Source organism: Sylvia atricapilla, chromosome 2 (genome assembly GCF_009819655.1).
Source record: "Sylvia atricapilla isolate bSylAtr1 chromosome 2, bSylAtr1.pri, whole genome shotgun sequence".
Classification (NCBI taxonomy): Eukaryota; Metazoa; Chordata; class Aves; order Passeriformes; family Sylviidae; genus Sylvia; species Sylvia atricapilla.
Window position 1 is genome coordinate 25,155,677 of NC_089141.1, and position 60,948 is coordinate 25,216,624.

At 45.4% G+C, this 60,948-nt stretch overlaps 3 protein-coding genes across 4 annotated transcripts; 2 read left to right on the forward strand and 1 right to left on the reverse strand.

The window, feature by feature from the left end:
- The first annotated feature begins 6,635 nt into the window (after positions 1 to 6,635).
- Positions 6,636 to 24,932, forward strand: FKBP4 (FKBP prolyl isomerase 4). The gene is made up of 10 exons (XM_066341054.1): positions 6,636 to 6,883; positions 10,228 to 10,372; positions 11,576 to 11,718; positions 15,718 to 15,838; positions 16,408 to 16,564; positions 17,601 to 17,691; positions 18,033 to 18,116; positions 18,791 to 18,976; positions 19,487 to 19,726; positions 22,910 to 24,932. The coding sequence occupies exons 1-10, from the start codon at positions 6,800 to 6,802 to the stop codon at positions 23,006 to 23,008; spliced, it is 1,350 nt and encodes a 449-aa protein (XP_066197151.1). The 5' UTR covers positions 6,636 to 6,799; the 3' UTR covers positions 23,009 to 24,932.
- A 2,178-nt stretch (positions 24,933 to 27,110) lies between these two features.
- ITFG2 (integrin alpha FG-GAP repeat containing 2) lies at positions 27,111 to 39,355 on the forward strand. The gene is made up of 12 exons (XM_066341053.1): positions 27,111 to 27,210; positions 28,416 to 28,511; positions 28,965 to 29,006; positions 29,829 to 30,006; positions 30,316 to 30,455; positions 30,863 to 31,011; positions 32,141 to 32,235; positions 34,021 to 34,071; positions 34,537 to 34,628; positions 35,134 to 35,251; positions 35,827 to 36,000; positions 36,162 to 39,355. The coding sequence occupies exons 1-12, from the start codon at positions 27,115 to 27,117 to the stop codon at positions 36,302 to 36,304; spliced, it is 1,374 nt and encodes a 457-aa protein (XP_066197150.1). The 5' UTR covers positions 27,111 to 27,114; the 3' UTR covers positions 36,305 to 39,355.
- A 3,002-nt stretch (positions 39,356 to 42,357) lies between these two features.
- Positions 42,358 to 57,851, reverse strand: NRIP2 (nuclear receptor interacting protein 2). 2 transcript variants are annotated; one of them, XM_066341043.1, is made up of 7 exons: positions 57,673 to 57,851; positions 56,999 to 57,545; positions 52,251 to 52,427; positions 47,691 to 47,773; positions 47,132 to 47,259; positions 45,207 to 45,259; positions 42,358 to 44,393 (listed from the first exon to the last, which is right to left on the reverse strand). In XM_066341043.1, the coding sequence occupies exons 2-7, from the start codon at positions 57,227 to 57,229 to the stop codon at positions 44,301 to 44,303; spliced, it is 765 nt and encodes a 254-aa protein (XP_066197140.1). In that variant the 5' UTR covers positions 57,230 to 57,545; positions 57,673 to 57,851; the 3' UTR covers positions 42,358 to 44,300. The 2 variants fall into 2 exon arrangements, with proteins under 2 accessions (XP_066197140.1, XP_066197141.1); XM_066341044.1 differs by lacking the exon at positions 57,673 to 57,851 and having other exon boundaries at positions 56,999 to 57,604.
- Positions 57,852 to 60,948: the final 3,097 nt, after the last annotated feature.

The following is a 60,948-nucleotide window of genomic DNA, read 5'->3' on the forward strand; positions in this document are numbered from 1 at the left end:
CAGAATTCCCAATTCCACAATTTTTCCATTTCAAATGTTTTAAGCATTTCAGAGTGGAGAGAAGTGCACACATGAGACCCTGAGCACACACCACTACAGATGATCTCCTTTTTCTAGGCAGAGAAGGGAGAAAACTCAACAGGAACAGAGAAAATACATGTCTAACAAGAATTGAAGAATTGAAGGAAGTTGCAGAAGACTGAGCTGGCAGTCTCTCACCTCAATTAGGAGGAAACAACCACTAGACCTGGACCCACACAGAAGGAAGATCTTGGCTCCTAGCTGCCTCTCCTCTTAACGTGGAAGTAAAAGTTCTCTATGATAGCGTCTCAAGACAAAGATTCTGAATTCCTTGTCTTTCCTCCTACCCCTTCCACCGCACCTCCAGAGAGTTCCTACTCCCTGCAGAGCTAAGAATACTGTGAGAGTAGGTATTGGAGCAAACATTTAGAAATCATGCCAGACGACTAAATCTATCCTAGTCTTTCTTCTGTCTCTGGAAAAGGGACAAAAAAATGTAATGGGCAGGTAATTGGGTTTCATTAAATGCAGATTTAAGATTCCATCATCTGCTGTCCAAAAGCCATCACACATAGGCAAAAGGGATATGATTCAAAGGAAGGAATACCCTTTGGTCCACTCAGGAAGAGTATCTCTGAGACAGAGCACCTTGGGCGAGCTCTGAGGATGAATATGGGAATAAATTCTGTGTGTTAAGTGGTCAGTTATTTTTGGGTGAGTCTTTAAGGTCCCTACAAAACATGGGAGGGCCTCCATGAGTAAAAACTATGGGATTGTGCAGTATCTGTGAAGTATAGGACAAAAGAGGCAAGACAGGCACTGAGATGTCTCACCTGTTAAGAGCAGAGGCAGCCTAAGTGAGTGAGATACACCATTTCTAGGGAATTGGCTGTTCCTCCTCATTAGGTGGCCCTATGGGTTTCCTAGTCTTTTCCCTCTTTCAGATTTGCAGTCTAGCTGTCTGCACAGTAACTAAGAATCAAGAATGCTGCAAAGTCTGTAAGCAGTAAGGAATTGGTGGACTCTTGCCAAAAATACTTTCATTGTCTGTTCATCAGCAACAAGGTTTTAAACTGAAAGAGGGTAGATTTGGATTTTGTAGGTGCGGCCACAAGAAAGAAATTTTCTATGGTAACAGTAGTGAGACACTGTAATGGTCTTAACATCCAACCTGACCTTCCTCTGACACAGCAGGAGAAAAGGGATGGAGAAGTCATAGGAAGCCAAGCAAGAAAGCTTGCATGGGAAACACAAAATTAGAAAAAAAAATATATATTAAGAAAACCTTTCTAAAGTTACACAATAAAAGAAAAAAAAAAAACCCACCCCAAGTTAAATATGTCTAAGGGAAATAGAACCCAAAGAAAAGTAGATTAGGTTGCAAATTAATGAGAGGTCTAAAATTAGATCAAGATAGTAATCACCAAAGGAAGCCACTGCAGGTATTTATTTATTTATTTTTAACAATGACAGTCCTAAGAGTTGTTAGGGAACAGACTGAAAATTGATAAAGCAAAAAACCCCAGATTTTTTTACTAAAAGTGCAGCAGAATCAATTGCACAAATACCATTACTGTGTAATTACTGTTACTGGCATTATTTTCATGTGGCACTTCACAGCAACAGATTATAAAACATTAGAAGTTCCAAGCCTAGTAAAATGTTGCAGTGGTTTAAGGAGAAAACAACATGAATTGGCCATCCTTTCTGGTGATGTTATGACATGATGCACATGTTAGGATACTCTCACAAACGAATGAGACACAAAGAAATAGTAAATCTGAATGTCTAGACATACATTTGTCCAGTAATCTTAATTGTTTTCGAGGCAAGGAAAGAACAAAATGAAAGCAACTGATGAAACATGATAAGGTATTTTAAAATCAATTTTGCATTTGGAAAGGTAAATAACATCTTAATTATAATTCATTTTACTAAATTTCTATGAGTTGAAAGTTAGCTAATGAGCTATAATTGATAAAGACAGAGATACACTGAACCAGAAGAGACATCTACACAAGCAGGTGCTGTTTAGGCCTTTTGAGAATATATACCCGGGATCTAAAAAGGACAGCATATATCACATAAATGAAATCACCAAATAATAGAAATCACTGTACAGAAGCACAGAAGAAATCATAACCTTAGTAGAGAACAATTTTTAAAAAATGAGACCTTGCCTAATTGTAAATCCCACGGCCCATAATTTTAGAAAAGCGTTGACATCTATTGGTGAGCAGGGAGCTGAGCAGCTCAGAAATCCCCAGGAAACGCAGACACAGAGCCCTTTTCCAGTCTGGCGCTGGAAGGGTTGGGTCTCATTTGCATGCCTGCTGTGTAACAGCTCAGATCACTCCCCTGTAAATGTTGCTCGGTTTTAAAGCAGGGGATGAGTGAACACCGCTGTTTTCATTTGAAAAGGAGCAGAAAAGAGCTCTGATGGCCCTTGTGTGTGGGCCATGCCCATCTACTGCAGTCCGCAGTGATGTGGTCATGAATATGGAAAAACAACAGCTTTATCCCTCCGAAACTAAAAGGATGGCACGGAACTTGATTTGCTATCCCCTGCTGGGGAGCAAGGGAAAGCAGGGATACTGGGACAGCTCAGTGAAGCTGAGACTGAAGAACAGGTAGGGCATAACTCAGGTGATGGGCAGCTTAATAATCTATCACTGAGATGTCACACAAAATATGAGTGTAGGGTCAGACTGATGAAGGTTTGTGCCCTACTGTGGATTTCAATGGCAGCACTGCTTATTGCAACAAAAAAATGTGCAATTCCATAAATTGAGCATTGCTTTCTCCTTATCACTGTTATATTTTATAATGCAGTAAACAGAAATAATCAAAACTGTCCCTGATCTATTAAGTCACATTCTTTTCCAGCTCAGTATAAGTGTGACACGCCAACAGAGAAGCATCCGGGGTTTCCTCGGGATTTCAACAGTAATCAAACAATCTCTCAGAAGAAATGTATGCCAAGTAAAAAAAAAACCCTCACTAACAAGTTTACTTAACCCTTTGTTAAAATCAACCTATGTTTTAAAGCCTTACTTCAAATAACACGGGTGCACAAATTATCACTGTTGCCCATGGTATGTGAGCTATCTTTTATGTATTAGTTTCCTCAGGAAGGTCTTCACCATACTCAAGTCATGCTGGGTTGGAGTTCGTGTTCCCCAGCCTCTGGCATCAGGGTGTCCCTGGGTGTCTGTCTGTCTGTCCACCTGCCAGCTGGTGGCCAGTGCCAGTCAACACAGAATGTGTGTCTTCTGCCTTTATTCCTTTCTTACACCCCATGCTCAGCCCTTTCAAGCCAATCAAGCATGAACCCAGTGCTCTTGATGAGTGTGGTTTCAGTTCCTCTTCCAATCACAAATGAATAGTCAGGGTCATTCCTTTTTTGGTTACTCTGTTTGCCATTATCTCGAAATGCCATCTTTGAGCTTGCACAGACATGCATTCCTCATTTCTCTTCCCAGTTCCTGGGAGTCTTTGGTGCCAGCACGACCAGCACAGCTGGGTGAGTGACTTCCAGGCCACAGCGTGTCCTGGTGGGGCTTTGGTCAGCCCACCCAGCACAGTGACTCCAGCCATGGCATACCTGGGAAGCCAACCCTTTGACAGTACCCCAAAGGTCCTCCCTTCCTGATGGGCTTTAGGCTACCTTGAGCTTTATCCAACCCTCCTGATGGGCTTTAGGCTACCTTGGGCTTTATCCTGCCCTTGCCTGTGTAGGACCTGTTGATGAAGCTCTGTTTGAGCTGTGTTGCCCTATGCCATCTTTTATGTTTTAAGTCCAAGCCTTGTTATCTTTAACAAGCCTTTAGATAAACTTCTTCCTAAATCTAGCATGTTGCTGACCAGCCTTAAGGTTGGCTTCATGTCCTGGGAGGCTGTTCCAGACTCTTGTTGGAATTTGTTGTTTTTTCAGGACATTGTACTGCTTGGAATGTTGTCTGCTGCCTTAGGCAATCATCTCACTTGTCTTTCGCTTTGCCTGAAACTATTGCCAAAATCTTTCATTTTCTCTTCACTGAAGCGTACCCATCAAGTTCTGAAATCTTTCCTTTGTGTCTGCAATGTATCTTCTGAGAACAGTCTTGACATGAGGCACCTTTACAACGCTGTGATACTACCAGCAGGCCTTAGAAGAGGCTTTAAAAGGAGACAGGTCCCACCTGCCTTCTCTCCATCCATACCCTACTGAATGCACTGATGGCACATCACCTCGGACACTCACTGTTGTTTTACTGCTGTCCCCTTTTCCATAATGCCCTGCACATACAGCCCTTCAGGGAGCCCCTCAAACAGTATCTAAACAGTCTTTGGAAAGTTACTAAGGAACATAACTTGCAGTACTTGGTTTAAATTACTTACATAAGGGCTTGCGCTGCTATGTTGAAAACTAGGGGATGGCTGGAAATACGAGCTGTACAACATCTGTAAATGATCTCCACTAAAAGATCGCCTTTCCTTTCTACTACTTATCACTTTATTAAACTTGATTCTAACATGTTTGGTAGTTGTAGATAATTCGGCATCAATTACACATACTGCAATTTTAAAATGCTGGATTATGAAGAAGAAAACACGTGGCTGAAAAGGTACCAGTCCCAAACAGAAACTTCATTGCCAAACATAAGACAGAATGACCTGCAAAGATTTATTTTAAACCAACACATTGTTGGTTTATTATTAGAAAATTCAGATTAAAAAAAAGATGTCAGATGAATTGAGAGCGTAGGAGAACTTGTGCGCTAATGCTGACTGGAGATTGTAAATTTAGCACCCTACAGACTCATTACATGATGAATTATCTCCTATGTTTTTGCTGTGCCTCCTCCAACAAGACCTGCTAGACCTGCTGGACCAGAACCAACTTAGATGCTTCTCTCCATGCTCCTCTGTGTATCAAGGGTCCATGCACAGAACCAGCTTTGTGCTTCCTACAGATCTAATCTGCAATCAAATAACTCATATCCATGTTAAATTGCAAATTGAGAGCAGCTAGAAGCTTCTAGACCAAATGCACGCTGAAACCACAATCCTTCTCTGCTTTCTCCCTACTTACTCAGTTTGAAAGTAAACTAAAGTGTACATTTGCGTGGGGTAGAAAAGCATGTTCTTTCTCAGGGGAAACCTGTAGATTTTGCAGTTTACACCCAGCTGCCAGAAAAATCACAGGTTCTTTTAGTCCCTTTTGCTACTCCTTTCCTTTGGCATCGGCAGAGCCCACCTCAGGCTGCTGGAGTCGTTGTGCACCAGGCACAGACACAGCTTTATGCTGGCACAGAGCAGCTCCGCTCAGGTCAGATGCAGCCTCACAGAGCAAGCTCGCACTCCAGGGACCTGCATTGGAAGTGCAGAGAGACGGCAATGCGGCTTGGAAAGGCGGCTCCGGGACACGGCGCGCCCGCCTGCGAGCCTCCTTTCACCTTCAGTCACCGCTTTTGCTAGGCTCAAGCACCGCGCTGGACAGCGAGCACCCAGCGCGGCGGGCGGCTCGGCGGCGCTCCCCCGGCCCCGCGCTGCTCGGGAGCGGCCGGGAAGGAAAGTTCAAGAACAGCCGGGAAAGGGGCCGCCCTATGCGAAGAGTGGGCAAAGCTGCGTGGCCGGGGGGCGGGTGTTCAAGGCTTGCAGTGGAAGGTTGAGCCAATTTAACACTTTCGCTTTCTGTATTTATGGCGAAGGTGATGCATACGGTTCTAGCGTGATTTTACATAAACGCATTTTGCAAATGATTTGGCCAAATGTACTGCACCACCCGTAAGGCGTGTACAGATGCCGAGTAGCCCAGAATTAGACTGGTCTGCTAATTCCTGCATATTAGTACTAATGCTCTTCATATTAAGGGGGAGCACCTATTTCTATTTATGCACCCCCAAATACTCCAGCAGCAGGCTGATGCAGAAATCGGTGCTACTTTATCCGGATGGATACAGACGGGCAAGCCACAGAGCTTACATTCTGTACCCTAAGCATGTCTTTACCTTTCCTGGCCGTGGGTAACAAATGGTTTTCAATCATACGGCTCCTAATGGGACCCCAACCAAGGGATGCCCGAGCTCCCGGGCTGCATGCTTGCTGTCGGCACGGTGCTTCTGTGCCCACTCGTACTACCTTTCCAGGGACCACCCCGTACCGCCCGGTGGGCAAAAAGAATATTAGCCATACATCTGCACAGGGTTGCTAGAACTGAGGGCTCAGACGGGTTGCTTTTATTATAAATGCAGCTTCCAGTTAAGCATCCCCAGGGCAGGACCCAGCAGCTCCTCCTCGCTGCCGGGCCCGGCTCCCCTGCATCACCAGCGAGAGGTGGGCGCACCTGCCCTGCAAGCTCGGAGCTGTAAAAGCGCGCCCTCCCTTCTTTCATAAATAAGCTCTTCTTCCTCCTCCTCTCGTCTTTCGCCCCCACCGCCCCGGAGTGTAACGCGGCCAGGCGGCTGCCTTACCCCCGCCGTCCTCTCCGCCCCCGGGGCCCACGCACACTTTCACCCCGGGCCCTGGCACGGCCGGGCGCTTTGCGGCAGCCCGGCGGCCGCTCTAGAAACTTCTCGGTCCCTCCCTCTCCCCTCCCCTTCCTCCTCCTCCCCGACCAGGGGCCGGCGCTGCGGCGAGAGCAGCAGGGAAGGAGGCGTGCGGCGCCCGCCCCCACCCGCGCTGCCCGGAGCCGGAGGCGCAGCCAGGCGCTACCGCAGCCTCATCCCGGCGCTCAGCGCAGCTCCGAGCCCGCAAGGCGGCCCTTCCCTGCGCAGAGGTGGCAGCGGCAGGCGGCATGACGGCGGAGGAGATGAAAGCGGACGGGGCTCCCCTGGAAGGGGTGGACATCACTCCCAAGCAGGATGAGGGCGTCCTCAAGGTACCGGGCGGCTATTCCCCATCCCCACCCTCCACGCTAGCTCGGAGGGGATCCCGCGGGGGCGGAAAAAGCGGGGGCGTTCCTCCCGGCCTGCGAGCAGGTGCTCCCCGGGCGCCCCGGCCGCACGGGCCCATTGTGCGCCCGGCGGGGAAGGGGCCGAGGCGGTCCCCGGGCACACAGACGGGGCTGGCGCAGCGCGGGCGATTAGACAACAGCGGCGGAGGGCGGGAGCGCGCCCCGGCTGCGCAAGCGCTGCCCGGCCGCTCCCGGCTCCCAGCGCCCCGCCGGAGCCCGGGCCGCCCGCCGGGAGAGCCCGGGGTCACCGTGCAGGGAAACGGCGCTTCTCGCTGCCTTCGGGCTTTCCCCCGCGGCTTAGGGAAAGATGCGGGAGGGGCAGGCCGGCCGAGCTCTGTGTCCGGCCCGCAGCGCGGATTGTGGGGGTCCAGGTCCATTCCCGCCCCCCCAGCACGTGTCCGGGGCTGGGAATTAAAGATGGAGCCCCGGCGGGGCACGTGTGCTCGGTGCCCGCCGGGCGGCCCCTCGGGCTCGGGGTCGGCCCCTCGGGCTCGGGGTCGGCCCCTCGGGCTCGGGGTCGGCCCCTCGGGCTCGGGGTCGGCCCCTCGGGCTCCGGGCGGCCCCTCGGGCTCGGGGTCGGCCCCGCGGGTCTCCCTTCGCGCGGGTGGGCGGCCGGGCGGGCCCCCGGCCCGGGCGGAGCGGCTGCTCTCCTTTGTGCTGGGAAGGCAGGCGATAAGGGCAGCGGGATTTATACCGTGAGGGGGAGTTGCGCGAACTTCCTCTGTCAGACGTTGCCTATTTCCATATCTCTAGAAACTTCCTTAGGCTCTGCTAAAAACTTCAGCGGTTATTTAGGAGCGTTGTTCAGCCGGAGTAAAATTTCGGAGTTACGGTGTTCAGAAGGAGAAAGGGACACCGCAGCAAAGGCAAAATTCCGGATTTAACCTTTAGAGCCTTCTAAATTCTGGGTTCATTACGGAGGCGCTGTCTCCCGTTCAGGAGGGGTATCAGGGAGCAGATTGAAGATGTTGGCTGCTATATTCTGCTTTTCCATGTTTCCTGCTAGCATGCTTAGGTGAGAATTTTGGGGTTTTGTGCGTAGTACCGTGTCAGGTAAGAATTCTCATTTGCGTGGCTGCCCAGGTCTCTCCCAGCCCAGATCCCTTGAGGATGGTAGAAGGCAGTGAGGGGTCTGCCTGATTCAGGCACTACTTACTTTATGATGATGGAGAAGCAGCAGGTGTTTTTTGGGTTGTTGCTTTTTTTTTTTTTCTTTTTTTTTCTTTTTTTCCTTAATTTTTTTTAGCTGAGAGGAGTAGAAAACACTAGCAAACGAAGTGAGGTTGTGAAAATCCCAGAAATTCACATTGTGACATGATAAGTAAAATACAGTAGAGGTCACAAAGTCCAGCCTTCTTGGATTTTATTTTCCTTGCAGTTGCTGGAGTGCAAAATGCATCTGTTGAAATCAAGCATCTAGTCCTGAAGTAACCTACACCGATTTTGTACTGGTATTGTTGCAGTGATTTCAGGAGTGTGTTTATTTGCTCATTGGCTTTATATCAGAATTGTATCCACAGTTTTTTACTTGATATTGCTGAATATGCTTGTGCAATTCCTAGAATAAGTAATTAAATTTGGAAATAAACCATTTGAAATGTCATATGAACTGAAAAATCCTGGTTTTCCATCTCAAAAGGAAATGTAAACGTTGACAGAAAATAGGATTGCCATATTCAGAAGTGAAATTTCGGTCTTTTCGAAATGGACCAAATGCAAAAGAATAAACTGTATAAATAATGAAAATGAGATATTTGTTACTCTAGAATACCTTGCTATGACACAACTAGAACATGACATTTGGTAAAGTTTAGTAATTTCTATTAAATGCGGTTAGTTTTTCAAAATTACATCAGACTGGCTACTTTGAAGTGCTGGTTTGCATCTGCTTTACATAGATCTATGCCTAAACGTGATCTCGGTTAGGTTGCTTACCTGATTCTTGTGTTTTTCTCCTACTTCTCTGTTTCCTTATCTCTGTGAGCGTGGTTGCCTCAACTTTTGCCTTCCTTGGGGAGACATCAATAGGTTAGTTTTGTGATGCTAATAACTGCTGTGGTGCTGGTGCAGGGTAAAGGGATGGTGTGCTGTGTGAGATCAGGCATCACTTCTCATGTTGAGCATCCTTTCTTTAGTCAACAGCAGGCAGGACTTTTTCTAGGTTTTGTTTGCTTGTGGGTGGGGGATTTTTTTGGGGTTTTTGTTTGTTTGTTTGTTTCATGCTTTCAGTGAGGTGCTTTCAGCTTGTTTGGTTTTGGATGGAGGGTCCTGGTATTTGAGTTGTATAGGCAGTCGCAGGGATGGTGAGAGATTGACAGTGGTGGTTGCAGGAAACCGAAATTTGTGAAGGAGGCTCCCAAAGGTCTGTGTCCTTCGGTGAAAAGGGTGCAAGCAAATAGGGTCCTCCATTGGTCCCCTTTTGTCTGGCTTAAGATAGTGCAGAAGTTTGGCTTGGGGCTAGATGGTTTCAAGCTATATTGGGAAAAATTCCAATCTGAACTTCAGGAATCCTGTTATGGGCAAGGCCTCACATCCTTGCCTGTGAGATATGTTACTATTATTCTCTAATTTCATATAAACTTCAAGTGAACACCAGAGAGATTGTCCCCACTTTCTGAATAGTGTGGATTTATTTAATGCTTGTCTTGCTGGGCAGGCTGGGCAACCCCCTGAGAAGAAAATCGAATCCTTGTAGCTGTATGAGAGACAGGGGTGCTGGCCATCCATGTCAGTATTGTGGGGAGACAAAATTATTGTGATAAATAATTTTCAAGTGTTACTCTGTAGGTTGATAGAACTAACCTGCTTGGGGTGAGACAGTGCTAACCTTCATTAACCTGCTTGGTTTAACTCGAATAATTTCAGGTTACATACTGGAATAGACTTTGCATGGAAAGAACCATCTCCTTCTCTTGTTTAAATGCTTTGCCTAGAACACTGAACTCTGGTGTGATGATAGAGAGGTGATGATGCAAATAACTTGAATAAAAAAGAAAAAACCCTGCCTAATGCAGAGATGCGTAAGCTGGTGCCAACTGTTGCCTGTTAAATTCTTGTATCACAGCACAGCCATCTTGAGGGTTCTGCATTTGCAGCACTGCTAATCTGCAGAAAGAACAGCCAGTCCATTTCCAGGTGACTGAAGGAAACCTGCAAATCCTTTGTCTACTAAGGATGATAACACAAGAATCTAGGTATTTGTGATTCGTGTCCAATGGGCAGGCAGACTTGATTTCCGTGATGTTAATGCTGGTTGCTGTTTTTCTCAGGTTGTCAAGAGAGAAGGCAGTGGGACAGAGTCTCCGATGATAGGTGATAAGGTGACCGTCCATTACACGGGGTGGCTTCTAGATGGCACAAAATTTGACTCCAGTCTGGACAGAAGAGACAAATTCTCGTTTGACTTGGGGAAAGGTAATATCTTGTTTTTGATATTGATCAGTTTGGGTAATAATTGAGACAGGATTTCGTTGTGTGGCTCCTTTGCTTTTCAAAATTGCTACTTAAACTTATTTTCAGAGTTTATTATCTTAGAATGGCCCCATTGGAATGTCTTGGAGATTTTTGCTGAATGAGACGACTGTGTAGCCCCTTGAAAGCCTGCTGAGGAATTCACAGGCCTCAGACAATGCACTCCAGGGGAGCAAATCTGTCCTGAAATGTAGAGATAAAGGGCAATTAAATAGCCAGAATACGCATTTTATTGGTTGGGGTTTTTTGGGGGAGCAGACCTCCGTTCAGGAGTGTTTAATTGTGACCAGATACTGGGACAGGGTACACAGAGGCAGCTGTCTCATGATGAAACATATTCTGTTTGCCACAAAATTCTCAACCTAAAAATGAATCTTTGAGCAGTGCATCTCTTCAGCATCAAAATCTTTCGTATTTTGAAAACCTAAGCATCATTGTTCCAGAAAATCTTACTACTCAATCTTATGTTCTTCCCTGGAAGTTCCCTACCTTCTGCTTTTTGAAAAATAGATAACACCTCCTTTTTAAAAAAGAGGTAAATTAATTGTACTGCAATTTGAGATGTTATTAAGTGTACCTATTAATACAAGACTGATAAAAGTCTGCTTGATGAGTCGAAAGGAGCGGCAATTAGGAGAACTTGAGTAAGAGAGGGATTTTGTTACAGCTTTTCTTCTCTTTGAAAGAAATGCTACTTTCTTCCTTTTTTCTGTTACAAGTATGTGTAACTTTTAGTTGCCACTGGTGCTGTTCTTTGCCAGCTGATAAAGTACAAACAGAAAAGGCTGTTGGTTTGGATTGTTTTCAAAACAGGAGCAGGCAATCTCTCACCCTAAGGCCTTCCTCTCGGAAGGGTTTATTGTTACTTGCTCACACTTGGGACTGTGCCACGAACTTCAGCTGGTGTCTGTGTTCTGTTATTCTAGGAAATGAGTTGTTACACCTAGAATGAAGAAATGTTTGGGCCAAGTGTGGGTCCCTGGGAAATTTTAAAATAAGATTAGGCTTAAAACAGATGTACATTAATTAGAGTGAGCACAGGTTCTTGAGTATTTCTGCTGCCTTATCTTTTGTATACTGAAAGTGATGATGCTCAGTTTCACCTGATCATGCTTTTCATATGTGATTGGCATTTGACTTGTACAGGTGAGGTGATCAAAGCATGGGACATTGCTGTGGCCACTATGAAGATTGGTGAAATCTGTAGGATTACGTGTAAACCAGAATATGCCTATGGCTCAGCTGGGAGCCCCCCGAAGATACCTCCCAATGCTACGCTGATTTTTGAGGTAAGCATGAGATGGTCACTAAAACTGTATGCTTGAAAAAGTGCATGATGCAATATCCTTTTAAGACAGGATTGTTACATTTTTCTGAGGAAAATAATATGGTCAGTTTTGGGTAGTGTGGACAAAATTTTCATCTGGCTGCCACTGCTCTGTCATGGCCTCTTTAAGTTTTATTTTTTTGTAATTTTGCAGCAATAAAGTGCAGGCTGAGAGGGCAGACTATTTCAGCGATAGACTGGAGTTAAGAAAATTAAATCTTTAATCCACTTCATAATGCTTAGACTAATGATATATTAAATGCTGTGAGGTTTTCAACAACAGGAAGAGCAATTAAGGACCTCAATAATACATTTTTTTTTATACTTGTGTTTTCTTTACAACATTAGCATGATCTTTTATGAGCTATTTGATGGAGAAAAGACATAATTGCCCCGTATAAACTGCCGGAATACAATATTTGAACAGCCCTCCAATTGTGAACTCTTTTCTGTAGAGCTGAGTGTTTCAGTCAGTCTTAAAGCACCATAAAACCAGTTTGGATTCAGGTGGCTGTTCCATTACCAAAGTCTCTCTGGGCATCCAGGCTACACTGATCAATCTTGCCACCATAGATGAAGTCCTGTGTACTCACTCAGTCCCTGTGACAGGCTCAGCAGTCTTGAGTTTGGCAGCTGGGTAACCCAGTTTGACAACTCACATGGCCAGCTGCTCTCCTGGGGATGAGCTGCATGTCTCAGTGAGCATGGAGCCAGTTATCTTTGGTGTCTCTCAGCCTCACCAGGAGAGGAGAGATTTTATTTCCTGCTGATCTTAAAAGTAATTTCCCCCCACATCTTCCCCCTTCTTCCCTAAAGGGGGTGGAAATAGCAGCTGTCTTGTGTGTTATTTCAGAAGTGAGAATAGTTGCTCAGAATGCTGAGACTTGTGTTTGATTTTTTCCATGTGGGATGACATTAAAGCTGTTTCTGGAGCATACCCTGACAGTCTCAACAAAATAGGTCCTTGGAGAGGATGTATTTTTCTTACTGTTGAAACAGTTCAATTTGCCAACAATTGCTTCAAAATAAATTCTACCTGAGAGAAGGCAAACTCTTTTTTTAAGGGAGATTTTCAAAATTACCTTGCTATAAAGCACTTAATCAATGGAATGGAATCCTACAATTTGGGGCATAAGGAAAGTTTTAAAACTGATGATTGCTCTGAGATTAAATGTTTTATGTAATATCTGAGAAAGGTGAAAATAGCTCATAGAGTAAAGTCTGAAAGTCTGTTTAGATTTTATTGGAAACAATGAGCATCTGTTAGGAAGGGTAAATTATACATAGATCATTTAGGTTGAAAAAGGCCTTCAAGACCATCGAGTCCAGTCATAAATCTGACACTGCCACGTCCTTCTCTAAACCATTAACCAGAGTGCCACAACTACACCTAAATTCCTCCAGGGAGGGTGACGCAACCCCTTCACTGGGCAGCCTGTTCTAATGCTAATATCCATTCTAAACCTCTCCTGGTGCACCTTGAGGCCATTTCTTCTTGTTCTGTGACTTGTTATTTGGAAGAAGGGACTGACCCCATCTGGCAACAGCCTCATTTCAGGGAGTTGTAGAAACTGAGAAGGTTCCCCCCAAGGGCCTCTTGCTCTCCAGGTTAAACACTCCCAGCTGCCTCAGCAGATCCTCATAGGACTTGTGCTCCAGAACCTTCCCCAGCTCTGTTGCCCTTCTCTGGACATGCTCCAGCACCTCAGTGCCCTCCCTGAACTGAAAGGCCCAAAACTGAGCACAGGATTTGAGGTGTGGCCTCAGCAGTGCCCAGTACAAGGGAACAATCACTGCCCTGGTCCTGCTGGCCACACCATTGCTTATTCAGGCCGGGTGCCATTGACCTTCACGTAATTGGATATTGAATTTGCTTTGCATTTGGATAGTGTATTTGCCTTTTTTTTTTTTTTTTTTAAATGGACTTACTGTTAGTAGTTGTTGTCCCCTAAGGGATGATAGCTTACTCACTTTGACTACATCAAAATTAACGCCATTATTTCTCAAAAATAGTATCATGTAAAGCTGTTCATAAGCAGCATTTTCTTACATAAATCTGAAGTTACTCATGGCTTAGTTATATTAGATCAAACTACACATGTTGGAGTGTGTACTTCTATGCAATGATACCAGGTGTAATCAGGGCTGAGCTGATGATTGAAATGCAAGCTAAAAGGTCAAGCTTGGAAGCCCAGTGGGGTGTTCTTAAGGGCTTAGCCCTACTACAGAGGATGCACGTGGACAGCAGAAAGCAGAGAAGCTTCCATTGTCCTTTAACAAGAGGTACTACATAACACTGGCATAAATTAAAAGCATTAATTGCAAGATGAGATTTGTTCCATCAGACTGGGTCCATCCAATGCTGCCATGCAGATAATTAACGTCCTACTGGACTTTCCTTGATGCTGCCAGTCTGGCCCCTCCATTTTCTGGGTGTGCTTTTAGATAAAAGTAGTGTTTCATCCGTGAGTCTTGATATCCCCTCATGCCTATCTGAACAGTTCTGTTGGAGGGAAGAGGGAAGAAGGAAGAGCACTAAAGCCGCCCATGATGGTTTTATGCTTCCTTAACTTTTAAAACAGCCTGGGGTTCACAGGCTGCAACAAATAGGCAGTGCTGAGGTTGTGGGTTGGAACTTAGATCCAGAAATTTTCCCCAAGTTTTGTGAGGTTAAAGTAGTTTCTGGCTAGTATGACTCTTAGGCAGCTAAAGTCTCTTTAAGTGTCCACTTTTTTTAGTTTTACCTAGGTTTACTTTTTATTACTTAATACAATATCAGCAGGATTCTCTTGCAAGTGCCTATCACCATACCAAAATTTGTACAAGTTGCTTTACAGAAGACCCTCTAAAACTTATATTAAGAGATTTTGTGCCTGTGTCATCACACCAGATTTCTTTGACATGAAATAATGCACATCCTATGATTTGGAAGTTGTTTGTTTGTTTGTTTTTGGTGGGGTTTTTTTGTTTGTTTTGTGGGGTTTCCCCCTTTCCCCCTTTCCCCCTTTCCCCCTTTCCCCCTTTCCCCCTTTCCCCCTTCCCCCTTTCCCCCTTTCCCCCTTTCCCCCTTTCCCCCTTTCCCCCTTGCCCCCTTTCCCCCTTGCCCCCTTTCCCCCTTGCCCCCTTTCCCCCTTGCCCCCTTGCCCCCTTGCCCCCTTGCCCCCTTGCCCCCTTGCCCCCTTGCCCCCTTGCCCCCTTGCCCCCTTGCCCCCTTGCCCCCTTGCCCCCTTGCCCCCTGGTGACGGTTTTGTTTTTTCTTCCTTATGATTGCTTTTGCTGAGCAATATAAATAGATAGATTAGTATTTTTCAGGCTGGAGAATAAAAAAGGTGGGGGGGAAGGTACACACCTGTATGGCCATCAGTAGGATATTCAGGAATCACTTTGTTCAGACTGACTGAAGAGAAAGACCAGAATATTATTTGTTACTAGCAATTAAAATTAAAATAATACTATTTGTTGCTAACAATTAAAATAAAAAGTGGAAGTACTGGTGGATATTCAATTAATTTTGCATTCCAGTTATCTTAAGTCCAGTGTCAGGAGCCTCCACAGCACTAGCTCTGAACTTTGTTTTGAAACAAGGTAGTCTAAGCAATGCTGATTACAATGGCTTGCTTTTTTCTGCTTAGGAGTAGTTTTCACTATTGTTTTACTCAAACATAGGATAATTTTTTTTTCTTCACTTCATAGCAGCAATGACAAATATTTTCTGTAACTAGACTGTTTTTCTATGTCAGTGTGATACTCCCATTTAAAACTATGATTTAAATTTACTTGGGAGGGCATGTGAAGATTCAGACTGGATACCTGTTTCCTACATTAATGCTAGCTCTTAAAAATCCTAAATAATTTGTCCCAGCAGCGAGTTTAAAGTTTCAAAGATCTCTGAAGAACAAATCCTGTGAGTTAGTAAATTGGTCTAATGAGAATAAATGCAAGCTTTTCTTTCCCTCCGCAGATTGAACTTTTTGAGTTCAAGGGGGAGGACCTCACTGATGAAGAGGATGGTGGCATCATCCGAAGAATCCGCAAGAAGGGGGAGGGCTACTCCAGGCCCAATGAGGATGCGCTTGTGGAGAGTAAGTGTGTTGTTACACAAATAGTGAATGGATTTTATTGTTGTGGGATGGCAGAACCTTTTCACATTCCACAACTGCACGTCCTGAGGGAAAGGAATATGTGGCTTCTCTTTTCTGCACCAGGTAACTTAACCTAGAGTAAGCTTTCCTTCTCCTGTTTCTAGCAAGGTTTACATTTTCCAGCAGCAACTGTGTTTTCTGGTGATACTGAATCTGTTGAAGCGCTTATCTGATCACAAAAGGTGATTGAGTCTCATAAAGTATTTCCATGTGCTGAGGAACAAGAAGGGAAGTCATTCTGGCACTTGTTGTCAGAGTGGAAGAAAAAACAACTTAAATGAACAACAACAAAAGAGGGGGTTGTTAAATTTAACAGCAGAAATTCTGTTTGCTGCCAGTAGCTGCCATACCACAGTATGAAGAGAAAACACCGTGTAGAAGGAGGCTTTAGCACTTTGTGTGTGCTGCCTGCCTGTATAGAACTCCCTGTGCACTCCTGGGTCCCTGCCCACTGCCATACAGAGATACCTTCTGATTTCTCTCTCTGTTGTTCTGGTTTTTGTTTCCAGTCCAGTTTGAAGGCCGACACGGAGATCGTGTCTTTGACAAGCGGGAATTGCGGTTTGAGATCGGAGAAGGTGAAAACTTCGATATCCCTCATGGTCTGGAGAAAGCAATTCAAAAAATGGAGAAATCAGAGGAATCCGTGTTCTATCTCAAACCCAGGTATGCTGTTTCAGGTGTTTGACACAGGAATGGCTTATACTCATCATCTGGCAAGAAAGAAATGTTTTGTTGTAATGCCTTTCAGCTTTCTTTAGTGCTGTGGTGAAAACTTGGATCAGCCCCAAAAAATTTATGTATGAGAAGTATTAAGCTAAGAGTGCTTTGCCATTTCATAGTGAAGCAGTAGCAGTCCAGAAAAAAAATTCAGTGAAGTTTCTGTACTTTTGATGTCTGAATATTTTTAAAAACTGTTGTTGCTCTCCAACTAAGATTTTTGTGATCCCTCTTCATGACTGCTTACTGTAAAACAGTGTAGACTTGGATATAGGCAGAATTTGCTTTTTACAGTGAGAACACATCTGAAACGAGTAGAGTTGCACAGATTGTTTTAATCAAACTTTAATTTATTTCAGTTTTTAATGAGGTTTTTTTAACTGTGACTGAGCCTGATGGGAGCAGAAGAGGAAAGCAATCTGATCTAGAGGATTTTCCTGCTAATATGCAGCTTCTTACTGGAGTTGCACTGCAGTACCTTTCTATAGGCATGTCCTGTTTATCAGCTGGTTAGCAGTGTGTTAAGTGTACAGCTGCTCACTTAATCTTGGTATTTATTGTCTTTGCTTTTCTAAGAGTAGAGCTAAAATACAGGTGCTCTGAAGACAACACTCAGTTTCAGAGTATTAAATATGATAGGTGTAATTTGAAAGTTGGTTGTTTTAGTTTGGCTATTTTTTTGATTAAAGGATTACTTGCTTTTCCTTAAAGTAAACTAAACTAATAAAATAATAGGAACTGTTCAAAGATCAATGAAGTCAACATTACGTTTCTCTTATTTTCTTCTGCCTTGTACTTGCTAATTTTAGAATTGTACCCAGAATTCTTCCAGCCTTTGTCTTGTAATAATAATTTATGCGCATCACAAATTTGCATAGAGTTTTTCTCTCAATCTTCCTATGTATCAAATATAGCTGGAGGGATAGTTTTGAGCTCTCTTCTTTATAATTTTTGTTTCTCCCTCCCCACCCCCATTTTACAGCTATGGTTTTGGAAGTGCTGGGAATGAGAAATTCAAGATCCCTCCAGATGCAGAGCTGCAGTATGAAGTGAAGCTCAAAAGCTTTGAAAAGGTGAGAACAAGAGATGAAGTCCCAAAGAGATCTGGGAATGGGGAAAAAAAGTGGGAGTGCAGCTTAAATGATGACAATGGAATCCTTGAATGGTGACAGGGAGGCCACTGTCGTCAGAGATGATGGTGACATGCTGGGAGCTCTGGGCTGAAATGATCCTCATTCTTCCTGTATCCCTGTCTGTTGCCATCTCTCGTGCACCGGCCTGGTTTCCATTAGCAGTGCAAAGCTCTGCTTTGCCAGGCTTATCTCAATCATACTGTTAGTGGGAAACAACATTAGCTACTTGATTTCCCTAGAAGTTGTATTGAAGTTAACTGGAATTGTTCCTGTTTGGGTAGGCTAAAGAGTCCTGGGAAATGAACACGGATGAGAAGCTGGAACAGAGCAGCATTGTGAAGGAGAGAGGCACTCAGTACTTCAAGGTAAGTTACAGTCCCCAAGTAATAATAGCATTTCTTAGTCCATGTCATGAGCTGATAATGATGTTTACAGGTTCTGTCACTTGTGAGTGGTGTTCATGGTGTTCTGTGAGATTTTACAGGGAGGACTGGAGGGGAATGTGTCTTAAAAAGAAAAAAGGAACTTGGTTGGATTATCCAAAGAACTAACTCTGCAGGGAGCTTTCTGTTAAAACTGTTTGCTGTATCTACACATAGCACTGGGGTGTACACTATTTCAGTTCCTGCTATGAGACAGTGCTATGAATGAGCAACCTTCATTTGGGTAGAAATGTGTGGAGAAGCTATTTAAAGCAATTTGACCAGCTAAAGGAAGAGTTTCCTATTATCTTTGTATTGCATTTTGAGAATGCCCCATCTTCCCTTATTTTTTGCATCAAAAGTTGAATGTAAGGGAAGGGTTTCAGTTAAGTATCAATGCTGGCATATACCCCTAGCTCTAGTGGGGAACCATTAAGTAGTCCTGAAGATTTTCTGATCCTGTGCATGAATGGCTCTCAGAAGTAGTACATTTTTTATGATAGAAGTTACTTTTTGATCAGATGGGGTTTTTTAGATCTCTTGCAGACAAAAGGGACTTGAGGGAGATAAAAGTTACTGTGATGATGTGTGTGATAATTGAACTGCCTTGTTTGCAGGAGGGGAAATACAAGCGGGCAGCACTGCAGTATAAGAAGATTGTGTCATGGCTGGAGCACGAGTCAGGACTCTCTGAGGAGGAGGAATCAAAATCCAAAAGCTTGAGGCTTGCTGCCCATCTTAACTTAGCTATGTGCCATCTCAAGCTAAAGGAATACTCCCAGGCTTTGGAGAACTGCAACAAGGTAGTAGGAGTTTGTTTAGTCTTAAACTGCACAAGCATTCTGACAGGTTTATCTCTTGCTTTAAAAATTTAGGGACAACAGGCCATGTGGTATTTGGTCTTTCTTATCAACTGTCATTTGGGCAGTGCAGAATTTTTAGTGCACTCAAAATATCCAGCAGATCTTTTAACAACTCGCTGCTACATTGAGAATATTCAAGTATTTAGAAATAAGAAACACTTGAAATGTGGTGAAGGTAGTCATGTTGGCAAAGGTCTTTCAAGGAGCAGGATTAGTCCCTGACTATATCTTAAACTTGCTGGTTCTCTTGTCAAATAGCCTGCTATATTCATTCCTCTTTGTACTTACTTCTACTGTATTCCATTCACTTTATTAGTAAGCCCTGACAAGACTCGTAAGTCTACGTCAGAAGGTACAGTTTCTAGCAGTCTCTGATGTTGACTGCAAATGAATTTTATAAAAGGAGAAGAATCAGTGTATGTGGTTTGGTTTTGGTTTTTTTGAACGCAGGCACTCGAATTGGATAGCAACAATGAGAAAGGCCTCTTCCGGCGTGGAGAAGCTCACCTGGCTGTCAATGACTTTGAGCTGGCCCGAGCAGATTTCCAGAAAGTGATACAACTTTATCCAAGTAACAAAGCCGCCAAAGTGCAGCTGGTGACTTGTCAGCAAAAAATACGGGAGCAGCATGAGAAGGAGAAAAAGATGTATGCCAACATGTTCCAAAGGCTCGCAGACAAAGATTTGAAGGTAAGTAACTCTACTCCAAAGATTACAGGAGGCAGTGTCATGTGTTAGACAAGAAACAGTGGTTTAGGTAGTCAGCTTGCTTCTTATTACAGATAATTAAATTATAGCAGGGGAACACTCAAATAGTCTTCTTTTGAGGGGCAGGGACAGAACTCAAAATGCCAGCAGTCAGAATGAGTGAACAGGAAAACCAGCAGTACCAACCATTTCACAGGAAGTTTTTATCTATTTCGACTAAATTTGCAACAGACCGGTGTTAATCAGAAAGCAGGTGAAGTGATGAGGCGTAAACATGACAGTGTTCTAGAACTGAGAAAAGCACCTGTTCATCTAGAACTTGTTGCAAAGAACAGGCTGTTCTGGTGCCGGGGAGCCCATCTAGGGAGAACTTGTCTGTCATACAGAGGGTGCTGAGCACCGTCTTGCTTGTCACAGAGACATTAGGATGTGGTTGATGGTCTCAGATTATGTCTATGATAGATTATGTCACAGATAGATTATGAAGGGTCAGAAGATTCATTATTCTGCTGTATGAATGGTTTTACTAATAAGCTTTCATTAGAATTTTAGTAAATACTAGTTCAGTTAAGAATGGCAAGGTTGTAACAAGATTGTATCAGCAAGCAAGAAACATTTCAGGTTACTGGTAGAGAACCACGTATCCTAAGAAAACATTCTGGTCCTTTTCCTTAAATCTGGTGGTCTAGAAGGACAAGATAGACCTGTAACTTCTCAGATAAATCTGGGATTTACATCAGACTCAGATTTCCTCAGTAACACTGGGGAGTACAGAAGCTTGTATCTTGTGAGGTTATTTTCACCTTTCCAAAATATGCATGGAGAATATAAAAAATTGTCAGATATTGGTACAGTAATTTCCTTTGCTTAACTGTGTCACTGAGTCTTTCCAGAGGCATGGTGTCCTCATATGAGTGTATCCTGACAGTTCAGCTGTTTCAGACTGTCAGCTGACAATTTCCGACATGAAATGCTTCACTTTGTCTCTTCCTTTTTTTTGGTTAAAGAAGCCTGATGTCCACAGTCTTGGCTTATTGGAGCTTAAAACAAAGTCTTCTGTTCCTCTAGACATAGTGATGTAAAGCCACACAGTATTTTAATTTTGGTAGGCTTTAATAAAAATTCTCAGAAAGGTAAAGATACAGCAACTAAACTAGAGTTATTTCATTGTTAGGCATCTTCACTTTTGAAATGGCAGGATTTAATTGCCAGCTGTCAGGTTCTATTGTGAAGGTTCCTTTCAGCTAGCACAGCTCCTGGGAGTCTGGCTTCCTCCACTGGGTGTGGGATACAGCAAGATCTGTTGAGATAGAAAGGGTGGATTGCTGAAACAAGCTAAGAGTGCAAAAGCCTTCGTGCTTTCTTCAGCTCCTAGGACACATAAGTGGTAGAGCAATATTTTTGGCAAAAGGCAGACTCATAGTCTTTGCACTGCAAGCTCTTTGGGATATTGGAAAAACATGGCACTTTGTCCCAGTTTCTCTATCTGCTTGGGATAGAATCAGTTTAAAGATGTAGAATCCTTTAGGTTGGACTCCAGCCAAATGTAAATGAAAGGTTGTCGTTTGGCATCCAACACTGGACACAGGATTTGAGGTGTGGCCTCACCATTGCCAAGTACAGGAGCATAATCCCTGCCCTGGTCCTGCTTGATGTACTCTCATTGTTACAGGCCTGGATGCCACTGGCCTGGTGAATTCTTCCCAACAAATTAGATGATCTTGGGAATGTGCAGTGTGCTGGGTTTTTTTTTTTTTTCTGTGAGCCATCTTGCCTGCCTTAAATGGATATGGTTTTATATGAAATGGGATTGCTGGAAGCATAAACTGTAAAGGATGCTTACTCCCTAGGCCAGTATTGAGGTAGTTTTCTTGTAAAAAAAGGTTGTTCTCCTGTTACTGCATTTATAGTGCTGCTTTACTCTAGCTCTAGCAGTGTCTATTAGTGGTGGCCTAGTAGAATTTCGAAGTTCTGAAGAAGAGAGTTGGTTTACTAAAGGCCTGATAGCTAAGAAGATAGCTTGGACTGCAGTTCTGATATGCCTGACAGTCTATTAAATTCAAGAGCTACTCTTGCATCAGTAGTTAATTTCATTAATTTGAAAAGTTCACATTAATGAAGTGTGAATTTTTGAAGGTCAGTATGTTTATCACCTTTGTCTTAAGCCCAGGATTGCTAGCTATCAGATTTTCTGTGGAGAGAAGACTTAGCTCTTGTGTGCTTTATGGAATGTTTCTAAGGATGAAAAATTGACCTTTGATGCATGAATTTTCTTTTAAATGTGGTTTTGTGTTGGAGCCAAGTTGGTGTAAGATTTTAAGGATTCTGCCCCTTCCCTCCCTATTCCCTTCTCCCAGCATTGCATGCTGAAGGCTTGGCTTGGTTTTGTCTGGTTCTCATCTGAGATGATCATAAAACATATGGCTCAAGATGCTGGGCTGACAGGTGGAATAGCAATTTCATTGCAATAGGTTTTGAGACGAGCAAGCCAAGACATTTTTACCTCCCCTTACTGTGCTTGAGAAATACTGCAAGGTCAGGATGTGCTGGTTATGTCCTATTGTAAAAGCTGACCTTGGAGCCCTACCTCATGGCTCTCGTCCTCTTTTATGAGGAAATGCACAAGGAGAGGGCTTTACAGCAGCCACATTGTCGGATCATATTTCCTTCCAGTTAAGCTCTTGCACCGGACATCCAAATCACTGTTGTTGATTTTGAAGTGTGTCTTCACAAAACTACTTGTCCAATGAAGATGCTTCTTACGCTGAGCGCAAGTGTGCCTCATACAAGCTGGGTCAGGGTAGGCCATTGGAATGGCTGAAAATGAATGAGATTGATATTGAAGCAGGGCAAAAGCAGTTCCTGCAGAAGCTTCCTAAATGAATTTCACTTAAAAGACTTCTAAGAAGTTGTCGTGTGACAAGTGGGTGCAGGCCACGTTAAGAATCATAATCACCTAATATCAGTATTATGTTTTGGCCTCCTCTACAGTGCTTCTGGTTTCTTAGATGCATGAAGTTTTTTTAGTTTCTCTTGGCTAAAGAGCCTAATATCTTAATTTAGTCTGGCAGGGTAGACAAGCTTTCCAAGTAATAAGAATCAAGCAATGTTTGTGCTAGCAATTTTGTATAACGTATTAATATATTTTCTTCTCTCTCCATTTAGTCATCTGCTAATCTTCACACAAGCCACACTGAAGATGCAGAAATGAAAGATGCGCAGAATGGAGTTGAAGATAAATCAGAAGTTGAAGCAGAAGCATAAACCCCCCCCTATTCCATTAGTTTTGTAAATGAAAGAATTTCCAGTGAATTAGACCTTTATTTTTCTACCTGGTTGGATAGTGGCTTCAAGGGAGCAGAGGCTGAAGCCACCATGCCACAGTCAGTTACAGCTTTATGTGGCTGTTCAAGAAGCTGAGTGGCAGCATAAATCTGGTTTAATCCTAGTGACTTTATTTATTCATTCAGCCTCTGTTACTGTTTGGGTTCTGTCTGGATTTACTCTGCTTGGTTTATTTGCATTTTCATAGAATCATAGAATGGCTTGAGTTGGAAGGGACCTCAGAGACGTAGTTCCAACCCCCCTGCCATGGACAGGGACACCCTTCACTAGACCAAGTTGCTCAGAGCTCCATCCAACCTGGTCTTGGACACTTCCAGGGAAGGAGCATCCACAGCTTCTCTGGGCAGCCTGTTCCAGTGCCTCACCACCCTTTGAGTAAAGAATTTCATCCTAATACGTAATCTTAACCTGCCCTCTTTCAGTTTGAAGCCATCCCCCTTTGTGCTGTCACTGCTTGCCCTTGTAAATAGTCTCTCTCCGTGTGTCTTGTAGGCTCCCTTTAAGGTACTGGAAGGCCACAGTTCGGTCACCCCAAAGCCTTCTTTTTCCCAGGCTGAACAATCCCAGTTCTCTCAGCCTTGTCTCGTAAGGAGAAGTGCTTCATCCCTCTAATCATCTTGGTGGGCCTCCTCTGGACTTGTTCCAAAAGGTTGATGTCCTTCCTGTACTGAGACCCCAGAGGTGGATGCAGTGTTCCAGGTGAGGTCTCATCAGAGTAGAGAGAGGGTCAAAATCCCCTCCCTCTCCTGCTGCCCACCCTGCTTTGGATGCAGTCCAGGTTACAATTGGCCTTCTGGGCTGTGAGTGCACATTGCCAGCTCATCTCCAGCCTCTCATCCAACAGCACCCCCAGGTCCTTCCTGGCAGGGCTGCTCTGGGTCTCTTCATCCCCCAGGCTTTACTGATACCAGAGATTGCCCCAACCCAGGTGCAGCACTTGGCACTTGGCCTTACTAAATCCTCATAAGTTTCATATGGGCCCACTTCTCAGGCTTGTCCAGGTTGCTGTGGGTGGCATCCTGTCCTTCAGGTGTGTCAACTAGATGGCTCAGCTTGGTGTCACCTGCAAATATGCTGAGGGTGCACTCTGCCCCTTCATCCATGTCATTTTACAAGATGATAAGTAACAGTGCTCCCAGTATGGACCCGAGGGACACCACTTGTCACTGGTGTCCTTTGGAGCACTGAGCCATTGACCACTAGCCTGTAGATGTGATTGTCCAACCAATTTCTTATGCATCAAACAGTCCACCCATTGAATCCATCTCTCTCCAATTTAGACAGAAGGATGTTGTGGGGAACTGTGTCTAAGGCAGAAAATTACAGAAAGGGAGATAAATGACACCTATAGCCCTTCCCTTGCCCACTGGTGGGGTCTCTCCATCCTTGAAGGCTGCTAGGCTGCTCAGACGGGACATACCCTTGATGAAACCTCGCTGGCTGTCCCCAGTCACCTCCCTGTCCTCCATGTGCCTTAGCACAGCATCTAGGAGGATCTATTCCGTGATCTTCCCGGACACAGAACTGAGGCTGACAGGTTGGTAGTCCCCATTTTGTCTGTGTTTCTGGTTCCAGCTTGCTTTATTCCCAGATTCTGCTTTCTAAATTTATTGATTTGCTTCAAGTAATCAGCTTTTTCAGGAGTCCTCATGCGAGACTTGAGAACAAATTGGCTCTCCCAGTTCTTCTGCCTTGGGATTGCCCTCTTTCCCCCTGTTCAGTAGGGAGTCCCTTCCATTGAGTATTGTAACCTTTCTTGTATGCCTCCTCTTTGCAAATTGCTGAAGGTGAAGACTGTGAAGTCACAGCTTAAGTAATAAAGCTCCAATTAAACTCAAGAAAACTGACCTTTTCGTGGGTTTTTATTGGAATTTGCACAGAATTGAGAGGATTTACTGTCCTTTGGTCATGCAGTGTTTTCTTGTCCACATAGCCAGTGTCCTGATTATTTTTCTGTGTTGTTTGTTCATTACCATAGAAAGTTCCCACAATATTTAATACAGTATTTGCCCATATATTTGAAAAAGGCAAAAATCATATTGCTGGAAACTGCAAAAAGCAAGTCTGTAACCCATGCATAGGGCTTGTTCTATGTTCATATTGCTACCTTCCTCTTCACCCACTGCATTGTAAAATTGGACCAGAGGAAAAACAAAACCAACAATATGCCTGAAAATGACTGGCTTTGAAATGAAAGTGAGTGATAATGGCTTACATATTGCAAATACTTCTAATACAAACTCCTGAGTGATTCTAATGTCTGCTTACCTGGATCTCACAAGAAAGCTATTACTCAGTATTTTACTTCTTTCTGCAGTTTGTGTGTCTTGTTTGGGGGTGGGTGTGCTTTTGAATTTTGTGGGGGCTCTTGGTTGGGGTGGGTTTTTTTGTTTGTCTGAAGGCATGGAACATAGTACTCAAATTCAACTGTTGTTTATCCTGTCTCGTGGTGTTAAATTCAGCATCTCCAGTGTCCTGTTCTGAGACAGGGGCAGCAGGGGCATTTCTTTTGCCTGCTCTGCAGAGGAAAGGTAGAAAATCCGTCTCTCTCAGATTAAAATAAATGGACTTTTTTACGGTGAGAAAGATGTCTTGGCATGGCATGGACTGGAATTTGTGTGTACATTGCAGAGAGTTTTAACATGTAACAATACAATGTGAATTCCAGGTCTCCTTTGCTGAAACAGAAATACTGTGTAAACACTTAACTCATGGGGGCTGGGGGAGTGCCAGTGCCTGTCCTGCAGCAGTGCCAGCCCAGCTCGGGCCCTGGGACTGTCACCAAAGTGTGGTGCAAGGCCTGCTTGGATTGCTGCCCTGCCCCTGGGCCCCAGGGTAAAATTCAAATTCAGCACCTGCTGCTGGTTTGGAGCTTGGTTAGAGAGCTGGGAGCTGCAGTGCTCTGAATCTCATGGGGTGGGAGGCAGGAGAGGTGCTTGGGAGGTCACTACGCTTAAAGAAATGCTGATTTCATTTGCCTAATAAAGCCTTAGGGCTGCCAGGTACTGGGGTGATTTTCATGAGCTCTGACTGTAGAAACAGCCCAGTGTATGTGAAAAACTTGTACCAAAGTGCTATGCCCTGTTGTGGGAAACAACACTGTGAATGTCAGCTGGGGTTAGAAGCAGAGATTTGTAGAAAAACAGTTTAGGGGGACAGGAATGCCCAGCCAGAGTACTTATTCTTCAGCAAGTAAATACCTTGATTTGTTGCTAATTATTCCTGGAAATACAAGCCTCTGTGGTTGAAAGTGTTTTTGCTGCTAAAGCGCAGGGCCAAGTCCTGATGATAAATTTCTAATTGTTGAACCACAGTTTTCAAAAATCTCCCACAGGCATGATAGTTGTACATGTTTCTGAAAGCAAAAAGTGATGATTTCTGTGGCACATCTAAAAAAAATCTGGTCAATGGTGCATCTGTTGTTACGTGTGAGTCTTGAAAGTACCACTGTGCCCTTGTTGTTACTACATGAACTATGAAATGTTTGAGAATGTAAATCTATTATTAAGAACACTAAACATGCCCTGTTCAGGCAGCTGAACAGATGTTCCGTGCCGTCTTTAAAAGTGGGTCTGGTTGCCGGCAGAAGGTGGCATACTGGTATTTGTAAGTGAGGTCATGCATGTAAACTTCAACTATAAACTTCGTTATGTATGTCCTTATAGAGAGAAAAAAAAAAAAAAAGCGCAAAACAGTGCTTAAAATAAACAGTTACAGTGCTGAGTTTGTAAAGCCCAGCAGTGTGTGTGTGTGTCCCTCCCGCGGCGCGCGGTGTTCCCGGGGGAAGGGGCGGGCTCTGCGGCCGCCCCGCCCCGCGCTCCCGCCATTCCCGCCGTTCCCTGCGGCCGCCCCGCGCTCCCGCCGTTCCCTGCGGCCGCCCCGCGCTCCCGCCATTCCCTGCGGCCCGCCCCGCGTTCCCGCCATTCCCGCCGTTCCCTGCGGCCCGCCCCGCGCTCCCGCCGTTCCCGCCGTTCCCTGCGGCCGCCCCGCGCTCCCGCCGTTCCCGCCGTTCCCTGCGGCCCGCCATGCGCTCCGTCAGCTACGTGCAGTGCGTGGCGCTGGACTTCGCCGGCAGCCTCTTCCCGCACGCCATCTGCCTGGGGGACGCCGACAACGACACGGTCCGAGCCCCGCGCCCGGGGTGGGGCGGGCGCGGCGCCGAGGGGAGGCAGCGGGCCGTGGTGCCAGGAGCAGCTCCGGGGCTTCCAGCTCTGGGGACGCGCACGGGGCTTGGCGGGCGCCTGAGGGCCGCAGGGCTTTGGTCAGACCCCCTCAGGAGTTCCCCTGTAATGGGAATGTTTGCTGGGCTGCGGCGGGTCAGGGCCCACCCCGGCTGTGGCCTGGGTGCTGCAGAGCCGGAGCGGAGCTTAACTTCTGCTTTGTAAACACTCACCTGTCGCAGTGGTGGGGATGTAATGGTGCTTTGCTTGGCTCTACCCTCTACACAAACAGGGTAGAGCCAAGTCTCGGTGTCTCCTGACCTGTGTGATGGATGGATGTGCATTGGGAGTGTTGCTGCCAGCCCCAGAAATGGTTGGTTTTGACTGCTGTCACTAGGAGGAGGTTTGCTTAACCGGCTACATGTCAGCTTTTCTTTTCTCCTCAATGGTCAAGGTTTTTTACAGGCTTATCCTGGGAAGTGTCATGGCTAGCAATGCAGTAGATGATTAAAGGGAGTTCCCCATAAAAACTTGTTCTGTAGGGTAAGGTGTGGAGGGAGTTATGAAATGCACACCATATAAATGCACACAGGCATGATGAAGGAGATGGGATAATGGGAGTAGGCTCATCAGCATGGGTGGTGGGTAATTTTTAGATTGTCTTTAAAGAAATAAACACCATTCTGAAATCCCTTTACCCCTTCAGCAGTGAGATGGAACATCCTGTGTAAATCTGTTTTAAGTGTTCTTACACTCTCTTCCTGGATGATTATATATTTTTCATTACCATCATCTTCCTTTGGTGATTCAAGTCAATCTAGATTGAAGGATGGGAGATGGAGTAATGATGATTGTTTTAACATCCAAGCAGCGTGTTTAAACAGTCAGTGTCACAACTCTGAAACAACGAGTGGAGAAGCAGTGGGTAACAGGATGTCACTCTAAGGAGCCATTCTCCATGTCTTTTATCTGCAAGAATAAAATTAGGGCTTTTATATTTTCCCAGACCTTCCATTTTGATTCAAGATTGTCTCTTAACGCATTTTGTTTTGCTGCTTCTTCCCACAGAATGATTTTTAAATATGAATTCTGAAATTTTTGCTGCTGAAGGAATACTGTTAATGTAATTGTGGCTTTCTTCCTACTAACCCAATTTTCTTGTGCAGTTGAATGAACTCGTGGTGGGAGACACCAATGGAAAGCTCTATGTTTACAAGAATGATGATAGCAAGCCCTGGGCTGTGCGATCTTGCCAAGGAATGGTCAGTTCTTGACAAAATTTCTAAACGGTTGGGCCTTTTGGTGTGTGTGCAGCCAGCTGTCCTTGTCCTTTGCTGAGGTATATGTCCTTTGCCTAGATATATTGCCTAGGCTGGAGAGGAATAGTAGCCAGAATTGATTCTGATGTCTTTCACGTAATTATTCAAGACCCTGCTTTGGCTTACAGCCCCATGGGCTGGAAGTGATGAGCAAATTAATGGACAAACATAGAAACTGGGCTTCTCTTCCATCTTTACCCTGCTCTGTGCACTGTGGGTTTTACCCCAGGGCTCTGGCCAGCTGTAATTCTGTCCCTTGACTCTGCTTTCCTTGTCCTTCGAAAGGTTGTTAGGAGTTCAAGAGATTCTTTATGGGAGAGGAGGGGGTAGGGCAGAGGTTTATCCCTGCTGGGTTGGGTTGCCTTTTCTCATGGATGGCCTTGTTTTCTTTTGCAGCTCACATGTGTCCGTGTGGGAGATGTGTGCAATAAAGGAAAGGTGAGAGGACCCAAACTCTTCCCAGCTGGTCTGTAGGGCACGTGGGAGGTGGTCAGAAGATTAGGGCCATGTCATGTGCTGAGTGTGGAGGAGGACAGATTGCAGGATCTGCCTTTGCTCATAGAGTTTTAGCACTGCTGTTTTTAAACTGTTCCTCTGTTTATATGGAACTGGTATTTTTCTGTGAGCCTTATGCAGCTTTTTAGAGAGCAAATCCATCCTTTCTTCAGAGAGCATGTCTGATTTCCATGTGCCCTTGTGAGAGCACCACAAAGCTTTGGTGGTTTGAGGGTTGCTCCTTTTGCTCAGTGGCTTTTGCCTTTCTTGGGCTGATGTCTGCTGTGGGCTGTGGTCCTGCCACTTGGCTGTGTGCATTTAAGGTCATCTAAACAAGACTGAGACACAGAATAGTCTGGACTCCCAAGCAAATTCCACTGGGTCTACTATGACTCCTTTTGTTGGATTGCTGTTTCTGGGGGTTAAGCCAGGACCAATGAGTCCAAAGGTCCCTGCCTGAAATACTGTAGCTGTGTTTCCTCTAGTGGGGAGCACAGCTGACGTGGGTATTGAGAAAGCCAGACATTGTTTGAGGATTGCACACACACCAGCTTGATACTGTAGTTTGGCAAAGATGAACAAGAAGTTTGGACCCTGCCAGTAGCAGAGAAGTTTGTGTGCTGTCCAAAATCCTCCTGTTCCCTCTGTAGCAGTCATTGATCTTGATCAGTCTACCCTTGTGTCTTCCTTTGCCCTGCTGTGGGACAGCTTCTGCACTTTCTAAAAGTGCAGAAGGAATCAAAAGGCTTTTCTTTTCCCCCACAGAATTTTGTGGTGGCAGTGAGTGCAGAAGGCTGGTTTCATCTTTTTGACCTGACTTCTCTGAATTCGAAACACCCAGATGCTTCAGGCCACCATGAGTTGGCAGGGGCAGAAGAGCAGAAGCCAGTATTCAAGCAGCACATTCCTGCCAACACCAAGGTCATGCTCATCAATGACATTGGTGAGCCACAGAGCTGGTGTGGGAGTGCAGGGTGAATGAAGCAGTTTGTGTGTGAGGCAGTGGGGAGAGAAGATGGGGGGAATTTGTAATTTGAGGAAATTACTGTCTTGCTGAAACAAACACTCCAACAAACCACAGCCAAGTCATGGAAAGGAGGAACAAGAACTTCAGGAGTTTTTCTGAAGCGCAAGCTTTCATTACGTGGTTGGGGTCCTCAGGGATGCTAACTACAGAAACCAGCAGAGTGGTTTCTGCTGTTTGGGCACTTAGGGCTTGAGAGAGTCCATCTGTCTTTCTCTTTTCCTGCAGATGGAGATGGGAAGTGTGAGTTGGTTGTGGGTTACACTGACAGGGTGGTCCGTGCCTTCCGCTGGGAGGACTCGTCGGAGAATTCAGACCATGTCTCTGGGCAATTGATCCTGTTGAAGAAATGGCTTCTAGAAGGTCAGGTAAGGAAAAAAGATGTTCAGAGCAGTATTTGTCATACAGTCTTCAAGAGGTGGCTTTTTCAAGCGAAGAAGCACAGAATCTCAGTCCTATGAACAAAACGATTTTCATGTCCTAGGCTTGAGAGAAGATTTGCCCAGTACTTTTTCTGTACAGCTGGTAGGTTGGTCTGAGAAGCAGTTGCTCTTGCCCGATGGGAGAGCATTAGTGGGAAGTACTAGTGTTGTTTTAAAGTGCCTTTTGGAAGGGAACCAACCTTTTACTGAACTTGGACATTTTGCTTCCAGCTGAATTTGTGCAGCTGCTGCTCAGCTCTGTCAGATTTGCCATATTTAAATTTAGTTGCAGGAGGCACTGTTAACCTTTTGGAGCTCTTGGCTCTATCCAAGTGTTTCCTCTGCCTCTGTAGGTGGACAGCCTGTCTGTGAACCCAGGCCCTGATGGCTCACCAGAGCTGATGGTGTCCCAGCCAGGCTGTGGCTATGCCATCCTGCTGTGCACCTGGGACACGGAGCAGCGGGACACAGCCGCGGGAAGGGACGGATCTGCCCCGAGCAGGTGAGGGCTGTTACAGCAGGAAGGGGTACAGCATTCCTGTAGGGGCATTCCTGTAGGGGCACATGCCACTGTGCATGCCTGTTACGAGGGGGTGCTACTACATCACTGTTGTGAATCAGTGATGCTGTCACTCTCCTTGCTTCAGCGACCTGCTGTGCTGCTGGCACCTCATCTCTTAAGCCTACCTGCACTCAAGCTTCCATGAACACTCTTCGTGTCTCTGTCACAAAGATGAATGCTGCTGCTTTCCTTGTATCCCTCTCTCTTCTTGAATTGGGCAAGGAGAGTCGCAAAAACAGCTCCCTGAGGGTTCCTCACTACTGGGAGCTAAGGTAGGGAACTCAGTGACCTAGATTTCCAGAGAAAGGTCGTCAGATTGCAGGGTAACAGCTGAGAGACTGGGCCAAACCAAATACATCTGAAGCCCAGGACAAAACTGGGCTCACTCACTTGTTTCCTGCAGGTGAGGCAATTAGAAGTTTTCCTATTGAGACCCCTGGCAGCCAGTGCTGTAAATCACAACCACAGCAACCAGGATGAGCAGTGAGGTGCTTGTTATTGTCTTGGTCCTGGAAGTACCCTGGTGGGTGATTTGGGTGCTTCTGTGGTGTTTTGTGAGACTTCAAGGGAGACACAAAAAACTGCAGCAGGAGGGGGCCTAGGCAAGTCTCCTTGATGTCCTGGAGAACTCAGTGGAGTGGTACCCTGTTAGCCAGAAGCCAGACATGGTCTCTGACCAACCTGTGCAGTCTGGGCAGGTACTTTTTGAGAGAAAAAGCAGCCAGGCTTATGTAACAGTCATGATAAAAGTTGTCCTTTTTTTCCTTCAATGAAATATAAGCCTTACTCTTTTTTTTTTTTTTTTCTTTTCTTTTTTTTTTTTTTTTTTAGCTCTTTTTTATTTCTTTTTTTGATGCAGCAAATCATTCTGGGTTTGTGTTTTTAAAAATTGGTGCATTTTCTTCCTTTACCATTAAAGGGCTCAACCTGTTCACAAACTCTGTCAGTGTCTGGATTTGTAGAGCTTTGGAATATGCTGCTCCTGAAATTGTTCTGAGACAATTGCAGGCGTGATTCCCTGATACAGCAGTTCCCTAACTTTTCCCTGTTGTCTTTCCCTTTTCCCTAGTGAGGCCCCTGTTCGAGATGTGATTCTACACCAAACGTCTGGACGGATTCACAACAAGAACGTCTCCACTCATCTGATTGGTAGCATTGCCCGAGGTGAGAGATCAGCACCTTGAGCTCTCCAGCCCAGCAGTTGCCTCTGGTGTTTTTTCAGTACATCAGTCCAGAATGAAATCACATTTCCTGTGGTAGAAAAATAACTGTGAGAGCCAGCTGCAAGAACACGGGGATTTCAGCTTCTCTTAGCCAGCTCCCAAAGACAGTTGGATATTTGCATGTGAGCTTTATATAGCCTTTGTCCTTCCCTAGGTTGCCCTTATCCTTCACTCAGAACAAGAGGTTTTCTGCAGCCTCTGCTGACCTGCATTTAGTCAGTTTGAATGGCTGCCATGCCGTGCTCCTACAGATGTCCTTGATCCTTGCCTCTGCATGGCTGCAGCTTACGTTTCCTTCGTATTTCCTAGATGCATCTCTTCCTTCCCACAGCCTCATCTTTACTCCTGCTTTTCTGAGCATTTGAATCTCAGTTCTTGGTGGCTCTGTGCTTCTCTTCCTTCTCCTGTGCAGCCCCAACCTCTCCACAGCTGCTTCCATATTTCATCTGTAGTATTGTCCTCTGTCTTCTTCCACTGTGTTGTGTTCAGGTCTTGTATCTAAAATCTGCACAGCTGCCAGCTTCTCTCAGCCCTGACACACTGCTCTGGTGTCCAGACTTTTCTTGCACATTGCCACTGCTCCCCTTTCCCCTCCTGTAACTCCTTGTGCTCTGATCTGTGCCTGGTGCACCTGCTGAACCCTCCTTTGGTACCTGTGGAGGAAAAGCTTTCACTCCCCCTTGGAGTGTGTCGGCATAATAGAAGGCAGAAAAGTCCCAGTAGACATCACTTTCTCTTAAATCTGCTCTGCCCAAGTATTGCCTCCTGAACTGCTGTCCAAGAATGATTCAGCCTGTCCAGTGCAATTAGAGCTTGTGGACAAGAGCAATCCACTGAACCCCACCCTCTTCCCGTTCCTCAGAGGACCTTTCCTGCCCAGTTCCTAAGCTTGTCATATTTTCAGCATCTCTGATGCTGCTGTGAGCAACATGGTCAACAGAGCATGAAATCAATTATTTCACTGTATATGAAGCCTTGCATCTATTGAGAGATGTCTGTGAAAAATGAAGGCACACAGAATTAGGGATGGAGAGCAGGCTGTAAAAAAGTCCATTGATGCTGGACTGTCAATAAAGAAACAGCTGAAGAGTGCCCTGCTGACCAGTTTCCAAGGGGGACACAGCAGATCTCTTGGATCAGAGCCTGTCTGGGTGCATGTCATTAGGGGCAGTTAAGCCCCCAAGCAGCTGGTTTTGCTTTAGGCTCATCTGCAGAAATGGGGTAGTTTGCAGCCTGGGAGTGTGCAGGGGGCTGTAGCTTGGAGCTGCCTATGGGCACTGAAGGCAGGCTCACCTTGTTAACCTACTCTGGGGAAACTGCCTGCTTGCTTTCAGCTCTGCTGGCTGGCCCCTGACTGCCGGGTTTCCTGGGTTCCTCCTCATGGAGCCAGTGCCTCTCCTACGTTGTCACTGAAAGGATTAAATGCAGCTTTAGTTGAATACAGCTCCAGTCCTCTCTCTGAGAGTGTCATATTTTTAAAACCTGACCTTGCGTGTCTTTTCTTTTTTTAGTAGCTAGGTAGAGAGTTTACTGAAGGGCTGAAGCAGCCCAGTGGTCAGGGGACTCTCCTCTTCAGAGTTAATTAGTGACATTTGTCAGTGCTGGGCAAGGAAAGGAGGCAGCATGGATCAGCTTGGTTTGGATCTTTTTTATTGTTTTCAGGAGAGGGAGGGGACAATGTTTACAAAATGGCATCAACTCCAGTAATTTTCTTTTGCACTTACAGGCTCCAGTGAGAATAGTGGCTCAGGTCTCTTTGCTCTCTGTACTCTGGATGGTAAGTCCTGCCACTGCCCTGGAAGAAGACCTGTGGGGCAGCCAAGGCCTGTCACAAATTCAAAGCAGGGAACCAGGGGCTCAGTGCTTTTGACTTTTAAAAGAAAGGGAAGCTGAGCTTCAGAAACTCAGCAAGGGTCAGGCAAGAGAATTTGATTCAAAGACTCCTTCTGCTGACATACTTTATATGAAAGCACGGAGGGCACTGTGAGGATAGATGCTTGTTTATGTTACACTCTCTCATGGCTAGTGCTCCCTGCCCAGTCCTGCTGCAGTGTATCTGGATAATAGGAGCGTGGTAGCTGGGGTCAAGTGTCCAGTATGGATTTAGCAGCCAAGACCAGTAGCCTGTGCTATTAGCAGCTAAGTCTCAGCAACCCTTGAAGTGTTGAAGGAGTAGGGCCTAGCATTAGCAGACATCTTGCTCTCTTTTATTGTTTTCAAGACGGTTGTTTTTTTTCTTCAGGAACACTGAAACTGATGGAGGGAGCAGACAAGCTGCTGTGGTCTGTTCAGGTTGATCACCAGCTGTTTGCTCTGGAAAAGCTGGATGTTACAGTGAGTATCTGAGTAAGGCTGGGAGAAATGTAGACAAAAACTCAGCATGGCTTTGTGTATATGAACTTAGGAAGGGCAGAAGGAATATGGCTCAGCTGGAAAAGGCTGGGATTATCTCAGGGTGGCACAGAGTGTTCTGACTGTGGCAGTACGTTCTGCACTCAGGTCAGTCTGCCCAGCTGCAGGAGGTTGAGCTGTGTCTGCCTGTTAGACCCAGCATCCATTTAACCATTCCTAAACTTTTGTCCCCCAGCTGTTCTTCAATCTTACTGCAAAGCTGAATGGTTTTGCTTACTGCTAATACCCTAATTGTCTAAAAGCTCTCACAGTACGTAAGGATTGCAGTATAGAAGAGAGATGAGCTCCAAGTGCAAAATAGCTGCATGAGATGTCCAGAAGTGACATCTAGACATTACTGTTGTGTCTCTGAACCAGCAGAAAGATTCTTGTCTGTCCCTGGGAGTAGGTGGCATCTGTGTAACATGCAGTCCTCTGGTTGCTGCAGGGCAATGGGCACGAGGAGGTGATTGCCTGTGCGTGGGACGGGCAGACGTACATCATCGACCACAATCGGACTGTAGCCAGATTCCAAGCAGATGAGAATGTCAGTGCCTTCTGTGCAGGTGGGAAGCCTGACTGCAAAGCCAGCCCTCACAGCATTTTCCCCTCAAAGCTACTACTCCCATCTAGGAGACCCAGAATCCTTTTCCTGCCTGCAGTGAGGAATAATTCCCCTGTGTGAATATTCCAGAAGGCCCAGCTAGTCTTTCCTATGGTGGAATCTGGGAAAAGTAAGGATAAGAGAAAATAATGATGAGGCTTGTTTATGGTGGTTTGGGTTTTTTTTTCTTGTCCTTTTTAGAGATACTAGTGGTCTCATGTCCTCCACACTGCTTTTTTAATGTGCAGACTTCTGAGCTGTTCTTAAGTGAAAATTAGGACCCCATAGAACCATCCTGAGTTTTGGCTCTGCTCAGTCCCTTCTCTCAGACCTGCAAGAAGCAGCTTGCAAATGCAGCTTCATGCAGTTCAGAGCAGCTTCTTGGATTGTCTCAAAGGGACTTTGTATACCCAAGTCTCTGTCCAGATGCTTGCTGTTTTCTGCTAACAGCTTTGGTGCCTCATCATGAAATGTCAATTATTTGCTTTCTCTTTCCTTTTGGAAGTAGTCAGATCTACATACTTCTGCTTTTTGCAGGCCTCTATGCATGCAAAGAAGGGAGCAACAGTCCCTGCCTTGTTTATGTCAGCTTCAGCCAGAAGATCTACATCTACTGGGATGTGCAGCTGGAGAGAATGGAGTCCACCAATCTGTTGAAAATCTTGGATTGTGACCCAGAGTTTGGAAGTCTCCTGCAAGAGCTGGGTATAGGTGAGTACAGAAAGTGATGTACAGAGTGGAGGATGTACAGAAACAAAGAGAGGAAGGTGATTTGCAGATGATATGCTGGCAACTAGAGTATTTCTAGAGGAAGAGGCTTTCCCATTACCTGGTGAGAATGCCTAACAACTGGTTTTCTCTCTTTTCCTTAGACAGAAGTGATGATTCTGCTGTCAAAAACCTGATTCACAAAACACTCTATTATCCTGAGAAATACCATCTCAGCAGCCCCTCACAAGATCCTGCTGGAACGGATTCTTCTGCCCACTGCAGTGGCATCCAGGATCCCTTATAACAAGAAGGCTGACATCTTTATGCCAGCACAAGCTCTTCTGCAGCTGGAATTTGGCATCTGATGAATATGACTATTCTTTCTCTACCTTGTCAAAACTTCCAAACAGAAAAGGGGTCTATAGGCTGTGAAGGGATGTTCTTGACTGTAGACTTGCCTGTGTGTGGTGGGTTCGTTTGCCTCTAGCTGAGGCAGCTACAAGAGCAGAAAGGGGCAAGGATCCTGCACACAGGCCGTCTGCTACCAGTTTCCATGTTCCTCACTAACTAAAGTGCTCCATTAGTCACTGTGAAGGAGCAGTGAGGTCACAGATGGATAGAACAGCTGAGCCAAGCCTCCATTTTGACCTATTGTTACAAGTGCTTCAGTGAGTACTTCCGAGTTCTTAGCAGGATCACAGTGCAGGAATTAGAGATGGAGGAACTGAGTTAGGGTGCAGGCACGGGACTTCTCTCCCATTTTGGTGTATTTAAAGTAGAGCCATTGTTTGTCTTTGCTGCTGCTCTTCTACCAAGCAGTTTCTCAGAAATCATGTGGCTCTGAGTAGCTGGAGATGTGCACAACTTGCTCCAATAGGGTGTGGAGAGAGAGCAGCTCCAGCAAACCCAGCTCTAGTCAAGAGTCATTGCTTGTCTCCATCTTCTTGGGCAGGGTGATCCCAGAGAAGGCTGTGACTTAACAAAGCAGCTGTAAAGTGGTCAGTAAGACCAGTCTGATTTAACTGTGGATCTGTGGTGCTGTAAGAGTGTGGCCATCCCACAGTAAGTGGTGGAAATGCCACTCTTGCCTCTTGTTGTGGAGTGTCATGCTTTGAGTCCTGCACAACTGAAAGAGGTGGGCTGGAAGTGATGTTCTGCTGGCTGGCATGAAGAGTCTAGTTAAAGGGAGCTCATTTGCAAAAGCCCAAGCATGAAACTTTCCACATGCTGTTGATATTGTGCTTTTCCCTCTCTTAGCTTGTCCCTTGCCTAACTCAGCTTGTTAGGAAAGGGGCAGCAGGCTTACCTGCTGGCTTGCATTGATTATCCGCTCTCACTTGTGTCATGTTTTATTGGACATGTGTGATGGATGGAGCTGTCCCTTTGCCCTTACAGCAGCCTGAGTCACTGCAAATACAAGTCAGTGATCTGGAGCAAGTGGCAGCATTTAAAGGTTCTGCAGGCGGTTGAAAACCTGCTGTGCTTTACTCTGCAGAATATCCAAGGGCAGCCCTAACTGGGAGAAAATGCTTTGTATAGAGAAAAGGAGTGTCTTGCCCTTGGGTCAAAGTGACTGTTGTTGAAGCAACTCTTTGTGGTAGAAGGGCAGGATCTTTACATAATAAGCCTTAGCTGTTCTTTGCAGTTTCCCTCTGTAGATTTACATAAGCTTTTCAGAGGACAGTGCTGTCCTCTGCATTTGGTAGCAGTGGAAGTTTGAGCATGGAGCCGTGAAATGTTGTGACCTGCTCTGTACCTGCTAGCTTGCTTCTCAGGCCACTTCTTCTCCGGAGAAGTATCTTCTGACCCTAATTGTAGTAGAAGTTTCTCTCCATTTTAATGGCCTTGCTGAGAAGCATTTCTTAATGTTCCTCTGTCATACTAAGTGCTTGTATAAAACTGGACCCTTCAGGCAGGACCTTTCAAGTAACAATAGAGCTCATTAACTGTGGTCTTGAGGGAAGCAAGGCTTAAGTCTGTGAGCTGTGGGAGAGCTGATACCAGCTGATACTACTTGTGGGCTAAAGCAAGGAGTTTGTCTCGAAGCTTGTCAGACCCAGACTGTAACCTCAACAAATAGTCAGCTCTTGTGACATTAAGGTGTGCAGCCACTCATCCCAACAGGAATCATCACCATTGCTTCTGGCAAATAGGGCCTGGCAGGGAAACAGGGTGGCCTACACTTATAACAGAACAACTCAGTGCTGTCTGTACATGCCAAATATAAACCTTTATTAGCAACACCAAATAGAAACCTTTATTAGCTACACAAGCACAAGGGGTGTACAAATGGGTGCATATGGCTGGAACTGTTTTATGCAAAACAAGCTTTGCTATACAGGTTGAATGGTTTTCAAGAAAGGAAGGTCAAACTGATCCACTGTTGGACTGTTATTAATTGTTGAGGAAGACCAGGAAAAGTTACTGAGGGAGAGATGACGTATTTCTAAGAACCATCTTTAAAAGAAAATGGAGCCAAAGCATTGCAAATGTTGGGCAGGGCCATTTGTGCACCCCAATCCTCTTTTGCCAGGCTGAGGATGACATTGCTGAGTGCCATGCAAGCCCAGGCAATGCACTCTATGAAAAGCAGGGGTGAGAAAATACAGACTCTACAAAAACATCTGTTCCCCAGAACTTTTCAGCTCTTAAAAACCATTGGAGAGGAAAAATACTAACATCTGAGGGCTTCCCCTGACAGTTTTATACTGCGTGCAGCACATAATAACTTGGAGATGCATTTTGCTCCTGTGCCCCTTGTGCACAAGAAAAAATGAAAACTGTTTACAGAAGAATTAACTGAACATCTTTACCATTCCTGGGCCAAAAGATGGCTTTCCTTATTTTTTCCTGCCTTGAACTCCTAAGGCCAAATACTTCTTGAAGTCTCTGATTCAGGCGAACTTCCACTGGCATCAGTTTTTCTGTGCCGTGTTCATCCTCTGGGGAAAGGAGCTACTTAAGGCTCTGTCTCTGGACTGATGGAGTTACATTATACTTTCTTTGTAACTAATTGTCCTTGCCAGCCGACACAAGCCACAGAGTTGCACTTAGAAGTGGTTCCTTCCCACACACCCGACAATGTTGCTTGCTGTATCCTACTCTAGCAGATTGGCATAACCTGCTGGTGCTGGGAAACTTTTGAACAGGGCAGCATTTGCAGGACACGTTTGTATGTCCCAGTGCCAGCACACAGCAAGTGAGGAGTCTGACAGTATTCTCAGGCACTGGGGGTATTTGCAGATACATGATTCATGGCTTTGGTTCTGATGCTCAGTTTACTAGCAGAAAAATAAAGGGAGAGGGTTGCCTTATTTTCCTGAGACGTAATAAACCTGCTCTCCATCCCTGCCCTTGTTTTTGTGATCTTTCGGCTATAATTTAGTTATTTCTGAACTTTTCAGGTGTATCTTGGCATGTGCCAGTGGAGTCTCTTGAAAGGAGGATTGAATGCAAACATAGGTATGTGGCTCAGTGGTCTTCAATGCCATAGCTCACCTGCTGGTAGTGAAAGAAGGAGCATGCCTCTGGGAATATGGATGGCTGCGGCTCCCATTCTGTTCAAAACCAAGTGACTCCAAGCTCCTGGAAGTGGTCCTGATTATGGCTTTGGCAGAATGCGTGTTCTCAGGAAGGACAGAAGAAATCCTTCTCCCCACCCCTGGTGGGGTGTATTGCACACCCCTGGGTGTGTTGCACACTGTTCCAGAGATTTGCCGTGGCAGGTCTTTCCCTGCAGACTTCCACAACTGCTGTGCCCACTCTATTAAAAAGTAGCCCTGATAGAAAATGACCACCAAGGTGGTTCAAAGAGATTATCCCTAAAATAATAATATTCCATTTTTTATACTAAAGGGACAGGCCTCATCATGAGGACGCCAGTGTTGGACATGTACAGGATGTGCCTGTGTCCTGCTCTGAGCTGGCGGTTTGTGCTGAACTGCTTTCTGTATGAAAGTGGTAGCATTTTTTGATCTAGAGTGAAAAAGACCTTTAGATGATTTCTTTGTTCCATTTATTCACCCAAAAGCAATAGAGGCAACTGGAATTGGGAGTAGAGAAGTGTATCTGTATAATAGACTTCTCCAAGAGAAACTACAATTAAGACAGTCTTCAGCCTTGCCAGCTTGCTCAAAAATTACTTACTGTTCTCTCCAGTGTTGGAAGACTTAAAAATTACCATATTTGTAGGTGGGAGTGGAGTTGGCTTCTTTGAGATGTTGTAGGTCCTATTTTACCATCATGTTTTAAAGCCAAGACTTCTTTCTTTCACAGTGGAGGCTGTGCTTCAGATGTAATGACACAAAAATGCTTTGGAGAAGGAAAAATGTCTGTGGGCTAGAATTCAGAATACATGTGTCAAGTGCAGTAACAGTGTGTCATTTTATGCCAAGTAACTTTGGGAGATGAAAACCCACCAGGAGCTGTGTTGGTGAGGAAAGCAGGTACTGACCCTGTAGGATTAGACTGTGATTTTAGTGAATGGGTTGAGGTGAAGTGTCTGCCTTGGCATCATGACCTGCCGTTCTCATTGGTCATATAAATGGGGTTTTTTTCTGGAAGCTCTGCCTGCAGCAAAGCTTGATGGGGAGGTTCCAAGATAACTGTTGGCAGCAGATTCCTCCATGTCTGGACAAAAGAGACTTCTACTGAGTGGATCTGTGTGTTCAACTGACATGGACAGAAGGAAGGTGAAGAGCATGTCTTCTGCCCTGGAGCTGATTTCAGAGCTGAGAAAAGACCTCACACTAATTTAGTGCATTCTTGGAAACATCCTCTCTGTGACTGAGAATTCATACATGCAGCTGTTTACAACAAAGAGGAAAAGCTGGCAAGATTGTGGCACAATGTGCAAGTGTATTAGCAGCCAGGGTATAAGGCAAGTGTTAAAAGGACTCTCTAAAAGGGAAATAATTCCATTTTGAAGGAAGTTTGTCACTTACCAGTGTGAGCAGAAGGAAAGGAGGATGCCAAGGAAGGAGTCATTAAGCAGAGAAGAGAGGACTAGATATGGCTGGAGATTTTCACCTACTGTAGCACATTAATTCACAGAGGAGCCCAAACTGTTAGTGGTTTAGGATTTGAGGCATGTGAACCACAGAAAGGCTACAGAGAGGGTGAAGGATGTTCTGAATGTGACAAAAACAATTATTCCAAGACAGACATGTAGGAACAGCACCTGGTCATTTCCAGCAGCAGCTAGTGTGCAGGTATCTGCAGGGCTGCAAGTGACAGGCAGTAGTCAAAACAGAATTGTCCACTCGAAGTCGTGGCAATTTTCTGTAGGATCCCATCCAACACTCTCTTTAAATCATTGGAAGAATTCCTGTTGGCTTCAGTCTAACGGCTTCTACTCACCTACACTCTTGCCCTAGCCAGGCCCCAGCTGCAAAACTGACACTGGGCACTGCTCTTTCAAGGAAGTGGCCAGGACTTAGAGCTGTTGGTGGCCCTCCCCTTCCCATGCATTTGTCGGCACCAGCAAAGCCCAGCAGAAACTGTCAGACACCCTGGAAGGCAGCAGAGACCTGCCTGGGCATCAGCAAAGCCCAACAAAAGCCCTGTGGTGCTCCACAGGGAAGCAGGGCCACATATGGGCCTTGCGAAGCCTGGCAAAAGCCCTGGAATGCTCTGAAAGACAGTAGGGTCCTTTGCAGGGCAAAGCAAAACTCAAAAAAAGCCCCAGGGCACTCTGGAAGGAAGGAGAGCCCCTTGTGGGAATGCCAAAAGCCATCAGATAGAGATAGGTGGTTGTGGTTTGGTGTTGGGTTAGGGATATGCTTTCAGTTGGGGTTAGAGTTGGGTTTTGTTATATTGCTTGGGGTTTAGATTTAGGGGTTAAGTTTAGGCCTTGGAGTTTAGGTTTAGGGGATGGGGTTAGCTGGGGTTTAATGGTAGAGTTTAGGGTTGGAGATTATGGTTGGGTTTTGGGATTAGGGTTTATAGTTAATGTCTTTATGATTAGGTTTCTGTTTTGTGTTTAAAGTCAGATGGTAAATATTGGGGTTACAGTGTTAAATTTAGGGGGTTATGTTTAATGCTAAGTTTTATAATTAGGGAGTGGTGATTTGATTTAGGTGTTAGAATTAGCATTACATTTTAAAGTTTGTTTTAGGGGTTAAATTCAGGATTAGGATTTAGTGCCTTACATTTTAGATTTAGGGTCATTGTTAGGGTGTATTTGGGTTAGGGCTAAAGTCAGTTTTTGGGTTGTGGCTTAGAGGGGTTTTTTAATGGATCATAGAAGTCAATGAGTAATAAGATTTGGAATGGACATGGTATCTGTATGTATGGATTTTGTTTTTTTATTTATTTATTTATTTTATTTATGTATGGATTGCCTTTGTTCCACATGCTGTTTTTAAAGGGCAGTGAGAGTTGAAAAACGGGTGAGTTGATGCGTATAGAAACAGGTGTTTTGTCTATCACAAGCAAGATTTTTGTCAGCAGAATTCGCCCAGGTACCACACAGACTGCAGCTAGAATACAAGATGGTTTAGTACAAGTGTGAGCTGCCTAGACCCCTGGGTTTGAGAAGCCAGTCAGGCATGCAAGTGATACAAAGCCAGGAGGAATTACTGCTACTTTGGAAGACAGGCTCATGGAGTAGGCATGTTTTCCTGCCTAAATGAGAGAACTGTTGGTGCCACTTGAGAGATTCATGGAAAGCAGTTCATGCAGCCAGAAATAGTCAGATTCACAAGTAGAAGAGTGGCAGAGAAGTCGAGGAATGTATCAGAGGCTGCAAGATATGATGACTAACAGTAAAAGTCTGAGGCTCCTTGTAGAAGCAGCAGATGCCAGTCACGCCAACTATCACTGGTAAGTGAATCCTAAATCATATCAGCCAGGCTTTGCCCTGATGTCCTTATGTGTGTTAAACTACAACACACAGGTGTAGAGAAAAGAACTAACTAAAAAAAAAAAAAAAAAAAAAAAAAAAAAGGAAAAATGCATACCCACATTTTTTGAGAAGCACAACATGGACAATGACCAATTTGATAAAAAAGGAAGACTCAGCATTGTTTAATCCAGGAAAATAGGCAAAATGGGGTTGTCATAGCACTTTAAGGGTGGATAAAGGTATATTTTGCAGTTTGGATAGTGAATCAGTACACATGAGGCATGGAACAAGCCGTGGTCTAGTGCATTTTTCCTAGAGCTAGTTAAGAATAGATTATGTGTTTTTAATACAGCTATGCTTTAGTATGGAAATTAAAAAAAAAATAAATATACCCAATTATTAAGTGACTTAATAATCACCTTTAACATTCCAGATGCGTTCACAGTTCTCTAACCTGAGCTGATACTACAAGTTCTCATTTTGTGCAAGAGAAGCAAAGTTGATGGTCTGTGTGATGCCAGGACTCAAGGCTGATGATGTGTCTGTGTTTAATCACTGGATTTGAAGGAACAACACTGAGGTTGAAGGAAAGGAGCTGACAGAGCAGAAGACTTGGTGCTGTAATTCATCTCAGCATTTAGACTGAGTGGCAGGATCTCCAGTGAAGCAGCAGAGGGAACAGGGGTGCAGCTCTACGGCAGGAGTGCAGAGAGGAGTGGCCTGGCCAGAACAGGGTGTGCAAGTCTGGTTACAGGGTATAACACCAAGAGATGGTAAGCATTGCCATTCATATAATATAGCTCAGTGCCTGTGGATGCAGTGGCAAAGCCCAAGCTCCTCTCGGTGCTTTAGGCTTCTGCACTCATTTCTGCTAAGGCTTCTTAGAACTGAGAACTCTAAAACTGTTTTTTTGCCACAAAGTTTTCCCAAGAAAATACTTCTGTTCTGCTCTGAGCCAGCAAAAAGCAGCAAAATCCAGTTTCCCAGAGTACAGGCAAAGGGAACAGAGCCCTTCCAACAGGACAGGTGTATGCTGGCATTGAGGCAATGAGAAGGGAAACATTTGTGGTAATCTTTGGAGAAAACACTGTTCTCCTGTCGATAGAACAACTGGAGATTGTTCACAGAGACTCTCTTGTGAACAGAGTGTATTGTGATGTCACTAAAGGGGTAGCATAAATTTATTACAGAACTAGAAATTGGAGTGACTAGGGCCAAATAGCAGAACGAGAACAAAATGCCCACTCGGCACATCAGGACAAGCAAGAGGGTCCACTGAAAGGAGGGATATCTCGAGTTGAGGCACTCCCAATGACAGCTTCCAGCACCCACTTGCCTTTTTCTCACTCCCCATTGAATGCCTCAGCCTAGAACTCAGGAAGGTTAGGGGCATGGGAGCCTCACCCTCATCTCTCTCTCGTGGCAGCAAGTCTCCAGACATGAGGAATGCAACCAGTCACTGACCAGGCTCTTCAGAGGCATGTAGAAAAGGCAGCTCCTGACTCAGTGCTTTAAATCTCAGGACTCCTTCCTCCAAGTCGATGCAACACTAAAGGAGGAGAGAGACAGTTATTTGCTGGACATTTCAGATAGTAAGCCTCATGATGTCTATGATGGGGAGAACCTGTAATACCTCTCTGGGTTTGTAGAGACCTTACAGTTTTCCTTCCCTGTCCCATGTGCTGTCTCCTTGCTCCAGTTCCCTGTAATGGGATTAACCTCCAAACCTTTCACAGGGCCATTTCCCTCCCTTCTTCCTATGACCCTCTCTGAGTTGATGTCCTCACATCACTCAGCCATTCAACCCGTTGTTTTTCCTGTTTTATGAGCCTGGCATGTGGCCACAAATGTGTGACAGGCAGGAGCCAGCTCGCTGCAGCCGTATCCTGAGCCCCCCAGGAGCCAAGCTCAGCAGAGCACTGACCCTGAGCCAAGCTGACAAAAGGAGAGGACTCTTTCCACTCATGGCCAGCAAGTGTTGGACACTGAATATGATCATACAGCTTCATTTGGGTTAAAACAAGGGCAGAGCTTGTTCTCATCTGCCTTCAAAGAGCAGCATGGGTCTAACTCATGCCTTTTCTTGTCTCCTCTTCAGTTTCCTCTTGCTGCTTGCAACTTGTATGGTCAGGAATACAGAGAATGGGAGATGTGATAGTGTTCTACTGAGTGTTTTCTTTCTTAAAACCTTTAAGAAGGACTGGAATCGGTGACTCAGAGCATACTGCACCCAGTCAGGCAGCTGTGTGACAAGCACAGCCCTGAGAGAACCTGGACATTAGGTAATTCTGATGCTGCAACAGCCAGATCTTGCAGAGCTTCCTGAGAGGAGCCCTGCAATAAGCAAGGATCTGTTCCTTACCTTAAGAGACAACAGAGTCTGGAGGCCAATGCAAAACTCCAGCATTTCATCATCTGAGAAGAGAGAAGAGACTGATCAGGCTTTAGGTTATGTAATAATGCCTCATTAAAGAAAGTGTGTCTCTCCTGTAAGAGGATATGAAATACAAGAACAGCTGATTCATAAATTTTTATGGTTATAGTCTCTTCAGTATAAAGTAGATAAAAAATAACAAGGAAAAGGAAAAGTTAAACACACCAACATTAGCAAGCAGATGGTAACAGTGACAATAATAAATCAGCACTCTTCTGCCACTCACTGATGAGCCTTTAAAGGAGCTATTTAAGCACAGTCCTGAAGATGGTCAAAATGAACTTTGCAGCTGGTAAGAGAAGGAAACCACGATTATCATTACCACTGTAAGATAAACTTGTGTGATTGATTGGAACCTAATATTAGATATCAGGAGGGGCTTGTGAGATCCCATAAAACTTAAAATGGGCTGTGTCAGGGAAAGACGAAAGGCAGAAGGCAAGCAGCAGGGTGAACAGGGAGAACAAGCATGGGAAAATGGAGAGGAGGGGATAAGGAGGCCAGTCACATGCAAGCAGGCTATTGGTTCAGTTGTCTGACCAAAGCCTGCACCTAACAGCTGCAATCTATCAAATCTTATTAAATTTTATTATTTTTTTCCATGTAGCTTGTCTGTCCTACTCATAACTGCTGCAAGTCTTCAGTGTCAGCAAATATAGAAGATGCCAGGGGTTGAAGTGGTAGCTAAGGAGGAATTCCCAGGTACTGGAGTCTGCAGGAATCAGCAGCCACTTGTAATGTCATTTAACACTTCCCCTGTCTCCTGGAGGCCTGCTTGCCCTGTGTGAGTGAAATCTTTAATTTATTTATAACCACATAAAGTGAGAGCACTGTGTGCACAGGGAGATGTAAGACACAGGTGTAGCAATTCTGCTCCTTCCAGGCAGCCATTTCCATGTTCCAACAAAATGGTAGTAGGTAGTAGCTATGGGGTAAATTCACCTGTGCTGGTACTAATACAGATTCCCCACGAAGGGCAAGAACAAACAGAGTGGAAACCAGGATAGAGGAGCAAGCTGGAGTGTGTAAGAGGAGGAAGCTCACTCTAGATAACTTAGGAATGTGGGAAGAATGTACAGGAAAAAGGAGCAAGGGAGGCCTTGGAAGATGAACATGACTTATTAAAGATGGGGAAACAGATTAAAGCAAGGACGTAAAGCTGGAAGATTAATAGGGAGAAAGAACAGGGCAGGAAAAAAGACAACGACATTGTTTTCAGCATATGCACAGCTTGATGTAAATGCAGAACATGCAGCCTTTCTGCTGTTTTCTGGGGCTGCCTCAGTGCCTGCTGGCCTGACCTTGTCTTCTATGGCTCCTTCCTGCAAAGGGTCCTGCTTCAGGACACTGAAGGAGACAGCACTCTGGGGCGTCCTGGTTCTTTCAGGGTGCTCCTTGCAGCAGAGGCAGAGAACACACAGAGAAACACTCTAGGAAATTACCTGTACCCTCTGTTACTTTCTCTGATGACTTCCAGCCAGGCAGAGATTCAAGTGCCCATTCCATAGGAGAACATAAGGCACCAGAGGATTAATCAAGTTATCTGTAGAATTTTATGAAAGGTCCATTTGAGAATTAAAATGAGGATTTTTCACATCCTTAGTTAAGACAGAAAAAGCATCTAATTTCTCCCCACTTTCAATGTTTTCTGTGTTCTCTGTACTCTTCCTATACCCTTTGCCTTTGGTTACATTGAGGGTATTCACATATATGGTGATGTTGACCTGCAGTGGAGGTGGCCCCATCACCAACCTTCCACCATGTTATGCTTTTTCCAAAGGGCCTTTAAATGCCTTTGGCAGGGCAAGAGGGACACAGGAGAAACAAGGGAGAGGAGGGGCTGGCACTCTCACCTACAACCAGTGCTGAACACAGCACTGTCTCCTGGCCAAATTGCAATTCCATATGTTCTACTCGGCCAACAACGCTGGGGATGGGAAGAGAGAGGTCTCCACAATCCATGGCAGACACTTCTTCCAGCCTGTGGGACACAAGAGGTGTTATTGCCTCAAGTGGAGGAAGAGGAGGAAAACCAGGACTTCTCACTGATGGCAGTTCTTCTAGGTCTCGTTGGGAACCACAAGAGGGGGAATGTCTTTCATACAGTATGTCTGGAGGCAGATTCAAGAAGCAAAACCTCACCACCAGTCACCAGCTGGGCAGCTTTGCCTTGCAGTACACACAGAGAGAATTGCACAGCTCTGCCTCAGAGTCTGGGGTCTGTACACAACAGCTTTGCCAGTGCTCTAATGCCTTTCCCTGTAGCCAACCCTCTGCATCTCCTCCTAAACAGCCATGTGCACATGCAAAACTTCCAGTAATTATCACTGGGGCTGAGAATCCAGGGTGACTGGGTGCTTGCCATAGTTTTCCCTTTAGCCATCCCTCCTTTTATATCATGCAAAGACTTACCCCAGCTGCTTTAAGCACTTCTTGGAGATGAGGTTTGGTAGACACCCAGTGTTAACAGTCACTTTCAATACCTGACCTTGGCACTAGAAAAAACAACAACAGGTAATTACTGTAGGCTCAAAATCAGCACATTTGCTCCTCCAATGGTGTGACTTGGACTTTCTGAGTAACATAGCCAAGATGTGGTGTTTTAGGCAGTAGTCACAAGGCAGCATGTTCATTCAAGAACTGGTTTCCCCAGTGCTCTGCAAATTGCTCTCACTTTTCAAAAAACACTTTTTTTTGAATTTGTCTTCTTCTGTATTTGAATCCCAGACACTTATCTTAGCGATTTTAACTTAACAGTGTTCCAGTCAAGAGATGCACAGTTAGAGAATTTGTTCATAAAACTCACATGGACTTAGTTAGCAGAGCAGTAAGTAATATGCAAAAGTTTCTAAAGGAATACAAGCATGTGCTAGTTTTTCTAGGTTTCGTCTCTCCATTTCTTTTGGTGTCGTAGGGAACAATGTCCCAGAGCTAAACCTTTGTTCTCAGTAGAAAAGCTGCCAGAGGGAGAAGCCTGAAGGAGAAGCAAGAGGACCCAGGACAACCACACCTGAAATGAGCATGAATTTAAGTCAATTCCCAAGATAACTGGCAAATCCATGTGACTCCTGAATCCAAGACAGAACCTAATCAAGAGATGACTATTCTGTGTAGGCCTTACATCATGTTCCTGTATAGCTCTTTAAGGATATAAGACATGATATTACAACAGTCACAGCTGGTGTCATTTAGCAAAGGGGGAGACTGTGCCCTGCACCCAAGTAACCTGTGCATGATTTTACTGGAATGGTTCCCAGTGCGTGGCTCATTTCATTTCTTTACCCCTTTGAACATGAAAGGGAAAAGGGGATGTGGTTGCCATCTATTTTCTGTCCTCTCCGCAGAGAGGTCCTTAATGGCAGGCCAGAGGTGATGAAGTAACAGCAGGTCACATTTATTTCAGGGGTCTGAAAACATAGGGTCATCAAGGACATCAATAAGAATTTGGTTCAGCCAAATAAAAAGGAGGAGCAGGACTTTGTAAAGGAACTGGAAAAGATGGATTGACTGTCACCTACAAAATACGTCTTTACCTACGGTGCCTAATCATACCTATTCTTGATGGCCTAGTTCTTCAAGCCCCTGTCTTACACCACAGCCCGAAAAAATGTCCACCAAAAAAAACCCGACCCAGAAAATTTTCCTTTTGGGAGGCTCATTGTATTCCTACTATCATTTGTGTTTTTCCTGTGATTCCTTCTCTTCCATCCTCTAAGGCACTCTGTGACATGAACCGCTCAGAATCACCAACAGACCTGCCACTTCTTCTCTACTCTTATGCTCAGTCCTGACAAGTTTAAATGCTTGAACACCTTAAGCAGATCAGCACAGCTATGTGGGACCCAGTGCAGCACCAGCAGGGTCAAGGAAAATGTCTTAATTTCCTGGTTTCTTATCTAAGCCTGTTTATGTTTATTAATCATCACAGAGAGCTATATCCAGTATTTCCAAGCTTTCATTTTTAAAAATGTTCTATGTGTGAGTAGTTATAAAGAGAAAGAAGAAAACAATTCCTGTGAGAAATACTGGAATGCTGCAAACAGGCAATACCAACAAGGTCTCTTTCAGCCCAAACCATTCTGTGATTCTATGGCAAAATGTCTCCCTTCTGATTTTAGAGCTCTGCAATGTCCATGCTGCCTGGCCCTCCCTGACACATCAGCCCTGCCTGACAAGGCTGTGGCCAGATGAAGCACAGAGGCAAGATTTAAAGCACAGAGTGCAGGTGCATGCCAGACATCTGCCTCTACATCCTCTCTTCTCAGAAACAAGACCTGGAGTATGGATAGCAATTGCTAAGGAATCACTTGGGAGCAGCAGACTTTAGATGCATGAGCTGCTGTTGTTATAATAAGCTTAAGCTGTATCACTAGGCAGATTACTGAATTTTGCTTCAGAGCAGGCTGGGAAATCTGCAAGTTAGAGACTTGATAGGATATAACAGGACAGTGATTATTCTGTAGAAAACAACATTTACTCTCATTCAGTATAAACAGCTCTTCACCACTAACCATTTCCCTAGAGAACTCACCAGGAGACTGAGGAAAGTCCTTAGTCCAGCATACCATAAACACAGTGCAGGCAGCTCATAAGCACTGCAAGTCTTCTTGGACTAGCAGGATTTTCATCACTTTTTTTTTCATCACTCATCCCTACTCCAGAATTTTCATCTGTTACTAGCGGTCACATTTATTTTTTATCTAAATGTCAAATATGAGAATTTCTAAGAAAGAGCAGAAGGGACATCAGTAAGGATCACTGTTTATAAAGAGGTATATTTTCTGAAATCATGTCAGATTTGAAGTCAAGAAGCTGCTTTAGCAAACAGAAGGCTGATCAACCCCAGGTTGCTTTGGCATAGAGGAAAACTGGCCTTCTACAGCAGTGAAATCTTTCAGCATCTCTTTCCAAGTCAACAAGAGACCAGTGCCACCACAAGAAATATCAGCTTGATTTCATGTTGCAGATGCCAGTCGTGACTAGCTTTCCAAAGTGCTTTTCAAAACCTGCCACAAAAAGGGGCAATTCTGCTGAAGTACCATCTGGGCAACCCACCTAAGCAAATAGGAGGGTGAGTGACTGCAGTACAACTATTATAGACTAGGTCTATCTGTGATCTCTGGGACTTGAAAGGCCTTAGACATACGCAACTAAAACCTGTTGGAGTGAAAGCATTTACTGCCTGAATCTCCACATATCACTGATGTCTACATCTGCATCTATGTTATTCCCTAGTCAAATTCAGTTACAAGTCAGGTGATGCATTTGTTTTCAAATTGAGATTTTCAGCATACTGTGTGTAAATGATAAATTAACTTTTCTCAGGAGTCAGGAAAAAAACCAACCAACCAACCAAACAAAAAACTTCTCTGGGGCTGTGCTCCATTTCTAATAAAAACTGCACTATAATCAAGCAGATCTCCAAAAGGTACCAGTTCAAATGAACTGGCAGCCTGAGTCCTATTTCCTGCCACAGCTCTGTTACTGACAGGAGAGGCTTTTTGAAGTTCACAAATGTGATCAAAAGCAGCAAGACAAAAAGAAAGGGGGGAGAGCTTCCCTTCCTTCGGTGTAAGATCAAGTGTGACAAACAGTGACTGGCTCCTAAGGAGGGCAGGAAAAGAAAGAAACACCTGTGCAGAATTCAGGGAGTGTTACGTGCAGTATTAGACCTATTTCCTTGCTTGTGAACCTTCCTCTGTGAGGGAAAATAAAATGTGGGTGACAGCTGGGGTTCAGTCTATTAGAAACACAAAAGGGAATGACTGGTGGACTGTAACGCTGACTTAGCTACTGCCCCTAGGATACAATGCCTGTACATGCCTGTCCTTGTTCAGTGTGCATGCCTGGCAAAAAACCCACCCTCTATCACTAAATTTCTTCTTGCAGAACAATAAGGAGAGGCTATTAAAGAAAAAGAAACACCTTTATTTGCTCCAAGTAATTGGAGTAATTATTCTCCAAGTAATTGGAGAAGCTTGGAGCTCACTGGCTCCAAGTAATTGGAGAAATTACACTGAGTACCATTAATCCTCCTAGTCTGTCCCCAAGTGTGGTTATGTTAACCCAGCTGTATTAAAGTCTAAAATGCAGGGTAAGAAATGCCTAACTGCAGCAGTAAAGGCTGCAAAACAAACCAGACAGTGGCTTTGCTTGGTACTGAGATACCTGCTCTAAGCCTTTCAGAAACTTGCTGCCGGCCTCTGTTCCTATCATAATTTCTTGTGCCAAATGAATTTTCAAGGGTATATATGTTTTTCTCGGAAGTGTAGCCTTTACACTCAGATTTGGAAGACATTCTTTAGGACAGGTAACTGAACTAAAACCAGCCTTAAAATGGGTTTTGCACAACAGGCCTGTATCTTGGTGAGTCTTATATCTGCATGTTACTGTGCAGCTCTAACCATCCAGCCCTCTTTCATGGGCCACAGCTTTTGGATGTGCTTTCTCTAACTGCAGGGACCAGGGAGTAGTGTGTTCTGCTGTGCAGGAGGATATAAGAAGAAAAGGGAGCTAAAAATACTGCTTCCATCAAGAGACATAGCTGTGTTAATTTGGAGCACAGTTAGCCACTTTCTGAGGAGGTCCTTTGACACCTGAGAGAATCAGACTAGACTGGAACTAGTTAAATGTAAATCAGCTTGAGGCACGTGTCTTCAAGTGATAAGGAGACATTCCTTGCTTCTATATATGCAGTAATAAAATTCTTCATATCATGGGAAAGCTGGCCTTCAAAGGAAGGAGATACGATTAAGGTAATTTATGTTCAAATAAGGCAACTAGAAAGGTTTTCCTCTGGCTTTTGGAAAACCTGCATCCAGACTCTAGGAGAGGCCGTGCATGAAATCTCTTCTCTTTGGCTGCAGCTGGCTTTGCAATTTATAACTCAGCATGGCCTTTGGGAGGGGGGCAGCTGGAACTCTGAGCATTTGCCATCACTGTGAAATCAGCAGCACTGTGTTGTTGCCTTACCTGGCACTGTATTAGCAGAGGCGAAGTGTCTTTTCTCCTGTCCTCTCCCTTTTCCATCTTTTCATCCTGGTCTTTTGCCAGCGGAGATTGAACCCGTGCAGACTGACCCCTGGCCTCGCCCCGCAGCTTGTTCAGGTTGCCTTCCAAGAGGCGCCGCTGGACCACACTATGAGGCTGCTGTCTCCATCACAAAGAAAGAGAAATCCCAGCTAAGTATGGAGCTCAGGTCAAGGACATTTGCTAGCTCAGGGATGCAGGTCGCAAATGCTTGAGCCAACGGATTGTCCTGATGAAAGACATGCTTATCCAAAAAAACTTGCTTTAAATCCCAAGGGGTTTTCTTCTGTAGCCGCAAATTTGGTGTTAAAGTGTTGGGATGTCTGTGACAGGCAGGTCTCTGAGATGCAATTACTGGAGGAGAAGAACGTGCCTGATGCATCCTTTCCCCACATGTATCTGTTCCTTCAGCTAAACCTGCACTGGAGAGTCTTGTTCCTGCTCAGCGTATTGCAGTGCACTGCCTGCTGGGTGTGTGCTGACATCCCACCAGGCACATTCACACCTTCTAATGTGGGAGGGCACAAGGAATGCAGCATGTGTGTGATGCACATGTGGGCAAGAAGGCAGGACTGCAGATATTTTAGGTGTACGAGCAATTATTTGTAGTGAAGCAGGAAGCACTCTGAGGGGGAAACTAAAACGAGTTTTTCATGTTTCTTGGACTTGGTCTCTGCTCTCTGCCATCAGATGCTCTAGGTTTTGCCCAGTATTGATCCATCCAGTCCCTGCACAGCTACTGAATGAACTATGGGAAACACCAATGATACAGGTGCCTGCTGGAGGTAGATTTGTCATTTTTTCCAGGTACTCAGCCGCATGGCTGTTCTGCAGGAGAGCTCTGAGCTGGCCATGGCAGTAACAACTGCCTGTTTGAAGAAAGGGGAAAACAATCTAAAGGGGTTAGTGTGCTACATCTTAAACTGTTGTTTTTATCTTTCTAAAGAAAAAGAAAAAATTAAGTCATCTCCTAGGTGGTGCGGCAGTTTGATGCAGGGTCTTGTCAACGGATGGGCCAAACACCTGAAGTAGACCAGACCTGCCAATGAGCTGGGCTGCATTAACCCCACAGGTTACTTTTGTTTCAGAATAGTTTCATGTATGGCCAGAGAGCTGAGGCCAGAGAATGATGCGCACTGCAATTCAAAGCACCCTGACTTGTCAGATTTGCCCAATGGTTGGTGCAGGATGGCTGTCACTGGCTCTTTGCTCACACTCAAGCATTGCTCTTTGCAAGATGCCAAGTCCCTCGTTCCTCTGTTTCCCTGCCACTCAAGGGGTGACAGTCAGATCATTCACATGCTGCATGAGAAACACTGCAGCAGTTGAAAAAGTGGGGTAAAAATATCTCTCTGTTCCTGGTCTTTTCCCAGCCTACTGTGGCGGCCCACAGCACAGCTGGTCGTTGTGCTTAGCTCCCTAAATACTCTGAGCACAGTGCCAGTCTGGCTGCCAGCTAACATCTGGGCCATGGGAAAAGGGCAGGGAACAAACAGCGGGTCTCCAGATTCCCACCCTCCCTCCTGCCTCTCACAATATGGCATACCAAGGACCTTTCCCTCTTCCTGCAACCTCTCCCACAGAACGACCAAGCCCTTTGCAGCTGCCACCTCTGTCCCCTTCTTGTCGCTTAGGCTGGGAAGAGGCCAAGTGCTGGTGGGGATTTAGCTGAGCTTTGGGATTTTGGAGGCATCTGATTCAAGAGCAGACTCCTAGGGCCCTGCCTGTCTTCTCTCTCACCAGCAAGATGAAGAAGTGGAGAGACCATTGTAGCTCTTAGACTAGTCAGAAACAATTAGATTTAGAGGATGGTAAGGGAGGATATTGTGGCCAGGAGCTGGAATGGATTCCCTCTCAGGGCACTTAGAGGGATCAAAGAAGTTTCCCAGTGCAACTTAGGAAAGGTTTAGGTTCTCCAATGTGAAACTTCCAGGCCTTGTTATGATTAGTAACATTGTACGAGCTGGGGATCTTGATTTTTGGGAGGTGAGAAGCCAACTCTTCAGACCTCCCTGGTACTTCCAGAATATTTTAGCCCATGTAGCTACTTATTTTTTATTTTGCCATTAAAAAAACCAAACACCCAAACTGATCATGTTTTTTGTTGCTGAGCTGGAAACACGAGGTCCCCACAGAAATATATAATTACTTATTACTGGAGACATGATGGGCCCATCAAATCACAGGCACTGCTGGATGCATTGCATAAGCTGAGTGTACACCCAGAATACACAGAAAAGAGTGGCAAAAAGTAGCAGCCTCTGACTGCAAAAGAAAGCAGGTATTTTATTTTAAATTATATGAGGTGTTGCTCTAATTTTAAGACATGGAGCTGCCACAGCTGGAGTGTCAGGCACTATCAATGGAGATCTGTTTTGGGGAATTAATTAAACTTTCCTCCAAGTGTAAATGCTATAGGAGTCAGGGGTGTTTTAGTCTCTCCAAATCAAACTCTCCAGCACTTCCTACTGCTGCTCATTTTCAGTACATCCCTTTTTCAGTATTCCTGTCCTCCAGGAGGGAGTCAGATCAATTTAGGAAAAAGAGATGGGGTTTTCATAGTGCTGGAGAAGTGCCTCTAGAAATAAGCCAAAAGCATATTTTGGACTCTGATTTGCAGTGCCCAAAACATCACAGTATCCCATCGAGTGGCAGGAACTGCTGAATCCCTCTTGGAAATCTAAGACCTTGTTCTTCTTTTGCTCCAAGTTACAGCAAAAACAGAGGTGCCACACTGACCCCAGGTGTGGCACTATGTGTGTGAATTTGGCACGGTAACCACACTTTATTTTGTGCCCTCTAACACCAGAGCAAAATGTTCATGGGAGAAAAAAACATGCTTTATTCACTGCTCCCCAGGTCCATGGTAAAAATGTTTCAGCTATTGTTATGGACCAGACATGGAGTTTGCAGTGGGTTGCAGTGACTGAATGCTGTCAGCATACAGTGAGTTCTCCTGCTTAGAATGGTTAATTCCAGCAGGAGAGATGCTCATGGCAAGTGATTTAGACAAGGACTGTCTCGCTCAAGGAATCCCTTGTGGCTTCAGAGTGCCAGCTGTCATTTTGAGGCACACTGTGGCAGGAATCAATCCCAAAGCAAAGCTGGTAGATATGTTTCTGCCTGCATTCGTGGCTGGGGTCAGCAAACACACTGAAAGTCTCAGAAGTGGCTCCATCCCCTGCCCCGGGAAGGGCCCAGGGTCACACCCAGCTGTGCTCCTGAGGGGATGTTCAAGCTGCAGTGCTGCAGGCCCCAAGGGCCAGCACTGCCTCTCCAGGGTGGCCAGAGCTCCTTCCCCACAGGAGGAGAGTCCCTGCTCCTCGCTAAGACAGCACTGATGTGACACAGCCCTGGCACTCCAGCCACGGCAGTGCGCAGTGCCAGAGGGACACTCCACACCAGTCCCTGTGCCAGCCCTGTGTGTGCCTGCGGAACAGGAGGTGACAGCTCAGGGTGACTTGGGGGAGCTGCCCTGGACCCTGCCATGCCAGAGACTCCCAGCAGCTGCTGAGGCAGCTGAGGGAGCTGCAGGGAGGGAGGCAGGAGCGGCAGGATGTGCCAGCATGGGAACGTGGCACTGACCCCTCATCTGCAAGCCGCTGCTCCCCAGGGTTTCAGCCAGGAGGATTAGCTCCCATTCAGTGCCAGGGACATGCTGGTCCCACACACGTGGGGCCCTGTGCCACTGCGTGCCTTGGGAACTGGGAAATCACTGGAGGCACACACACGAGAGCATCTGTGGTGTTGCTGCAATTGTCAGAGGATACAGAGGGAAGCACAGACTGCAGGGAGGATCTTTTATGACACCCACTGCCACAGATGGAACAAGGGATTGTGCCCCCATCACAACCAGACATGAGCCATCTTTTGGGAACATGGTTTAGAACTCCACATCCTTGAGCAGTTTAACTCTACAGTGGAGAGAAGTTGGACAGCAGACCTGCCAGAGCAAGGAGAGTATGTGTGCAGTTGAGCCAGTAATAGATCCTGTGGGAATCTGCTTCCAGCCTTGGGGAAGCCCTTCCAGACCACAGACTGCCAAGGCTCCTGGAACATACCTCCCTCCCTGATGCATCCTGATCCACGTCACCACAAGGAGATGCCCACAGGCCTCGCTCCAGTGCCTCCTCCCCAAAGGAGACATCCAGAGTGCCAGGCACTGCATCTGCCTGTGTGCCTGGTTTGCAGTCCTGCCCTTTGCTTGCCCCTCCATAAATCCACAGAGTGGGGGGAAGAGAAAAATGCAAAAAGGTGAGACAAGGTCAAATGTAAGTCTCTTAGAGTTTCATGAATAGTTCTTCCCTCCCTGCTGAGTCCAGGAAGCATTCTGCTTTTGAGCTGGATCATGCAGGAATACATGTGGGCTTTCAGAGATGTCCCACATGGAAATACACATGTCACATGAACATATATAGGTACTGGGTGAATGGAAATTTGGATTCTGGAGAGTCCTTCCAGTCCATATCTGCCTGAGGAGTTTGGTTCCTATGGGGAGGCACAAGAAGATGGATGCGAGCAAATGAGTGATTAACTCTTCCCCCACCCCCTGACCTGCTCCTAGATGATCCTGAAGGGAAGTTTCATTTTTGCTGAACCTGTGATCCTTTCCCAAAGCCTGACAGCAGTTCCCAACCAGAGTGAAGGCTATTAGGACGACTCCCTCCCAAAGGGGGTCCCACTGGGCTCACCAGATCCTTGGAGGTGCCAAGCCTCGTCAAGCCATCCAGGGGCAGCAGATCAGCAGAGTCCTTGTGCACAAACTGGGTGGCCTGTTTGAGGCGCCTCTTCTGTTGCAGAATAGCTTTGTTCCTGAGCTCCATCTCACACTCCTGTCGCTCCAGGTCAGGAGTACCCTCGCTCTGCTTTTCCTCCTGGTCTCCTTGCCCCAGTGGCAGGGGGCAGCTCTTCCTTGTGCTCATGGTGAAGATTCAGACGGAGCAGGTCCTTCTTGGTATGCTGGGCTGTTCCCTGAACTCGTCTCCTGCTGTTTGCCCTCTGGAAGCTGACTCAGTCTCAAATCTCCTTTCCCTTTCCCTTCCCCACGGCTCTCTTTCTCTTCCTTTCTCTGCCTTTCCTCCTGCTCTCTTAGTTATAACTCTCCCATCTCCGAAGTGTCTCGGTGCCTGTATCTCCCTCTGTCCTCTCCACTCCTCCGTGTCCCTCTGCTCCCGCCTCTTCCTCTCCCTCACTTCTCCTGCCCTGACTGCAGCTTTGCCTCCTCCAGTCCGTGGGTCCCTGTCGTAATAGAAAAAGCCGCGCGTCAGAAACCGCTTTCCATAAATCACGGCACAGCCGGCAGGATGCTCCGGCTGGAAAAATCCAGCAGCAGGAGGATGGCCCGGCTGCTGGGGGCTGGACTTACCCCGGCGGGCTGCGCGCACGCACCGCGCGTGTCCGTGTCCGTGTGTGTGAACGTGTGTGTGTCCTCGTGTGTCTGTGTGTGTCTGTGTGTGTGTGTGCCCGCCTGTCCCCGGCTCCATGGGGACACGCCGCATCTCCCGGCGGCAGCCTGCGCGCTCCTCTGCCAGGGGGCTTTGACGCATCTCCGTGTCTCTGTAAACACTGGCAGCAGCTCGGGTCAGCCTGGAAGATGCAGCAGTGCCTTGGTAAATGGGAGAGAGTATCCTCCTCAAGGCTCCTGGCAGGCATGCCCAGTCTCATTTCTGCAGAGAGTGTCATGCCTTTGCGAAAGGCTGCACTGAAGGATTTTTCTGTGTAGCTTGAATGAAATGCTGAAGGTCTGGTTTGTGCTTCCAGCCGAGGCAGTTTTATTGTGCTCGACTGTGCCCTCATTTTCACCCCACTCTATCGAGAGCAATCCCCTCTGATATTGCAGAAGCCTAAAATCACTGGCTTGTTGATACCAGCAGACTTGGCTCCCCGTTTATACCAAAAGAGTGCTGACACTGCTGCAGTGTGGGCTGCCTGGACCAGAGCAGACATCCCTTCTCTCAGGGGAGACAGTACACGGTAGAGCTCCCTTTGCCAACTTTCTGTCTCCATGTTGTCCTGCTTGAAACTATGAATTTTAACTTGAACTGATGCTGTCTCATTTTGATCCCTTTTCTCTGGTTAATGCACTGCCCCATTAAGCACCAGTTCTGATATCACTACAGAGGAGGAACCAAAACTTTACTCAGCTGTGAAGCTAAGAACAGTATTGCATTTCCAGGAAAGCCGTCAAGGGGTGAAACCACTTGCTTGTGCAACATAGAGGGAATAGCAGCAACTGACCAGAAAAGTTACAGCAAAAGGACGCTTTCTGTTGCTCCTTTTGTTTTATTTTCTATCTTAGTAGTATGTATCATTCCAGTATTACTGATGCCACTTCTGTGTTCTAAATTGTGTATAAAAGAAGTGAATATGAAATATTAAGAAGCAAATCCAATACAAGGTATTATGGTTTCCGCTTAATCCCTAGATTTGTCAGGAATGGGAGTAGAAATACATTCCAGCTGCTTTACACTCCAAGGCCAGATTTCAATACCATAATGCAGGCAGAGTCCCAACAAGAGCTCAGAGGTGTTTTGAGCTGTCCTTATCTATCTCTGAGTCAAATTAGGAAGAGAATTTAAGTAATGGATATTTCCAGGGAAACTGTGTTCCCAAGTCTTGTTTTCTTGCCTGAGGGTTGCTCTGGTTCCTGATTTACACTCACTTTTGACCTCCTGTGGCCTCACTGAGTGAGTATTCTTCAAGGCTTGTCATCAAGTGCTTTAACCATCCATGTAAAGCAGTACTGAATCATGCACCTCTACTCTCACACAGGGCCAAGAGGTGTTTCCCCTCCTGCTGACTGTGAATACCTCAGCAAGCCAGCCACAAAAATGCAATGATGGTAGCAAGGCCACTGCCAATTTCCTTAAAGCCTCAGTAGGGGCCCTAAAACTGTAAAGTGCTAGAAAACATCTTAGAACTGGATTATCTACAGTTCCCGCCTTGAAGCCTATGGGCAGAGTTACACAATTTCTGATGAGATCACCTCCCACCCTGGATGTGTATATGGGAATGAAGAGGAGGGAGCCTTTCTAGTTCCCAGTCCCAGCACCTCCTTTCATCTAGCCACCCTTTATTAGTTTATTTTGCAGGGCGTTTTGGCAAAGCCTACTCAAAATTGGTTTGCCTTGCAGCTGGGATGGAGCCATTGCTTGAGCAGTTCTGCATTTGGGTCTCACCAGTTAGTCCTGGCCCCTAATTCATCAAATATTTCTCTCTCTGTACCTCAAAGGGGAGAAATCTTCAAGTCCTGTTTAAAGCTTTCTCCCCTCCTTCATCCCTTCTGCTTCTAATTGCAGGTCACTTAACCCTTTATATCCTGATGTGTTAGTTCCTAGATCTGGCAAAAACCTCCAGCATTTTTATGGGGGTGGAGTCAGCTGAGGTACTATCTTCTCCCGTAAGAGGCATGCAGGGTTCTAGGTCACTGTTGTTTTTTTTTTTTTTTTCAGCTATTACTTTTTCCATCCTGTTCTTCTTAAACATAGCCCATTTACTAAGTAGGTTAGGTGGTTTCTGGTTTTGTTTTTTTTGATTTTTTTTAAATTTCTTTTTCAGAATGGACACTTCTAAAGGTTTTCTAATGAGAAATCAGACTACAGTGCAGTAAATTTAAGGGGATTTTGCAGCAGTTATACCTTTCCCAGTCATCTTTTCTAGGCCCTGAAAAAGTATGACTTGCCAGTAACCCGTATCAGAAAAATAAAACTGATTTTGAGGAAAATATTCATACACAATCCCATACACACCAATAAACTATTTTCTGATGCAGTCACATAAAGTAATCATAACCCATTATGCCTTGATATTCTGCACCCTTCATATAGAAATTTTTATAGTGCTATTTAGGCAATAGAAGAAACACTTTGTCTCCCCAGAGTATAAAAGCCCTTCTCCTTGCTCCAGCTACCAGCTTGGCCTTCCAGTTCAAGCAGTTGCAGGTCACTGAGAGCTCTGGGGGGCAAAAGGTTCCAGGTGCTAAGCACTTTACCTGTGTTCGTGGGTGTTGTTTCCTAGACCTGATCACCTCCATGCCTGAGAAACCCTGAAGAAATCAGAAGTGGTGCCCATACTTCTAAGGAAAGGCACTGAAGAGCAACGTTTCCCAGTAGCCAGTCTCCCCAGCCAAGAAGCAAGAGAGGATCGATATATTCCAGTCAGCTACTCCTCTGTTGGAAGAAATTCATTAATTGTACCCAGAGTAGTAAAGGGGAAAAATGGACTCCTTTGCTGAAGGAAGCAGCTGACAGATTAAAGAATATGAAACAAAGGTTTTACTTCCCTCTGCCAGGAGCATTAGGGAGTATCCCAAGCTGCTCTGTTGAGGGCTTTCACTGGTTTGGCTTTAAATTTCACAGACTGAGGTCTTCTGCCAGAGGTTTTCCCTGTATCTCACTTCTGGGAAGCTTTAACTAGCCTAATAATTCCTCTTTAAAATATCCTCCTGCTACTTTTGCAACTTCTAATGGTTGCTTGCCTTTCTTAGAAATTTCTTTTCAGCTTTGAATTTTTCTCTTTCAACAGTTTGGAAAGTATTATTTTGTCCTCCTGAGATTTGACACAGTGCAGGTGGGAGGGTGGATTGTAAATGGAGAGCTTTACATTTCTTTTGTGACAAGTTGGGTGCTTGCAGAGCTCAGCA

What these genes read in the sequence shown, in the direction of transcription:
- ITFG2 (XM_066341053.1), top strand. Translation starts at nt 27,115, where the DNA reads ATGCGCTCCGTCAGCTACGTGCAGTGCGTGGCGCTGGACTTCGCCGGC. An exon ending in AATGGCTTCTAGAAGGTCAG is followed by an intron (nt 30,456 to 30,862) that starts GTAAGGAAAAAA and finishes CTGCCTCTGTAG; the next exon opens with GTGGACAGCCTGTCTGTGAA. An exon ending in GACGGATCTGCCCCGAGCAG is followed by an intron (nt 31,012 to 32,140) that starts GTGAGGGCTGTT and finishes CCTTTTCCCTAG; the next exon opens with TGAGGCCCCTGTTCGAGATG.
- FKBP4 (XM_066341054.1), top strand. Translation starts at nt 6,800, where the DNA reads ATGACGGCGGAGGAGATGAAAGCGGACGGGGCTCCCCTGGAAGGGGTG. An exon ending in TGAGGATGCGCTTGTGGAGA is followed by an intron (nt 15,839 to 16,407) that starts GTAAGTGTGTTG and finishes TTTTGTTTCCAG; the next exon opens with TCCAGTTTGAAGGCCGACAC. An exon ending in AGCTCAAAAGCTTTGAAAAG is followed by an intron (nt 17,692 to 18,032) that starts GTGAGAACAAGA and finishes CTGTTTGGGTAG; the next exon opens with GCTAAAGAGTCCTGGGAAAT.
- NRIP2 (XM_066341043.1), bottom strand. Translation starts at nt 57,229, where the DNA reads ATGAGCACAAGGAAGAGCTGCCCCCTGCCACTGGGGCAAGGAGACCAG. An exon ending in TTGGCACCTCCAAGGATCTG is followed by an intron (nt 52,428 to 56,998) that starts GTGAGCCCAGTG and finishes TGATGGAGACAG; the next exon opens with CAGCCTCATAGTGTGGTCCA. An exon ending in AAGTGCTTAAAGCAGCTGGG is followed by an intron (nt 47,260 to 47,690) that starts GTAAGTCTTTGC and finishes TGTGTCCCACAG; the next exon opens with GCTGGAAGAAGTGTCTGCCA.